At 39.6% G+C, this 63,501-nt stretch overlaps 6 protein-coding genes across 6 annotated transcripts; 3 read left to right on the top strand and 3 right to left on the bottom strand.

Annotated features, from left to right (window-relative positions):
* Positions 1–2,769: 2,769 nt before the first annotated feature.
* On the bottom strand, positions 2,770–4,250 carry LOC140943615 (alpha-(1,3)-fucosyltransferase fut-3-like). The gene has a single exon (XM_073392731.1). The coding sequence runs from the start codon at positions 4,211–4,213 to the stop codon at positions 2,891–2,893; it is 1,323 nt and encodes a 440-aa protein (XP_073248832.1). The 5' UTR covers positions 4,214–4,250; the 3' UTR covers positions 2,770–2,890.
* A 4,774-nt stretch (positions 4,251–9,024) lies between these two features.
* On the bottom strand, positions 9,025–14,386 carry LOC140943713 (mitochondrial intermediate peptidase-like). Its single transcript, XM_073392826.1, has 3 exons — positions 12,950–14,386; positions 11,770–12,252; positions 9,025–10,735 (listed from the first exon to the last, which is right to left on the bottom strand). The coding sequence occupies exons 1-3, from the start codon at positions 14,307–14,309 to the stop codon at positions 10,449–10,451; spliced, it is 2,130 nt and encodes a 709-aa protein (XP_073248927.1). The 5' UTR covers positions 14,310–14,386; the 3' UTR covers positions 9,025–10,448.
* Positions 14,387–14,744: 358 nt separating this feature from the next.
* Positions 14,745–22,589, top strand: LOC140942866 (dehydrogenase/reductase SDR family member 7-like). Its single transcript, XM_073391880.1, has 8 exons — positions 14,745–15,027; positions 16,645–16,757; positions 17,621–17,816; positions 18,349–18,395; positions 19,762–19,881; positions 21,083–21,255; positions 21,382–21,441; positions 22,305–22,589. Exons 1-8 carry the CDS (start codon positions 14,745–14,747, stop codon positions 22,315–22,317), a joined length of 1,005 nt encoding a protein of 334 aa, XP_073247981.1. The 3' UTR covers positions 22,318–22,589.
* A 4,649-nt stretch (positions 22,590–27,238) lies between these two features.
* On the top strand, positions 27,239–34,982 carry LOC140944125 (cocaine esterase-like). The gene is made up of 8 exons (XM_073393248.1): positions 27,239–27,389; positions 27,978–28,196; positions 28,553–28,775; positions 29,384–29,456; positions 30,961–31,264; positions 32,207–32,635; positions 33,204–33,558; positions 34,365–34,982. Exons 1-8 carry the CDS (start codon positions 27,242–27,244, stop codon positions 34,732–34,734), a joined length of 2,121 nt encoding a protein of 706 aa, XP_073249349.1. The 5' UTR covers positions 27,239–27,241; the 3' UTR covers positions 34,735–34,982.
* Positions 34,983–36,765: 1,783 nt separating this feature from the next.
* LOC140943155 (neurexin-1b-like) lies at positions 36,766–42,727 on the bottom strand. The gene is made up of 2 exons (XM_073392214.1): positions 41,925–42,727; positions 36,766–39,316 (listed from the first exon to the last, which is right to left on the bottom strand). Exons 1-2 carry the CDS (start codon positions 42,649–42,651, stop codon positions 38,025–38,027), a joined length of 2,019 nt encoding a protein of 672 aa, XP_073248315.1. The 5' UTR covers positions 42,652–42,727; the 3' UTR covers positions 36,766–38,024.
* Positions 42,728–49,394: 6,667 nt separating this feature from the next.
* Positions 49,395–53,989, top strand: LOC140942767 (uncharacterized). The gene is made up of 2 exons (XM_073391756.1): positions 49,395–49,701; positions 50,976–53,989. Exons 1-2 carry the CDS (start codon positions 49,455–49,457, stop codon positions 53,141–53,143), a joined length of 2,415 nt encoding a protein of 804 aa, XP_073247857.1. The 5' UTR covers positions 49,395–49,454; the 3' UTR covers positions 53,144–53,989.
* Positions 53,990–63,501: the final 9,512 nt, after the last annotated feature.

The raw sequence follows: 63,501 nt of genomic DNA, 5'->3' as shown, positions 1-63,501 counted from the left end.
GAATGGTGAGGAAAACGCAAAATAGCATGCTTCTCCTGTCTTCTTTTACAAAAACAAAATTGCACGCATACTTCTAATACAGTCAAACCTCTTATGACTAATGTATAGGTGTAAGTCGTGTAAGCGACCAGTCCCGAATTGAAACGTTAAGAAATTTGTGGTGGCTTACCAAGGTGTACTAGCCTGCGTAGCAAGCGCTTGACGACGGTGGCGAAAACGTCTGTTAAAAAGTGAATTCATGCTGTTTCAAAATTCGTCGCCCTTCTCCTATGTCGTTAGTTTTTCATATGCTGGTGAATTTTTTTGGAATTGAATTCTAAAGGACTGCATCTGAGTTTTAAAAAAGAATTAGGAAATTCTTTTGTTCTCGTTCCCCCAAAAACGTGAAATTGGAGCAGTTCATGAGTCGTGCGGTGACGGCAAGGAAATATACAAAAAGCCGTGATGCTCCCGCACAGTTGTTTTTTCTACTAATCTAAACGTATTGCTTTTTTACCGTTTTTGTTGCCGTCGCCGTCCTCGTTGCTTAAGCTTTCTACTATGACAGCAAAAACGGGGCGCGAGGAGACATGCCTATTCCCTCACGCGTCTCCCTCGCGCGCCCAGTTCTTTCTTGGGCTCAGTTCTTTCAAGCGCCTGCTACGCAGGCTAAAGGTGTACAAGGTATCTATAGCGCGAACTGTACATGTTCTAATTGTTTTATTATACAATTTATGAGTGAAAAGTTTTGGTATTAAAAGTGCGCCGTGTACTCTAACATATAAATAAAACGTCGTAAAGAAAGAGCAACAGTTATCATAATCAGCGATTAAGTCGTACCCCTTCTTAGGGCGCGAGGCGGATCAGACCATCTGTTAAGAGGTCTATCAAGGGAGGTTTGAAACCGACTAAACAACCGACTGCGTGCTTTGACAGGGAAAATTTTTAACCATAAATATTATTATTATTATTGATATTATTTTGGATAGGTGGTCGCCTACCGTAAGGGAGTTAGCCGCTTTTAAGAGGTGGTCGCACATGAAGTTAAGACTGTATTCTCATATTATACAGGGGCACCCAACGTCAATTTTCGGAAATTATCTGTTCGGAACGCAATTTCAGATCTAGAATTTTCGGAACATTTGTTGTAAAATTTCTTGCTTACCTGCCTCTCCTAGGATTTTCGAACATCTGAAAAATGGTATAATTGTCCATTTTTAACGGATTTTTACCCTAAGAAGGTCACCTAGAATTTTCGGAAGCCTTTTTCTGGCTGAAATTTTCGAAAAGGTAAGTTTTGATCCCTATAATTTTCGGATCACTAGACTTTCAGCTAGGAAATCCGAACAGATGAAAAATTTTAGGGGATAAAAATATGTCTATATCTACCGTTTAAATACTAAAATAAGTTTTTAAACAATGCTATGTTAAGTGGTTTTGAACTATATTCTCCTTGGGTGCCCTTGATTATAATATGCAGTCTGCTCTCTTTAGTTCAGGTCAATTCACCTTTGTCAAAGGTGAGGTTGTATTAAGCGCAGCAAGGGAGCAAAGTCGATAATATCAATTTTAGGGTAACAGGATCATGTATAGAATACAGTATTTCGGTTTTAGGTCAAAAATGTGCTAAAATAATCTGTTAGCTTTGGTCCTTCTTTCCTTCTACTAGGGCAGGGTATAGCGGAGAAATCTATTTTACCAAAAGTAAATCTTAAAGTTGCAATCAAATGACTAACGTTTACTTGTACTAAATGTATAACAGGTGTTCTTTACCAAGGAGAAACAAAGAAATCAAAAAAGCAAACGGGAAAAGAATTTGCGTTAAATTACTAGCCAAATAACAGTAAAAGTTAAGTAAAATAATCATACCTTTAATCTTTGTCAGATTAGTTTTCAACACCGCAGGCGAGAGGCATGCCTCTCCGGCTTCTTCACACCCTTCTTCTTAGGTGAGGTAACTAGTTTTAAATATTCAATTGATGCAATTGTTATGCCGATATATCGGAGCAAACAAAGAAGTAAACTTGTAAAACAATTTTCAATTAATGTAATATTTATTAGAATGTCGGCTTTAAAAACAAAATTGAAAACGACACCTTTTCATCAAAGAGCACTCAATTAACGTACCAAAAGGGTTGAAGACTTTACTGGCAAAATTGAATGCATGCGCACTCCAATATTTTAATTCATAAAACATGTGAGTTAGGAGCAAATAAACGTTGTAAATATAATATTAGATGTGTTATTTTACCCCCAAAAAGCAAACAAACAAAAACCGACGGTTGAGTGACTCTTTCCTATACTGAGCCAGGCCAGTCAACCCCAATGTTTTTACTTCCCTTTTCCACGACATATTATGGAAATATTAAATATTTCTTCCACAGACTAAGGATTAATTGTATTATGCTGGGGAAAGAAATGCAGAATAAGTGGGATTTATATTTATTTTTGTTACTCGAGATGTGATAGCCAAATCACGTAAAAAAAATATCATTTATCAGATTTTTTTTGTCCGATTCAACTTTTATAGCGATCGACTTGCTACTCACACGCCTCACTACTGCGCGTGCTCAGCTCCAAAGTTTTGCCTCATTAATACAGCAGATGTGTTTGAAAATGTTCTGACATTAAAACGAAAGAGAACGAGCAATTAATAGCAATGCAGCATCAACAAATACTCCAAAGGGCAAAATACTTATGATTAGTTTTAGATGCCAATCGTAAATCTGATGTTTTATCAAAATTCACGAGGCACGACGGCTGAACAAATAAAAAATATTTTTTAACTGCAAGAATGCACCGTTTTAAGAGGGAACCGAGAAATGACAGAAAAATATGAATATTGCAGTACTGTCCCAAGGACTTTTGTCCAGGATTGTAGCTACAACGTAGCCCCTCTCGCAGGCTTCAGTCAATCAAAGAAGCGGGTGCTGTATCCCCAGCGATCCTTCTTACTCTCCATGACGAGTTTTCTGAGCGAACGTTCATGTGGTTCACAGTCGGAAGTTCGATTCCAAAAAGAATCTAATTCATGGTAGACCTTGGGTTGAAGAAGCTCCTCATGGAGTGCTTTGCAAATGTGACAAGCGAACTGGGGCATGTGTTTTCTTTGGCTGCCGAATTTCCGTCGCCATTGAAAGTATTGATTGTAAGCAGTGTCGTTTTTATCAAGATACTGGAGGTAAAGGGCTAAGGCTTTTACTGAGGGAAAGTCTTGAGCACTAATAAATGATCCTGGAGGAGCTATAGGAATGTAAATATCTTTGGCAAGAACGACTGGTACAACCCTCCAGTCTAGCGTATTCCAAAACTTCTCTGTAACATAATCAGTACATGCCGCATTTTCAAACGACAAGTAAAATTTATAAGTTTTGAAAAGTTCGACGCATTCTTGAGAACCTCTAGAACATTTGTTGTTTTGCCCGTATACACTACCACATTTACCATAAACATCAACTTGGATGTGTTTAAGTAACTCCTTTACATATATTCCCCTAGTTTGCGGTCCGCAATTAGATACAGCCCATGCAACGAGTTTGTCTTTACCTTCAGCGTAATTTGTGTCGTTCGATGTGCTAGCCGCTGGCAATTGAAGTGGAAAGAAATGTCCGTATGGTAATGAGAAGTCTGATGTCCTTTTAAATGTCAGAGTCCAGTTAAAAAATCCTTTAGGTATGAAAGAAATATCCGCTATGTCTGGGTGAAGCAAACTTTCTTGTGTAAGAATTGCTATGCGTTGGTAAGAGCATCTGTATTTATGAATCTGCTGAATTTCTTCCCATCTTGGCGTATCTCCCTTATACCCAAGATGAAATATGACGGCGTCACTTTGTCCAATATCGTCAACATCGTAGGTTATTCTGCACTTCATCGATGGACAATCCGCGAGAAAGCTTTCATTGGAGTCCATTCCCCACCAGGGCTTTCCACCAAACCACGTATTATAGAACAATATCAGTTTTGTACTGTTATATTCATGTGAAACATTTGCTGTTTTTCGCGATCGTTCAACATTAGTAGTTCTAGGCTTACACTGCCATGGACTTAATAACCTCGCTGGATGTAGTATTTTTTCGTATATTACTTTCATCGATATCAAAACGGAGGCAAGAACAGTAATTAAAATCATATGTCGCCGCTTGGCAGCGAGTGGACATCTAAAAAATAAAGTTTTCATTCGAAACTTGCCTGAAAACGAATTAAATGTTCCGATGAAATTGTTGTCTCCCAGCATTGACTTTATCAAAGTTGACTTCTATATGCTAATCAGCGACTGTAACCTGCTCCAGCTGAAGTGTTTTTCATGGTTTAGCATATAATTTTTGCTCGTGAAGGTTGTCACGTAATGGTCGGTCACCAGTGGCATCAGGTCACAAAGCATCAGAGACCTTTAGGAGGGTCTCAATGGGGTTAACCGATGGGCGTGAAACGGCCAAAAATTTAGTCGATAGCCGTAAAAACTGAAAAATTTCTGGTTTTCCAGAAGAAGGTGGAGAGCAAAGCAAATGTGGAATCCTCCTCCGCTAACTTGTTGTTGTTGAAGACAACTGCAAGTTAGCGGAGGTTTTCTAGTCATTTTTTTCCGTACGAATTTTATCTGTTCGTTATTTTTTGTATGATTTATTAGGAATCATGAAGAATCTCGCACAGAAGGTTTAACTCTCAGGGGCACCCAATGGATCTGTTCCTCAAAATATCTGTTCTTCAGGCACATTTTTGCTGGCTGGGAGATGTGAAAGAAATAATAGTCCTTGGAAGGAAAGCGTTGCTGGGAAAAAGATAATTCAGGGTGTCGGAGGGGATTTGAAGTCCAGAATAGCTGCTACGGGTTACTTGTATGGGTTACTTACCACTCAAGATCTGAATTGTGCCCTATGAAACTTCCCAGTAAGTCAAGTTGCAGGTTGTAAGGTTGCTGGCTGGGAACTCTTCCATCAGTCTTGCTGGGAGTGAGGAACAGATAATTTTTTTTCCAGCAATCTCCCAAAATGCTTAAAATAGTCTCAGAAAACTTTATTCACGCTTTGTTGTTGTTTTTAGGTCTTTTTCTCAAAATTTCCCGTTGGGTGCCCCTGAACTCTTTACAGACAAGGGCAGAAGGAAGAGGCCAAGGAACTATTCAAAAAGGAGGGCCTGAGGGCCGCTTCGATGACATATATATATTACAAAAAAAATATCATATTTTTCAAGACGAATAAAAAGGAAATGAAAGAAAGTATTCTGAGCTGATCGTGTAGTGAAAGTATTCTAAGCTGGTTCGATCGTGACCGCGCGAGTATATTTATAATACTAAAGATGCCGCGGAATGGAGTCACCATTCACGCACGTAGGTAAACTTCAAGTGGCATTTTGACCCGTAAAACGGCGGGGCCCGCTGGGGCCCGCCGACCATTTCAGATTCTTGAACAACAAAACTCAGGGGCACCCAACGACAATTTTCGGAAAAATATCTGTTCGGAAGACGATTTGAGATCTAGAATTTTCGGAACATTTGTTGTAAAATTTTTTGCTTGCCTGCCTCTCCTAGGATTTTCGAACTGATCTAAAAACTACTATAGTTGCCCATTTTTAACGGATTTTTACTCTTAAAAGGTCACCTAGAATTTTCGGGAGACTTTATTCTGGCTGAAATTTTCAAAAAGGTAAGTTTGATCCCTATAATTTTCGGATCACTAGACTTTCAGCTAGGAAATCCGAACAGATGAAAAAATTTTAGTGGATAAAAATCCCGGGGGGGGGGGGGGTACTGCCAAATATGGGCTATATAGGTATGTGCCGCTGTGAAGGGTATGGTTTTCAAGCAGTTTACTCTAGGATAGGGTATATAAATCAGAGCGTTTGGGTCTAGAATAGGGTATCATTTTTCAAGAAACTGATCAGTTGGTTATGCCTATATCTACCGTTTAAATACTAAAATACGTTTAACAATGCTATGTTTAAGTGATTTTGAACTATATTCTCGTTGGGTGTCCCTGAAAACTAATAGATTATGCTTAAAATGGAGGTCAGGGGTCGTTGAACACAGAAAAGATATAGACTGAAAAGCATAAACAATAGCTCTTAACTAAACAAAGGGATTATGCGCATGAAGAATTACAACGAACAATATCAATAGAAAACAAGCATGCATCATATTGTTTTAAGAACTGCGGCTTGCTACATCTGTCTACTCAAACTTTTCCAAAAAAAATTATCGTAAATCACTTGATAAACGGCGAAAATGGAAGAAAATCGAAGACACTACCCGCACAAGGGTGAAAGAATCAGTCTGCCATCTGCAATGATGTGATTGGACAAAATTGGTCACGTGGACCGTGTCCAACACCGCCTGACCGTTAGCCGTAAATAGAGCAAAAAAGAGTTAACCGTAAAAGAAAATGTTCCCTATATTTGTTAATTTTAAGGAGGGTACTAAACTCACTTATGGTTGCGTTTTTTTATTTCCCGGCTAGTGTGACTCCTTACGCACATTCGGTAATATAAAGCGCCTTCTAGGTGATGACCAAGACCTAGGCTCCATTTCCGCCGCTTTATCGGGGAACCAATTTTTTTCCATAGCGAACGTGTGGCTTCTTGATGGGGATTAATATTTGCGATTTTCAGGAGGTCGTCCCCTCGAGACACTAGTGAAACAACACGCAGAGATGTCACTGTTTGTAAAACACGTTGCCGATAAACAATATTTCCCTGTTTTTCTCTGACGCTACGGTAGACATTGCCATAGTCCCTGTACGGCGTCTTCCCACGCAATCTCGGTCAAGGCATTTCGGTGGCGAACTCGCTCGGACCACGTGACGTGACCCGAAACGCGTTAGCCGCGCGAAATAATGAGGCCTAGAGACAAGGCAACGGCAGACAGTCGTTCCGTACAGTCCTTCGCTATCATTAAAAACACTGGAGACGGGAATTTTGTTATTGGCTGTTTTCACACTAGAGCTAGAAATGGTTTATCCTTCTGAGACTAGCCTGTGTACAGTCGCCCCCTTCCCGACAGACACCTCTTCTCCGATTTTTTCTGAGGGGAGGGGGAGGCTGTACACAGGCTATCTGAAACGGATGACCGTCTTTAAACTGTCCGTCGAAATTGACGGATAAAGTCAGGCGGATTGTTCATTCAAAATTAAAACTATTCCATTTTCAAAGTAAGACGTATTACCTATCTGACGCGAATCATCAAACGGATAACCCGTCTCACATGCACGAATAATCCGTCTCTAGTGTGAAAAAGGCCATTTCTGTTGTAATGAACCTTGAGTTAGGCGTTCGCGTGTGTGCTTTGCTTTTTCACAAAGATTATTTTTAAATTGGCTATGGACATTTCTATGTGTAAAATAATATTAGAAGTGGAATACTTTATAAAAAAGTATGATCTATCAAATGTTAAAATTTTTTCATCCCGAGATGATCCTAAGACCTTTATTTTGCTTTAAAGATACAAAAAATATAGGTTAATTAACATTTAACTTTTTGAAACAAAAGAAGTTAATTTTTAACTTTTTTATTAACCGTAACTGAAAAAAATTTACCCATAGCCGTAAAAGAGCCAAAATTTTAGCCGATAACCGTAAAAGCCACTACCCCATTAAGACCCTCCTTTAGCAATTTGCAGTTATTGACATATCACGCAACAGTGCTCAGGAATAAAATATATTACTGTACTCGAAAATGAGGGGCACCCAACGCTTCAGATCTCTAGAAATGCATAGCTAATGCATTCTAAGCGGAGCTATAAAATTTGCATCTGCTCTGTCATCCGAGGGGAGCTTGAGGATTTTCGAAATTACAAAGGCTTCACTGTTCTTTTCCCGAAAAGTTTAGATGAAATTGATCGTTTTAAGAAAGTGAGTTTTTTTCTAATTCCTCACGTGCACTCCATCATATCTTTGAATCCGAAAATTTTAGGTTTCCTTTTTGCTACGAAAATTAGCCTATAACAATGGGAATGAAATGTGAAAACTTCAGAGCTTCAGAAAATCGTATATAGGAATTTTTTTAAAAAATCGAAAATTGTACCGTAACGGAACGCTCACCTAAAATTTTTTAGCCATATTCAAGCCCCTCCATGTATAAGCCCCTCCAAATATAAGCCCTCCGAACCGGTAACCCCTGACGTTTGCAGCTAGTAGCCTGCGGATGATCTTTGTCAGTCAAAGAGGCTGCAAACGCATTTTGCTGATTTCGGCGAGAGGCTTTGCGATATCGTGAAGAAATGTAAAAGCATGTAAACATCCTTGTCTTCTTTCGTCGCTGGTCGATGTTTTCAAGCCATACCGCTTATAACTTTGTGGCTCTTTATGTTTTCCCAGGGTTGCATTTTATAGCGCGTGAGCATACATGTAATTAATCTTTTATGCCACGAAACGATTTCTTTCGGTGATAGACACACATGTTTAAGCGTTGCAAGCTCAAAGCTTCAATGCTCTGATTCCATATTTGGGCAAAACAATTTTGCGAACTTCTGATTGGACGGCTGCTTCGGCTAAAAAACCCGAGCATGGTTCTAAACAGATAAGGGGAATTTAGACGCTTCGGGGTTATATGCTTCTGATGAAACAAATTTACCTATTTAAAACTGTAGCCTGAAATTACAGAAAGAAAATAGAATTTCCGGTTTGTAAAAAGGAAAATTTCGCCGACCTTCAAGCGCACTGAGAAAGGAGCGCTTGTGCCAGTCCTACTCCGCATTAAACAGATACGGCGTAACGGACTACGGCTACGAACTACGGCTGAAAGAGCGTTGTCCTTTGTTTGTAGCACTGGGTTGAGTCGTGCAAATATAGAACGTTAAGATTGCAGTACAGACAGTAGACTACGAGAAAAGGGGCGGAGAGGGAAACAACACGCAAAGATTTTCTTGTTTTCATGTTCAGTTCACAGAAATGCAAGTATGTACATGTGATCTTATCTTTGGAATAATGAGCAAATTCTCCATACCTGGGGAAGCAATCACGTCGGGTGGAATTGGTGAACAAAGTTTTGGTTAAACAGTTTTTTAATTTTTCGCCAACGAATACTTATGTCAAATGTTAAAGAAATAAACAGAAATAATAATAGTTCATTTATTAGATTTAGAAGATGGACTTCTCCGATTACTGATTAGTTTGAAATATCGAAATGCCGAGTTTCGATTATCTCACAGATGTTTATATCATTTTCATTCAGCAAAAGCGATATAAAAACTCGCATAAACAAAGGTTACACAAGCAGAAAGACACACTAATCAATTCGAACAAACGTTGAAACTTTCAGGTGCGAAGAGAAAGTAAATTACTTGCATGATTTCTGTTCTTGGCCGTCAATCTGAATTCTGCGTATAAACGGCTAAGCTTATTTAAATATGAGGCTGCGTGCAAACGGACGCAACACTGTTGGATGTTACGTGTTGCGTCCGTTTGCACACCCTGTTGCATGTTGTTGGATGTTGTTGCGTGTTGTTGCGCAAAGGGTGAAACCAGTCAAACTTTTCAGCCAACAACTCCCAACATTTTTTTGTTCCGTGATCACCGAAGCGTAGTGCAACAATGTTGGATTCGTTTGCACAGCTCTTCCAACATTGTTGGGGCCGCGCACGCTCATTACGCATGGTTTACAAAGACTTATGGGTTGTATCCTTCCCACGATGCACTGCAGGCCCCAACATCGTTGAAAGTTGTCGCATCCGTTTGCACACCACTGCCAACATGCACGCGACAACTCCCAACATTGTTGGCGCAACAATGTTGGGAGTTGTTGCGTCCGTTTGCACGCAGCCTGAGCTTAGTTTTAGATACAAATGTAGTCACAACTTTAAGTGGTTCGAGTATTTTAAAAGCGTAGATGTGAGCAGAAATTAGACACAACTTACATATTTCGCTTTCCTCTCAATTAAAGCAGGTGAATTGAACACTTTTTTACGAAAAGACAAGATTCTAGAATTACTGTGACAGCAAAATGCGAACAGAATGTTCTCCGTAGTGGCGACTACGTGAAACAGCTCAACAACTCACCGTAGCGGCAGGACTATGTGGGAACAATGAACAGTCACGTGGTTCTGATCATGCGCAGTAGTATGTTTAACCGTAGTCGTAGTCCGTAGTCATCCTATCTTAAAGTCCCTATTACTTGAAAAGCGGAGCGCTTGTTTCATCGCCCAACTTTTATCCGCCCTGGGCGAAAGGAAGTCTCGGCCCGCATTTTGAGTGCGTTTGAGACCGGGCCGATACCCTGTCGAATTGTACTATGGGACTACTGCGTCTCGCGCTTCTTTTATCGGCCATTACGAAGTTTCATAGGAAACTGGGTTCAAATTCGTGCCACGAAAAAGTCCCACAGTGCAATTTCGACACCACACTGACACAGACTCACGCGCCAAAATGAGCAATAGTAGGAATCCTTGTCACTTCGTCAGAAGTCGGAAAGCACCGGAGCACCTTCGTCGGAAAGCATCGGAGCGCCTTCGTCGGAAAGCACCGGAGGTTCAGACTGAATGTTTATTGATAAAAAGGATTTGATGCTTTGAGATCCTCCCAAAGAGACTGCACCAGATCAGAAGTTGTCAACTTTTTCTCCAACATGTCCTCAACTAGCAGCCTAGGCTCTCGTCCACCTCCATAGGCCAGCATCGTGTGACGGTACCTATCGCCCATCTCACGTGAGAAGGGATTCTTAGCGAAGCACTGATGCCAGATGCGGGACGCTACAGCTCTGGACCATAAATAAGAGTAGTATTTAGCACCATAACCGTTGAGGTGGCTAAATCTCTGTTGCCAGGCTGTGCCTGTATTAAAATAAGAAACATGTGGCGTTATTGATCAAACTTACTTGAGAAAACAGCCGACATTTTGCGGCGCCACTACTGGTTCGTGGTTTCCCCACGAAATGACGTATAACGTATTCCAAACTGATGAAGTGTATCTACCCAGATCGGCAAAATTAAAGAACAGCTCCCCGAAAAATCTGTCGGCCGTCCGTCGGTAGACTGTCGGCAAACAGACGACCAACTGTCGGCCGACAAACGACCAACAGTCGGCTGAAAGTTTTCTCAATATAAACGGAAAAGTGTCGGCCGACTGTTGACCAACAGTACCAACAGTCGGTTAACGGTTACTTGCGAATAAGGACGACTAATTGCTAAATATTAACCAAATGAACCCGACAGTCGTGAAACAGCCCCTTTTGAGGGTCTCAATGGGGTGGTAGCTTTGACGGTTGACGGGTAATTTTTTCTAAGCTTGACGGTTGACGGTTGAAAATTATTAAGTAGAGAGTAAGTCCAAGAGTTAAAGTAAATCAGTTACTGACTTCAAAATTAGCTTTTGTATCTTGGAGGTTGTCTTGGCCTTTCGCTTTTAAATTTCGAAATGTTTTCAGACACAAGCAAGTTATAAGGTCTTGTTATGTCCAGAGAGTGTGTTTTTCAGAACATGGGAACTGAGTTTTCCAGTTTAGAGATTCTTCAGGAGCCCAAAGTCCGTGTGAAGATCAGCTGAAATAGTGAAATTTGAGATACCTTAAAACTTTTGGATGGTCAATATTAATCTACGTTTTGACGGGTTGCGGTAAAAAATAACCTTTTTGGACGGTTGACGGTTAAATTTTAGGCCGTTTGACGGCTGACGGTTAACTCCATTGAGACTCTCTTAAAGGGATAAAAACATGGGAGCAATTTTGGTTTCTAGGAAACTGCCCACCACCTACCCCGCTCCTAACCCAACATTTTGCCCCAAGTGAGAAGTAAGTGTAATTTTGACTTAAAGGGAGGGGTAGGTGGGAAGTTCCCCAGAAGTTTACCTAAATTGATCCAAAACATACCTGGTGCGTGTGGGATCACTGTATATTCTTCCTGTACTTGAGCAAGGATGTCTGTCGTTGAACCAGTTAGTGGATGTGTTCCATGATATATCTGATCAATCATCGCATAGAGAACTTGTCGTTGCATCTCCAGCGCACCAAACATGGACCTCCCCTGACAAAGACGAACAGCTACTTCATCGGGCAGGCTCTGCCCTGTTTTGTAATGCTTTGCAAACGCAGTTAGCACCCTAGGATCCCATGCAAAGAACTCCATAAGCACTGATGGGACTTCAGCAAAGTCTGTTGAACATCTGGTGCCTGTGACATGTTGGTACTGAGTTCGAGCAAGCATAGAATGCATTGCATGCCCCATCTCATGAAACAGATTTTCCACCATGTTGTGGGTGAGGAGGGAAGGGGATGAGGGACCAGGTAATGGAAAATTGCAGACCAGGACAACAACTGGCAGCTGGTAGGTTCCATCTTCAAGTAAACGACCCCCTTAAAAAAGGATTAATAGCAAATTCTAGGCTTTAAATAATTATTGTGGCTTCACCCTGTGCAATTATTTCTAATCGGGTCTAGTTACGTATTGCTTAAATTGTGATAACCACTGAAAGGATCATAATTTTATCTTCATTTAAAATTTGTCTTTCCGCAGTTAACATCCTCTTCATGTTTCATTCCTCTTATGGGTTAAGATGAACTCAACAAATTGGGCTGCTCCCAATGTATAGGTCTTCATAGCTGAAAAGATCACTGCAGTGCTAATGTAGAGGCCATGGGTTCAAATCCCATTGAAGTACCAATTTTTTTTTTTCGGCTTTATTTGCAATTGCTTAAATTGCAATTACCACTGTGACGATCATATCTTCATTTAAAAAAACTAAGAAAGGACCATAACCAGGGGGACACTCCCACAAAATTAATAAAATCTGAGCTAGATGGGTATGTGCCGCCTGGTAGGATAATTATGGTTTTTAAAGGTCTCAATCCTTAAAAAAGCCAAAAGAATGTCTACATAGGAGGCTATAATCCAAGTTCCACCAACAAGGAATCAGGAATCCAGTGCTTGGAATCCAGAATCCAAAAATGGGGCGACTTACAGAGAGTACATTTTGCAGAGAATTACAGTAACATTTCTACTGCCCTATAACAACTGCAGATTAACCTTACTGCCCTTAGCCACACTATTCACCTCTGATTGTAAAATGTGAATCCTGCTGCAGCTTCTCTTCTCTATTAAAGAAGTCACAATAGATATAACCCAGCAAACCCTCTGCTTCATGAACCACACCCAGTTTTTGGACATAAGGGGACCAAAGCTCTCCCTCAGCTGGGTCTTGGATTTCTAAGGAGATCCCAAACAGACTCTTAAACAGAAGGTTTAGACCCTCCATACAGGCACCCAGTGGAAAATATGCTGATATAGATGAGCTATTGAGTTTTGCAGACTGATATTTTGCCATACTAGAATAATAGTGAAGATCCCAGGGCATAATTGGCTCTGTATTAGAAGCTTTTGATGTGTGTTTTTTCAGTCCAGTTAAAATGTCCAATTCTTTCTTTGCTGGTTTACGAAGCATGTTAGCGGTAAGTTTTAGAAAATCCATAACATTTTCTGGTGTTTTTGCCATTGTTCCTGTAAGGGCACGATGGGTAAAACTTGGGAAGTTAACCAGTCGAGCAAGTTGATGCCGTGCACTCAGAAGCATCTCAAGAGTGTTGAGCTGGGTCTTTACAGGCTTCAAACAGGAGAGATAAACCAGCTCACGCAACTTTTCATTGTTTGAATCCAAATACGCAGATTCAATGATTACATGGCCATCACTGACTGGATAAATACCAGTCAGTTTATCTGCCATTGGAAGATCAGCCAGTGGTACTTGAACAGGCATTGATGCCATTTGAGAAAATTGTGCACCAATCACTAAGATTGCTTCCTGGAGTTCAACAAAAAGCCTACGTTTCTCCTCATCCAAGTGAATCCCACTTTGTTCAAAGTCAAACAAAAACAACTCTGCAACCCTCTTGGTTTCTTCATCCATCTGTTGCTTGTCTTCATTAGAAAGCATTTTTCCCAGGGCTTGATACAAGCCTGGGTGGGTATTGAGCTCCTCTACATAGCTACTGATTCCCCTTGAAGTATCTTCAGCAGCGTTTCGGAAGCGATGATCAGGATGTGTCAATCTTACAAACTCAGCCAAATCGGCAGCTGCACACAAAGTGTCTGACAGCTTGTCAAACAGCCCCACTAACCGAGGGGTGGGGGGAGATTGGAGGACATTATTGACAATTTTGCCTCCTTCAAATAAAGCCTTATTTTTCAGCTCAGTAAATCCCGATGTGTCAGTTAGCTCTGGCTTCCCAAAAAGACCAGTGGGTCTTAAATAGCGATCTTCTCTTGGATGTGGTGAATTGAAAGCTGTGGCCAATGGAGTCCATGTCGCAACACAACGACTGGCATCTGCTCTCGCACGAGGAACACTTCTTCCCCAAAGCGCAAGTGGAAGGCGACGGCTTTGTAGGGCAATTCGGCCGTAAAAAAGTGTCTCCATGATATTAAAGCTTTGTGGCTGGTTTTCACACAGGGAACATTTTCTGATCACGTTCTCACCACGCCATCTTGACTTTGAGAGACCTCTGTGGAAAAGAGCGCCATATAAAAATACACAAACGTTCCTGTACCAAAAACAAGTGTTTCACCGGGTCCCTGTGAGGTCGGGCAGTTTTAATTTTGTCACCACCCCCTGCAAAAAAAAAAAAATAATAATAATAATAATGATAATAAAGAAAGACAGAAATGAAAAATAATAATAATAATAAAGAATAAAAAAAGAAGGTAGAAAAATCTTATTTCAATTTTTTTCATATTATAATAAGCAAAGAAAAAAATTCTGTAGACGCAAACTTTTCCGGTACCCCTCCCACGGCAACGAATTTTTTTACCTTAGATTTTACATGACGCCTGATACAACGTATTTCCTCACTGCATGACGAAGCGTCTCGAGACCATCACCATGTTTCTCTTTGTAGCAATTATCGCGATCATTTTGTTCATTATTTTTGTTTTAGATTGTGATTTTATTCTTAAATTCAAGGAGAAGTTCGGTGCAAAGCCGGAGGAAAAACTTCGCGGCAAAGTGGTTTGGATAACTGGAGCTTCAAGTGGAATTGGAGAACACTTAGCCTATGAACTTGCAAAATGTGGCTGTAAATTAGTGCTGTCTGCAAGAAGAAAAGAAGAATTAGAAATAGTGAAAGGAGGATGTGTGGGTGAGCTACTAACTCCTTCTTCTTTCTTTTTGAGGTTGAATATCATAAATCGCAGTACGCGGACCAGCTCGATGTAACAGAAAATCCTTCAATAAGAACGACCGAGACCAGGTTTTATGAGCCCGCGAGACTGAGCATCCCACCCAAACCCTTGTTTTCACTAAAACCGCTGGGCGCCACAACCTGGTTGAGGTCGTTGTTGTCAAAGGTCTTGCGTTGTAACAAGTAATTGCATGAGGTGTGGGAGAGGGGGCAATGTCGCCCCAACCCTCTCTCATCAGGGGCGGATCTAGGGGGAGGGTGCAGGGGGTGCGCACCCCCCCCCCTGAGATGACCTGCGGTTTTCTAATACAACTGGTATTCTGCAAAAAAAAAAAAAAAACTATGTAGTTTATTGGTGTTGAAGTAGAGCAAGAGACGAGTGCACCCCTTGCTAAAAAAAATCCTGGATCCGCCCCTGCTCATGATTTTTCCACTGCCGTCATTGCCATCGAGTACCAGTTCAGTTTCATCCCACTTTATTTTCGTGTTTGCACTTTCTCAATTCAGCGGATCCGACTATCTTGGAACCTGGAACAGGCTATATTACATATATAAGGCTGTTTTTAGCTCCAATTTTTGTGTTGGCCATGAAAAATTGGGTTTAAACAGCTGTGGACTGGCATGAAATTGAATTGATTATCATTCTGCAAGCATTAGACTCATGCCTATAGGTCCGAGAGTTTGCAGGTTTGAATAGTAAAATGCACACCCAATTCAAGACCCTGATTCCAGAAAGCACAAAACCTTTTCCTAGTTCAGACCCAAATGGCTAAAATTTATACCCAGTTTCAGACCACAGGGTTTGAGCTAGGATTTGATCACTGGGGGACAATTTGTCCCCTTGGCTAAAATTTTGGGGGACATTTTCATTTTTAGGGGGACAGAAATTTGTACACCCTTCTGCTGATGCAAAAGGGTTTGTCATCTTAGCAGGGCTTCTGATAGGTCTCGGAAGAAAAAGTCAAATTTCGCGGGATTTTTAGGGACAAATTCCCGGAAAAATCGGCCGATTTCGAGGGAGCTTTCGGGGCAAACTTCACCGAAAAGCAATCAGTAAAAAACGGCCGATTTTGTGGTTATTTTCACGGCAAATTTCGCTACAAATCGATCGGTTTTGCGCTGATCAGACCAGCCTTTTCAACGTTTTTCTAACAGAGGTCATCATTTGCTCTTTCAACAACAATACGCTCCAAACCCTGGCCTGGCTCAAACCCTGAGACCATAAGGCTCAAAATCCATAACCCTTAGCACTCCACTCACTTACAGTATATTATAGCTTATAGAGAAGTACCCCCCAGTCTGATAAGCTTGTCACTGCAAGAACTGTTAATGATGGGCCTAGACTTTATATGTATGATAAGAATTTCATTGAGTGATGTTAGAATCAGACGTACCCAGCCACTTATCCTCAGCGCTTATATCTAAATGTCTTGAAAAGGAGGAATATGAAAACTAATCAAGGGGTCAGGGGTGGGAGTGCTAAAGAGATTAAGTGTAAAGATTTCAGGTTGACTTCTTGGCTCCTTTGATAATGCTGCTGTCATTATTTATTTTTGTCTCTTCCTTTTTCATTAGCCCTTGCAGGAGACCGATCACTGGTTACGGATGTGTTGGTTCTTCCCTTGGATATCACAGAGTGTAACAAACACAAGGATCATGCTCAGACTGTTATGAATCATTTTAACAGGGTTGGTATAAAAACAATATACGTATTTGTACTTTGTATGAAAGGATGAAATGTGTTGAAAGGGCTGGCAGATTCAGGGAAAAGTCTGGGAATAAAAATTTCATTTTTCTAAATAAGCTAACAGTTTAGTAAGGTCCCATTCATGCTTATGGGAAGGAATTAGAAAATGCTACATAATCACTGTCTAACATTTTCCACCCACATCACTCTGGAGAAATTTCAGTATGTATCTTATGTTTCTCGAGTTTTGCCATATTTAAAAATTAGATTAAAAATGTTTTTAAGCAGTTTAAAAAGGTTGGCTTAAAATAACAGTGATTTTGTCACATTGAACTTTGAATGGTGAAAATTGCAACCTCACAGCTGTACTAACTTTAATAATATCATTTTTGCTTAGCTTTTAAAAATTTTTCTTGTTTAACTGCCACCGTCTCTGAAGGTCTCCTGGGTGAGACATTTCTTCATTATTCCAGTACTGTGATAGCCTGCACCACAGACGAAACTAAACTTTTGGTTAAGTCCGTTTGCGAAACAGCACTGAAATCCTTGTTCTAGACCTCCCCTGTGTGCCAGTATTTGAGTACGGGCCATAATTGGCCTGTTAAAAAAAACATTGTCGATTTGCCAATCAGGTTAAATGGAAATTTGAAACTAATTCCTGGTAATGATCGTTGAATCCATTGGGGGCCCAAGACATGGATCTCGATGCTGCTTTGCAGATGTTATTGACTGAGGTTATTACATCTGTAGCGCAGGCTAGTACAGCGAGCACTATAATCAAACTCTGCAATAATTGATTAATTCATTAACTTCACTAGTTTGTACTCAACAGTACCACATTTTTTATACTGCCTTTTTGTTTAGGTTGATATTTTGGTTAATAATAGTGGTAGATCACAGCGAGGCTTAGTTCTTGACACCCCAAGTGTTGATGTTGACCAAGCCATGTTGGATATTAATGTCATTGGGCCAGTATCTTTGACCAAGGCAGTTTTACCCCACATGATCAAACAGAAATCAGGACAGATTATTGTTACAAGTAGTGTCGCTGGCAAAATTGGTGAGTAGTAATAATAGTAATAGTGATGATAATAATAATAATAGTAATAATAATGATAATAATAATTTTTTCTCTAAAAACCCTTGCTGTGAGACTTAAGTGTTTTTAGTCGGTTCAGCTACCAAAACAAATTTTTTTGTAAGTATTGAAGTACAAATGAACTGATGCAATTCTCAGAGAGATATAGTTAGCTCTGGTTAGCTGTGAAGGTGAAAAAATCAATGATGTCAGGCAAGCGTGCAAAGAAAGTAGTATCCGATAGCCCAGGGCTGGTGGACTTTGCTATTGGGCTGGTGAATTCTGTTCCAATGGGCAAGTGAATTTTTTTGACGAATCCAAAGTACAGAAGATTGTGAAATCAAGTCTGCTCATAAAAAAGTTACTGGGCTAGTTGAAATAACTTTTGGGCTAGTAAAGGCTAGCTTCAGCTGGCCAGAATGGCAAGCTGTAAAAATGACTTTCTTTGCATCCTGGATGTGTTGAATATGGCTTCATTGTATATATGTTAAGTATGTGAATTTCTTTATTGTAGGATCTCCTGGTCAAGCCACTTACAGTGCAACTAAATTTGCAATTCAGGTTGGTTGCCTCAAGACCTTCCCTCATAATTATTTGGTCATTTAGTTATGCACATTTAGGAGCATGAAAGCATTTTAGATCACTAAGTTTGATAGCTATGCTGAATTAATGCATGATAACATTCTTTTACTCACATCAACTACCAGTTGTTTGCAAATGATTATACTACTTTCAATACTGAGCCGCTTTGTAGGTTGGCGGAGTGAAGTTGGGTGCATAACATTAATTTACACTGGTCCCTAATGGGACATTGGTCCACTGATCCTTTGGGATGCAGATAACTTAGGCCCAGTTCAACCATCGATCTTTTCATGTACTGAACTTATAAAAATACTGTAAGTTCAACGGTTGATTCAGACGACGAACTTAATTAGTTGGACTCAAATTATTCATTTTCACAATTTTCGTTGGTCTAAAATGCTTACAAGTGAAAATATATCTAATTTAGTAATAAATAAAATTATTTTATGCATTACAGGTAGGCTCGGCACATGAGTAGTTTGATGTTTTAAGCGAAGTCGTCCCACAGTCAAAATTCCCATGTGGGCCACTCGATCTTAATTCATGGGTCGACCCAAATAAGATATTTTGTACTTAATTGATTCAAACATCGATCTTTTCAGACATGTACTTAATTGACTCTTAATTGAAGGGAGTAGGTTCGGTACATGAGAAGATCAACGTTTGAACAGGGCCTTAGGTATTTTCCAGGTGGAGCCGAGAGAAATATTGAAATTCATGGGAAACAATTTTAAAATTAACTCCCATGCGACCAGTCATTAAAATAATAATTTGTTATTAAAGCCCTTGAAGGAGAACTTCAAATCACAGCAAAAGGTCTGACAACATTCCCAGGTAACAGGGCTCCCCTCCCTCTGACGTCATAGATTTTTCCATGTTGCCTGCTCAGGAACATTTGGCAGGAAACTAAATTACAATTATTTATAGAGATGGCATATAACGTCAAAGTAGCCAGTGAAGGCACAGGATTTTGGGGAAAAGATTCCAGCTATATGTAACAATAGCATTTTTGCTCCATTTAATAAGTTGGTTACCATGTGCAGTATAATATTTTCTGTGATCTAAGGCTGTGTATTACTTGCCTGTAAACAAGGAATGACATCAGGCATGGATCTGTAATCTGATAAATATATAATATATTTTTTATGTTATCAGCATTCACAGAATGATAAATGATAATTATTATAATGATTATGTGAGTCATGAAGTGAGTGGTAATTTATGTTAGAATAACAAGGCTGTCGCAAAAGCACTCTTCTTCTTCTCTGATACTTAGCCTAGTTTATGTTATTTTATTAACATCATTGCATTTAATAGCTTTCTAATTCTTGTTCTGACTTCCCAGGGTTATTTTAACACACTGCGCATGGAGGTTAATGAGCATGATATTGGAGTGACTTTAGTCTGCCCAGGACCCGTACAAACAGATGTTGTGGCAAATGCATTCACAGAAGATGTAAACAAGGTACATGACACATGCCCAGTATGTTCAACTCTTAACAAGCATCTCTAGAAGACAAACTCCTTGGACATAAGAGTTTGGGTGCAAATGTACTCGTTGCAGTTTTCAACTGTATGTTAAAGGGACTATACTTCTGTTTTAAATCAATTCTGTGCTGAAGTGCAGAAGATTATTATTATTATTATTATTATTATTATTAGTAATGGTAACAGGACTGAGTGGAGTCCCATTCGGTCTGTAATCAACAAGTGATTAACAAAATCGGATGACCGCGTAGCTGGAGTCCAATTTGTTTAATCATGAGTATGATTACAAACCGAATTGGACGGCACGAAGTTCTGTTACCAATTAATCATAACTTTAACAAAATTTGTGACATAATAGGCTATTTTTTCAATCAAAACACAAGAAAATTGAAATTTTGTTTTGCTAGCAGTGAAAAAAAGCGCCATTTAAGTGCGCGTGTGATGGCGTGTACTGTCCTATTAAACTGTCCAATTAAGGCTGAAATCAGGGCAGTTGATAGCCAATCAGATTTGACAATTTTGTTATAGTTATGATTATTATTAATATTATTATCAATTATTATTATTAATGCTCCTGTACAGTTATGAAGAAGTTAATCAAACAAATTTCATCAGGAAGTGCTAACCATAATAGCTTTTGTGGGGATTTTTTCAGGTATAGCATAACTAAAACTTGAAAAAGTTGGGCAACCCTTGAAACAGATGACAGAAAACAGTTTCAATGCCTACATTAATGTAGGCGTAAATAACAATACTGGAACATTATTAATTTTTTTGGAATTCAGTTGACACGGAGACAAGTTTTAGTTTCTTAAAAAGATAGCAAATGGAGTGACATAGCCTCTTTAATGCTTTATTGTCTTTATTTATCTTCTTTATCTTTGCTATGTGTTTTCTTTCTTCTTACAATACTGTGGGCTGTCCAAATTACCAGTGCAGTCGACTGTCTCTTAACGGACACCTCTATAAGACAGACACGTCTGTAAAATGGACACTTAGAGTTGGTCCCTGCATTTCTTTACTCCTTTTATTTGACTCTCTATAAGACGGACACCTCTCTAAGACGGATACTTAGTGCCGGTCCCAAAGGTGTCCATCTTAGAGAGAGTTGACTGTGTAATAATTTATAACCATACATTTTTAAGTTTTATTTTTCCCTTTTGTTGTTTTTTTGGCAGCAATTTAAGGAGAAGGCTGTTGTTCAACACGACAGTAAGAGAATGCCTCCAGAGAGGTGTGCCCATCTCATGGCTGTAGCAATGGCTAACAGGCTTGATGAAGTGTGGATTTCTCCAAACCCAATCTTGCTGTTTGTTTACATCAGTCAATACTGTCCTGTTCTTTATGACTGGTAAGTGAAAAAATGTGTGACTTCACCCTCTTAACACTCGCATACACATCACTACCACCACCACCACCACCACAACCAAGAAACTGGTTGAGCCTGATCAATACAAATGAAATCTGTTTTTATTAGGTTTGCCAAACGTGTTGGTATGAAGCAAGTCAGAAGAATGAGAGAAGAAACAGAATCAAGGTACTTAAATACCATAAACATGACTCCTTTAGCCAATTAAAAAATCAGAACTTCCAAAAGTTGCTTCCCCCGGCTCTAAATTATGTAACCTGAGACCGAGATACTCTGCAGAAATTTAGCGCACATAAAATATTGGAAAACTTGTCTGTCATTTTTTGTGATGGATGGCACTAGGACTGATAATGTGACAAAATTGCTTTATTGGTCATGTGCAGTATTAATCTAAACCACTGTGAAGGATTTGAAAGAGTAATGGTTTAAAAGAAGAACTAAACTGAAAGTTAAGTCTATAGTTTAAGAGATGTTGGCAAAGTTTGGACATTTTGACCAATTTTTATCACTTTTTCCCAGCCTTATTTTATAGGGGAGAACCCCCCCCCCCCCCCCCCCCCACACACACACATCAGCAGTATCTTTAACACTAGGGCAAAAGCCTAACTAGGGAACATTTGGTGGTGCAATGGCAGGCATGGATCCACCCCAGTTTCCATAATAAATAATAATAAATATATTTTTGATGGTAAAAAAACATTCCCATGTTGAAATCTTATTCTCTCTTGTTTATATCCACTACAATATGGAAATCAGACCTCGATAAAATAATCCGCTGATTGATAAGGCTTCATGAATGAATGAATGAATGAAACTGGCCAATATCCTGTTTGAATGACTCAGAAACCTAGGAAAGGGGACTTTTGGGGGTTTATCTTTGTTTTTCTCCTGTCTCCTTAAAAAACAACATATTTCCAAATTCTAATTTGATCAGGAATATGAGATAGACATAGAACCAGTACTTCATGTACCACTGAATCATTATTTTATTCATTTATTTTAAAACTTGTTCTGTGGTCTATATTTTCCAGGAAAAAAGAATGATGAAGAATCGGAGGATTTTTCTCCATGAGCGAGTGCATCTCGATGTTGTAATTTTTATTAATATGACAAAGACCATAAATATTAATAATAATAAATTGCTAACAGGCACAGAATCATTCATGAGACATTTTATTTTGGGTAATTAAAAATTGTTTCTGTGAGAGGTCAGGCATTCTTTTGGACCAGAGAGAACCTGAGGGTATTTTTCTTAAATTAATAAGTTATTTATCTGAATGGTATGTAAAAAGAACTGCTAATAAATTGTAAAATGTAAACCTTTAGTGCGTTGTGTTTGCATTTTTTTTAAAATATTAAGGGAAATGGTAATAAATTTGTTAGCGTGCGATACCGTTTTGGTAGAATTAGTGAACTTACGCAATAGGACGGGAGGGGAAAGAAGACGGAAGACCTTGCGTGACAAACGTGACGTGATTTTGTCAGAACAAACTTTCCGCCAAACTTCACCTTTCTTTTTAAAAACAGGGCTGGTATGTTTGTAATAAGACCAGAAAACTTAATGTTGAGTGATGATCACGACAAAACACGCAAGTAATAGCCCTGTCATGTTTGTCACACACGAGAGTTTTGCCGTCCTCTTCTCTCTGCCGTCCTGTTGTGTAAACCCCAGGGGCCCCACTCACATATTTTAATGACGGGGGGGTCCGAAGGATTTTTTGGGGGCTGACATTTTGGCCAAAAGGGATTTTTTTGGGTCTATGAAAGACGCCGGGATTTTTTTGGGTCGCGAAAACAACACAGGGATTTTTTTGGGTATTGTATTTTTCATCAGCTCAAATCAACAATAACATAAGCGCAATTTATTGCTTGTGTGGTATTACGGGATATTTCTGAGATTGTAATCTATGTGAAAAGTAATTACCGGCACTCCATGCGCATCTAATCCAGAGAGAAATATTCAATAGGTGATGATGGTCGAAGAGTCCAACTCAGTTCCCGGACTCGAACAGGGCGACTCAGGCGAGCAGTTGTGTACACCGCACATTAATCACAATTAATAGATCCGGTTTTTACTTTCCAATGCTGTTTGTAAGGATACAGTTTGGCTTAAATTTCTAATGAACAGTGTATTAATTTTCAAGTCTTATATTTGATACAGTTGAGTTGCTCCGAGTTGCTATATTTCACCACACTCCTATGTAACACGCCTGATGAAACACGATTTGGTGTATATGGATGTGTTCTATACCTGGTGGGAATTGTCTGTCCACCTTTTGAGATATCAGTTGCACAAAAACATGGTGAAAAGTCTGATACCACAAGGTCTGTTACATAGGGATGTTTCGGTACAATAGCAAGCAAAGAATGTGCTAAGGACAAGACATGCTGTAGACGTCATAATGAATATCTTCCTGTAAAGTTGTCGTAGAAGATAGGATGAAGAGACACTATTACAGTCATGCGAACTTTTTGTATTTGTTTTTGTATAGTTTTGTTTTTGACCAAAACCAAAGTTGAAGTTGGCATGTTTTAGGTTTCCGAGAAGATAAATAATAAAATTTGCTGATGCAAAAACACTGAGGGATTTTTTGGGGTATGCTAAAAGAAATAGGGATTTTTTGGGGTAGACAAATTCTGAAGTTGGGAATTTTTTTGGGTATAATGTATGAACCTCTGTCGGACCCCCCCGTCATTAAAATATGTGAGTGGGGCTCCTGGGGTGTAAACTCACTATTATTGGCGCTCTGTTCTGAACAACTATATTATGCTATTCAAGTTCTCTTCCCTGGACTATCCTCTGCATCCCCCATCCTTTCACATGGCCATATCTCCGAGGAGCTTTAGTGCTTGCGTCGGGGGTTTTCATGAACTTATAAAAGGGATTCCAAAAGCTGAGCGCTGGAATCTGCTGTATGTGTGTGACGCGTGTCTGTCGTGTTCGCCACACGCGGACGACACGCGCAGTTTTTTTGTTCGTTCCCAGTCTCCTTCTGAATTATCCCCCACTGTTTTTCAATTGGAGATAAACCTCGTGACAGATAGATCTTCTGGTGAGGAAAACTCTTATTTTTATTTATATATTAATTTATTTTCTTGTCTTTGTGTCGTGTTATCCAGATTAACACGATTTACGGCTCTCCATCCAAATTGATTGCAGAATTTTTGGGAAAAAAAATAGAGTGTATAGTTCCCAAGCAGAGAACATGGCCGCCGCGAGTGATCGGTGATGTGTGCCGTTAATAAGTAAGCTAAAATGCCTTGATAAATGACCCCATTTAACTTTTTACTCGAGTTGGCGTTTTTAAAACATCAACAGATACTTCAAATACTAGGGCATTGCCTTGTCTTATTTTTCTTCAATGTCAATTTGCCTAGTTGTCCCTCACCTTGGAGGAGGGTGTGTGCGGGGGGGGGGGGGGGGGGGGGGAGGGTACTCGACCAATATTTGGGTATGGCAATATCCTCAATTTTATTGCCATGTTTGGGACAAACAACAAAATCCACACTGTCTTGTTTTGAAACCATTTATTGTGTGACAAAATTATTGCAGGAGAGCAAATTTATGTTACAGTCATTGATTTAGTTTTGAAAACTTGGAGTATAATAAAATTTCATCAAGCATATCAAATCAATCATATACTGTACCCCTGCTGTATGCAATACCCTGTTTATAACTGAGGACAGACCTGCACAAAATTCAATACCCTGTTTAGGACAAATTTTCACGCAATAGTATACCCTGTTTGGGACAGAGAGGACAAAAACCATACCACGTCATTCAGCAGCACATCGCTACATAGACCATATAAGGGATTACACCCCCAAGTCCCCAAACAACTGCTGCAGAAATTCTGAAAGTTTATCCCTTGAGGGGTGTAAAATGGTTCCTTGAGAAAGCTGGGTCTTGGAAAATTTTGGCCCATTCTCCAATCTTGGAAGCTCTTTTTATGGGTCTCTAAGTCTCATTTTTGGGTGATTTTGCATATTGGAGTATCAAGTGTTAATTTGTAAGTCTCAGTCTATTTGGAAACCAGGGTCTCGCAGTCTCGCAAAGTCTCAAATATACTATTCTCAGGCCCGTAGCAAGCATAAAATGACTGGGGGAGCTGAGCGAGTGGCCCACATGAACCCCCCACTTCGGTCCCTCGGCTAAAGCATACTTCTTGGTACATGTCAAATCACTACATTCATCTACAATACCTTTTGTTCTTGTCTCTAATTTTCCGTTTGTGTTGACTTTGACGAAATAGAGAACTTGTTTGGGATATCGTTCACAGAAAACTTGCCAAACAATAATTGCACCTTTCGGGTTGTTCTTTGATTCGGATTCTTTCTTCAACTACACCAGGCTCTGTGTCACTAGTGCATGGTTATATCCACGATAAAAGTGTTCCCTGCTTATTTTCTACTTGTTTGAATTTTTTTACGGCGGCTCTTGCGAAGACATTGTAAGACTTTCAATATAAACACGTAAAAACCTAAGTTTTACTCTAGTACAGTAGTATATTTTACACTGGCGGACCTCTTAGGAAACTAATAAAGTTCAAGAGGTCAAGTTCAGGGATTGTCATTGGTGTATTTTGATCCATTTTGCTTCTGACTATTTTGATGCTTAATAAACAGCTGATATTTAAAAGCTGTTGGTTGTTTTTAGCAGAGCAAAAATATTGCACAGAAGAACAACAGTACAATATAATCTTACTATGATCAACAATACTTTTGAAACTTTAGCTTCCATTGACAGCTGTCCATTTTAGTAGAAAAATTTCACTTTTGTAGCAGAATCTAATTCAAGTCTGAAAATTTCTGGGGGGGCTTGAGCCCCCCCCTGCCCCTCCCCCCTGCTACGGGCCTGATTCTATACCCCTTTCTAATGTTAATCCAGGCTGCAGAAGGCCTCGTTAAGTAGAGGTTTACAACTTTGTCACACACACAGCCTACAGATCATGGCACCAGGAAAATCAGGTGGCCAATGTTCCTATCAAGAAAATATCAACTCGCCCATTGTTTTGACTGTTTTGCAGCCATTTTGGCAAATATCAAGAAATGCTATATACATTTCTTTATACTTTTCAGCAGCAAAAGTGTTTTATGGAGAACACTGAAGCAATTTGGACCTGCATCTTCAAAATAATATCTAGAGTGAAAATGGAGATGTGCTTCTGCGATTATCTTCTTTGCATTATTCCTTCAATCTGCGCTTCACATTTTATTTTGAAGTTCTTCATCATTTCATCTTCATTTTTCTTCGCTGGTATACTCAATTCATGGTTAATAATTAAAAAGGCTATACTCCACATTTCAAGTGACAGGGATGATCAGAGGATTTTTTCTGGGTTTGAAATTAAATTTTTCGATTTTGGGATTTCTTTTTGGTAGGAAAATTTGGGCAAGTATTTTTTCGGCTAGTTTGATTTATCAAATTAGGGATTTTTTGGGGTATTCAAAACAATCTGAATCTCATGTCCCGGCCACGTAGTTCTACAAATAAAGTAAAACCAAACTTGTTTTGTGATTGTTTAAATATTTAACGCATTACAAAACAAACACAAACATTCCATTGCTAATGTTTCCATTTTTCATGTTATATCATTTAATGCTTTCTGAAAATTTTTATGGCTCAGAAATTGACAGCATGGGATTTTTTGGCGGTTAAATTTAGGGCAAGGGATTTTTGTGAGTTTTGTTTGAAGCCCTAGGGAGTTTTTTGGGTTTTGATTTTTGTCCCCATTTGATCATCCCTGTCACTTAAAAACTGGATTATCACCCCTGGGGCATGGGTATCACAAATATCAGGGTTTGAATCTTGGCAAGCCTGTGAATTTTTTTATTCTAGTTTCTTTTCCCAACTGCTTATACAGTGTAGTTGCATCTTTAACTGCATAATGATTTTCTTTGCATTTATAAGAGTATACTGTTGTTCGTGTTCTGTGTTGTTCATTTGACCAGTGTTCATTCATAGACTATGTTGTACACTGTTAACCGTACACCTTTGGTTTGGATACCAGTACGTGATGGTACCAAACTAGCTGCTAAGCTTTGGATTCCTGGAGATCTGGTTGATAAAAGTACAGTAACAGCTAATGAAGTTACAAAATACCCAGCTATTTTAGGTAAGAATCAGAATTCTTTGTCTTTCCGATAACTGATGCCTAGTAGGTGGCTTTGTGAGAAATGGATTCATAAACGTTTCTTGCTGAGCTGCCTATAGCCTCCCAGTCACAGTTGTTCGGTTTTATAAAAGGGCTTTTAACACCTTATTAGTAGTATTTTGGGGAGGAAGGTAATATGACTCCCCTAAAATTGACTGCCTCTTCAGTCTGAGGACTCAGAGCTTGTCACCTTGTTGTGGTGGTCAATCTTGCATGATCCTAAGAACTGTATGGGAGCTCTGGGATCGTAATAGAGCCATGGGTTTTCCCCCTGGTTGGTCCAGTCAAAGGTAGGAGGCTAGAATATGGACAGTACCCTGGTCCTCCAAGTTGAGGGTTCGGCATTGGACCAATCACCCCCTGCACACTGTAAAAACCCATTAGATCATGGCTCTCTTGGGGAAAAATGATGTGATAAGAATGATGATGATGATGAAAAATGACTGCATATTAGGCTAAGCTGTTGCTGGCCATGCTAGCCTCCCCTATTGTTCTCCCAGACATATGGGATTTGTTCACATTTATACACAATTTATGCATTATTTGCAGAATACCTTCCATATCGTCGCACTGACTGGACGGCTCAGAGAGATGAGAAAATCCATTCATATTTCTGTGCCCATGGTTATGTGTGTGTGCGTGTGGACATGCGTGGAACTGGTGATTCTGAGGGGTATTATTATGATGAATATGAACAACAAGAACAGGAGGACTGTTGTGATGTCATAAGCTGGATTTCTTGTCAACACTGGTGTACAGGAAATGTTGGTAATTAATTTAAAATTGTCACTTTCTTGTTTTCAGGGTGACTCCCCTTTATATTGATTTGTAAATTCTTAGTGTCTTACACCCCATTTACACTGGTCAGTACAATTTTTTTAAGGGACAAAAATTTGCAAGGATCTGCCTTTCGTTTACATGGGACCTGCGGAACTGTGTAAGTTTTTGAACAGGTTCGTGTAAACGGTTTGTCTGCAGTTATTGTTTGGGCCAAAATTTGGTTTATATATACTGCATACCCGGTCTTCTCAATGTACGAATGCATGACTCATCTATGCAGCTGTTTTGCAGGGCAGGACTATAAAATAACTTTTTTATTTGAAATGATTTTTGTTTTTTTCCAGGTATGTACGGTAAAAGTTGGGGAGGATTCAATGGCCTTCAGGTGGCTGCAACTCGACCCCCTGCCTTAAAAACAATCATTTCCACTTACTCCAGCGATGATGGTTATGCTGATGACGTACACTATCGCAGTGGGTGTGTTCTAGGGAGAGAGATGCCATCATGGGCGCACATAATGTTCCTCTGGAATGCGCGCCCTCCCCACCCAGAGAGCCTGGGTTCGAAGTACGGGTGTTTTCTTTTTTCCTAGCTTTTGTCTAGCCTGTTCCGAGCTCAGAAGTTCTGGACGCATAATATGGAACAGGTCTGGCATTGTCTGGCAATTAAATTACAACGGGAGTTATTTAAGTCAAGCTGCTTCAATCTTACAGCTCCGAAAAATGTAAACGATTATTGTGAAAAAGCTAGGGCAAAACTCATGAAAACTGGAGAAGGGCCTATGCAAGCTTCAGAACTACTTTTCCCTAAAAATTACTATTTTTCCTGCAAAGGAATGTTAAGAGTGTAAATCAAATTGCTTTCTTTGCGATGCAGAACAAAAACTGGACAATTTGTATGAGAAGGGGAAGTGAAGATTTCCTTTGTATACGGGATTGGCTAAAGTAGAAAAGTAGAAAAATTATTCTTAATTCTAATAAGCAGCGATAATCAAAATCTAAGTAGACTTAGCAGCATACGTTTGTGTGTCAAAGCACGTCTATTTCTCTAGAATAAAACTTCTTGCGCGAGAAGTGGCCTTCAAGTAGCAACAGGTGCTACGAAACGTCGTTCCATGTAAATTTTCATTTTATTTCTCCATCGGTTTAACTCTTTGTTTTTTTGAATTTCATTAGATGGAAAGAAGTATGGCTAGATCGCCTGAACAAATCCAGTGAACCTTGGATTCACAAATGGATGTCACACCAGGTCAGCGTGCGCCAAAACCTGTGTCCGATTTTCCGGGACAGGTAGAAATTTAGTTTGGACATGTAAACCTTTGACGTGACTTGTCCATGGGACAAGCTCATTTTTAATAAGAAAAAATACAGCAACAGTTGAAAATTGACTTCAAATTACAGTAGAATTAAAATTTATGTTATTAGTCATAAAAGTAAACCTCACGCTGGACGAAATAAGGTTCAATATTGCTTTTAACTTCGCCATTCTGCGGCCATTTCATTTGTTTTTGCGAGCTCCGATTGGCTCAGGAATCTGGCATACAGTCCTGTTGAAGACGTTAGTCGGGTCATTCCTGATATAAGATTGTGCATGATATCATGATATTATATTTAGGTTTATTAAAGTCAAGAACAATTTAAAGGGCTAATTATGTGATTAAACGCATTAAATGCCCGATTGTTTTTGAGTTTCGAGTTTTGAGCAAAACGTTTTGGACAAGAGCTCTTGGGTTTCGGACAACAAAATTTAAGGTGATTCCCTAGTAAAAGAACCTAACATAGATTGTAGGTGAAACTTGGTACACTGATGTAACAAGTCAAGAAGATGATAAAAAGGTAAAAAAAAGTGGGGGTCACCGTGCTCGTTTTGACGTCACAATGCTGAGAAATACGGCTATTTTGGACCCTTTGTCAAAAACCGCGCGCAGCCCAAAACTAGACAAAAACGAGAGATTTTTTCGATGATGCATGTGGTATCGCACAGAATTTGACTTTATTGTATTGTTTATCCACTTAAATACCAGAAAAATGCCTTTTAATGCTCTTGTTTTTATTTTACGCTCCAAAGTAGAATTGAATTGAACACGCGCTTTTCGACCCGTGATAGCTCAATCTGTACAATTTAGTAAAATTGCCGAAAAACTGAACATAGATTTGTGCCAATTTTTTTCTCATCGAAAGGAAGCACTGTCCTTATTAAAATCATGAAATAAAAAATGGGGGTCACCGTACTCGTTTTTGCGGTAGAGCTGCAGAAAGTGCGCGACAAATGCATTTTCTCCGAGTTTTGAGAGAGGACTGGGGCGAGTTTCAAAATAGAATGTATGTGAAAGGGGGAAGAAAGTATTAAAAAATCTGTTTTTACAGAATTTACATCGAGATACCACATTCAGGATACAATGTGATAAAGAAAGCGTTTAAATAAAAATCAAAGTGAGTAAGCACAAGTTAAACATCCACTATCGAGGTTCTCCGTGAGGAAGGCGAACTCAGCAACACGCGTACCGCCTACGTTATGCACATTCCCAACACATTGAGTCTCACCTCGGCAAGAAACAACCGCAAGCAAAAATTCCAATAGCGTTTCTCTTCAGTCAACTTCATTTTAATAATGTTACTTCACATGCTCTTTTTTACGGTGGCCATCTTGTTATGCGCAGTAAGAGATGCGCAGTGCAAAACTAGGGAATCACCTTAATATCGTGCATGTCCGAAGGCCAAGTGGATAAGAAAATTTTTCTCTTATTCTGCAGGTGCGTGACTCCTACTGGCAGCACGGCTCCATCTGTGAAGATTATTCCTCCATCGCTTGCCCGGTATTTCTGATTGGCGGTTTTACGGATCTTTACACAGATAGTGTTTTCCGTATGCTGGAACATCTAAAGTGTCCAATACGTGCGCTCATTGGCCCATGGTCCCATGAATGGCCCATGGACTCCTCGCCAGGGCCTAGGATAAACCACTTGAAAGAGTGCCTCAGATGGTGGGACTACCATTTAAAGGGCTTGTCCACTGGTATCATGGATGAGCCTGCTTTGCGGATGTTTTTGAGGGATGGTATGTGTTGCAAGAGGGTCAAGCTAACTGTAGTTAGGTTAAATTCTAATTGGCATTTAGTGATTACATTTCATAATAGACTTACTTCCACGTTTTTTTTTTAACTTTTAACCCAGACCGGTTAGCGAAAATCCTTAAACGCAGCTGGAAGAAAGCGCTTTAAATTCAGTGGAGTTGCCAAATTTTTAGAGTGATTTGTTGAAAAAATAACGAAGATATTAATGGCTCCTCGAAGTTGCGGGATTTTACAGACGTTTGTATGGTTGGAGGGAGGGGGGAGGGGGGCAATTTCGTGCCCACCACCATACAAATGTAACTAGAGACCTTTAAATTCTAAGGCGAGTACGACTACGATTACGAGACTTTCTCAATACTAAGTAGTGCACGCGCCTGAGCCAGTGTCATTTTGGCGGGAAAATGTGGTAGCCGTCGACATTCTACTACGAGTTTTCGCGCGAATGTCGTGGTGGCGAAAACAAGATATCAAATGTTAAAATTTTTGTCATTTTGCGATCGGGAGAGCGCGTAACCTCTTTCCGTAAAGATAACAATGCTAACTTTTCTAGCGAACAATGGTAAAATAAAGCTTTCTGGGAAGTCTATATTTTGAGAACACGTGAAAAAACTTCAAGTCAAATCTTGTACTCGTGGTCGTCCTCGTCCTCGAATCTAAAGGTCTCTGCTATGTAAAATATGGTGACTTTAGGAGCAATATCTTTAAATTAATTTAAATTTTGGTTGTTTGTCTTAATAGGTCTTAATATGATCTTCCTAGTCCTTAACGGGTCAGGGAAATTTTGAGAAATACCTTGAATGCCGGCTGGTTCCCTTTAATTTTCCGACGAAATACTTTTCCCGTTTCATGTGGGAGTACACACCCCGTTTCGGGATAATCACTATAAGCCATGTATTGCGTGTTTACACTACATGTTCTGTTAACAGGCATTTCAAATGCACACAAAAAAGACGTTTGGCCGGGCAAGTGGATAGCAGAAGATAACTGGCCCTCATCAAATGTACTACTACAAGAACTTACTCTTCACGAAGACAGACGTTTGGCAACCGAATCGGAGGGCAGAGAAAAAAATGTACTCAACGAATCTGAAGCTAAGGTGATTATTAAGACCTCCTTTCTAAGTGGGTCGTGGTGTGGTATCCCCTTAGCGTTCAGCCTTGAAGAGCTTCCAGTGGATCAACGCCTCGAGGACGCTTTGTCTGAGTGCTGGGAGACAGCAACGCTTAAAGAGCCTGTCTCAGTGGTTGGATTTCCTGAGGTTTATTTACAATTGAGTTGTGATAGACCCTGTGCATTGGTGGCTGCGAGATTGTGCGATGTGTTCCCGAATGGCGAGTCCTCCCTCATCTCAAGAGGTACAATCTACATCATGTCCACTTGAATTAAACACTCAACTTATCCTTAGCAATTTTTTATCATACCAAGCAATTCACTCTACCTTGGTAATGTGACTAGAGAGAGGTGTGGCTAATAACCAGCTGCGAGCAGATTCGCGCTTCGGTGTCGTCTAGATAAGTCGACTTACCTGGGAAAGTTCGAAGCGCTGCTCTGTTCGTAAGGTAGTTCTGAAGAAATAAAAAAGATACCAACAAAAAACGGTATTCTCTTGAATCTTGAATGCACGACAAACAAATTTGCGCGGAAAATCTTTTTCTTATGGGGACAAGCGACGCGAGGTGTGCGTGTGTGGGAGCGGGTGGGGTGGGAAGGTCGGAAGAAGAAATCATCTTGTGAGAGGTGCTCTTTCGTTCACCCTCGAGTTTTTTCTACGTGACGAAACCAAAGGAAAGATTACGTCATGACCAAAGGGATTCTTGCTTTGAGGAATTTGTAGTTTTTCGTTTCCCCAGTATGCGGCAGTACAGCTTCTTCAAAGACTGACCCCTGAATTTAAATATATTCCCATCTTTTCTTTTTTCCCAGGGGTGTTAAACTTGGCCCATCTACGAGGACATTCACCTGAAGAAGTTAAACCCGTACCAACTCATGAAATCTTTCAGGCACGATTGAAACTGGATTCCACCGCCTATAGAGTCGCCGCTGGACATAAAATACGGCTAGCACTCTCATCGGTCTATTGGCCGTTTGTTTGGCCTTCGCCTCACGTGACTTGTCTCTCTGTACATACGGGAAGTAAAAGTAAGCTGCTGCTTCCAGTTCGAGTATCAAACGAAGAAGTCAACAAGAGGGACTCTCAGTTAGGGGAGTTTGAATCTTCTGATGCATGTAAGCGTTTCACCTTACCTGTTGAATGGAAGAGAAAACCTCAAAAAGCAAGGTATGTCAATTACGGTGCCCTTAAAGGGACAACTTCACGGTTTAACACATGTTCGTTGATCAAAATGCTGTTTTTTCTGCCAGGACATGCTGTATCGTCTATGAAAACAAAATGATCATGTCATAATGTTGTCAAAGAACCAATCTGCACACTACCCTGGCAGTTACTTGATTAACGTAGGTGCAAATAGCTGTAAATTAATCAACCACGGAATAAAACCTTCAGGTCAACAATGAATTCAACGTTGGTAGTGTTGGCATAATACACTAATTTTTCTGCGATTTTAGTACTCCTCCATCCCACTTCAGGTTACTCTGAAGTATACTTTGAAATACACTCTGAGATCGCTGAGATACATGTGGAAAAAAGTAATTTAATTAATGAGCATGCGCTGAACCGTGAACCTGTCCCTTTAATGTTGCCAATGTTAGATCAAAGTACAGTAGTCCGGTAGTAGTTGTTTTTACTTTCTCAAACATTTGCTCGCAAATGTGCAGGGTATTTTTTACCTCCTAACGAGGGAGTTTCGGCCTGATTAATGGATTCGACCCCTGGCCACGTTAGCGAATAAACACAAGTTCAATCCGTTACTACTGAAGAGTGCACTGTATCGAATTGGAACGGCTCTTTGATTGGTTTCGAGGGCGTTTGACTTTCGATTAAGTGTCAATGTAGTCAGTGTAACGGTTACACCCATCTGCCTCCTTATTTGATGATAGTTCATGTCCCCAACAATTTCACCTGAACATCATCTTGAGAGGTTTTTTTCAATCTCCAAAATCGCTTTCCTTCTATTGTCCTCGTAGGAACCTTGATATTGGCTTTCTGTCTGACGAATATAAACTCACGATAACCTTGGATGCTGGGTGCGTTGTGCTAAAAGACACCAACACGGTATATGATGAGACACGCACTGAAATACACACAGTCAAAGAAGGCCAACCAATCACGGCTAAGGTCGCCATTCATAGCCAGGTTACTATGAAAAGAGAGGATGAGACTGCTGATCAAAGTAACAGTGGGCGTAACCCATGGAACACAAGACTCGAAGCTGCCAGTGAGATGTGGGCGGATGAGCAGTTTTTTTATTTTGAAAATCATTTAACAGCTTGGCATTGTAGTGAAGAGTGTTTTGATAGAAAGTGGACGAAGAAAATAGAGCGATTCCATGTTTAATATATATTTTTTTTAGAATACTGATACTTACATTAATTTTTGGAAGGATTTTAATAAATAATGGTTTGAATTTTTGCCGGGAAAATATAGTCTTTGAAATTAACATCTCAGAGCCATTTTCAAGTTCGAACAAAGTTAACCGAAGATCGTCATCATCTAAATTAAATTAAAGTAAGGCTAAAATTAAATTCCACCTGTTGAGTTCTTTCTATGTCAACTTTGCCCGTTGATCGCTTGTTCAACCTATTACTCTTCATCTTTCCAAGTTTTACTGTTATATTCCGGGATTCCATTTAACGAGAAAATTATTTCTCCGCCTTTCTAAGAATGTGATGCGAAATCTTTGCTAGTTTTATCAAGTTCTTTGTTGGTGGTCCAGGTCATCTTGAAAGTCAATTCCTCCTCGTTTTTTTTGTTTGTTTGTTTGTTTTGTTTTGTTTTAATCCCCTGCACATCCCTCGAAGTCAAAGATTAAATCAGCGACTCTGAATGTAATATAGTTTCTTATTTTCATGTAGATTTTATCAAAATTCTTTTGCAATTTATCGGTACTTTTTTTGAGTCTCAATGTAAGTAAGTAGCTTAAAATGAATAAATTAATAGAGGGTTAGTGAATTGGATGAGTCGTGTAGGAAGGTGTATCAAGCCAGTGAAGCAAATAAATTATTCCTGATGAGGTTTGCAAGCATCCACGGTGAAAGCGGCTATTTGGGTTGGGGGGTGGGGTTGGGAGTTGTGGTGGATGGATCTGTTTAAGAAGATGTGAACGGTGTAAGCGTGTAACGGTTCCGCCCAACCATCCGGGTGGAGTCGCAAATTTATAGGCAAAGGACAATGGAATAATTGTCAACCAATAAGAAAAGGGCTGATGCCTTTGTTTAGCCAATCATGACGAGCTTACGTATTGAATAATTTGTGTGAAAGGTCAACGTCGAATTAGCAAACAAAACCTATTATAAAGAAACAAGACAATAACAAAACGAATTCAAACCACAACATAAATGTGTACTTAGTGGTTTGTTTGAACGAGTGAAACTAAGTGTTAGTTGTCGAAGAAACAGAAAACAAGCGGCTTAATTTTATAACTATCGTGGTTAACTATCGACTAAATAACCGGTTTATTCACGGCTTATTACATGCTTTCTCGCACGCTTTCTTGCTTTTCTCTATTGTCTCTCGTAGCGGTTTTGAATGAGTAATGTTTATACTCCGCTTAATCTTTTGCCAATTCCATATAACCAACCATAAAGCTGGGTAACATACTCGTTTCGTAAATCGAATTGGCGCTGATCTAACTATAGTTAAACCTGCTTAATTACAAACTCATGGGAAAGACAAGTAAAGCGCTTATCAATACAATCATGGTTTTGAGCGCAAACCTTAAATGAAAAAGAAGCTTCCCAGCGCGCTTTTAGATAAGAACGGAAAGGACTGTACACTGTGTTCTCATGATCTGGCCTCTGAGCATCGACAGATCAAAATACACTAATAGATGAAATGTCCATAGAAAAGTAGACTCGCAACGGCCAATAACATAAGAATCAAACTGCAAATCACTGAACACGCCGCCAGCCATTCACGTTCCAGTGATCGCACAGATATGGCAAGAATTAATCTCCAAAACAGAAAGCGGGCGAGTCGCTACGTGAGAATAAAATTTTTAAAGTAAGTAAAATCCACATGGGTAATAATCAGGCAAGAGAAAAGGAGCGTTAGATTAATCAAAACACCGCAGGCTAGACACTTATAAGTAGCAAGGAAACAATAAAACCAGAATGCGTTGCGTGAAGGAGAAGATTCCCATGACAGAGTACTAGTATAGCCAAAGGCCCAAACGGCCGCGCAGGAGCTTATCCCAGTTTCCTTAGCGTTAAGTATGCCTAGGAGTATTGCTACTCTCCCCTGGACGGGATGCTAGTCCATCGCAGGGTTACCACCCAGGAGTATGTCGCCGGTACCTATTTATACACCTGGGTGAAGAGACGCAGTGGAGTAAAGTTCGTTGTCTAAGGAAACAACGTAACGGGCGACGCTAGTATAGAGAAGTATATTTAAGGGCAACAGCTTAATTCAAACTGGCCTCATGTATTCTGCCGTTGTTCCTTTAAAAAAATTAAGTCGATCACGGGTTACTTATTAGAGTATGATATTTTATTGTAAAACAACGTACATTGTAAACAGCACAGCTGCAGGAAATTCGCCCTAAAAATAGACTAGTGTTTCTCACGGAGATATCAGCTTGTTATTGCAACTGATAAGGACCCTTTTGGAGAATTCCCTCGTGTAATTGTCAAACTTCGGAACGGGCAAACGAATGTAATGGAGAGATTAAGAGTCACGTTACGGCAAACGGCAAACGTCAGATTCAAGTTGATAATTTCTCAGAATAGAAAATAAGCAGATAAACATTGTCCAGAGCAATTCTTATGGATAAAATTGGCGTGAAACTACTTACATTTGAGTAGAAAAATAAACAGTAAACGACATTAAGGGGAAAACTTTGTCAAGTGTTACAAATTCACCTTTGCCGTTTGACGTAAACGTGACTCTTAATCTCGCTAATGTAGCTTACGCTACGCAATACAGTCATCGCTGCATTACCTACAAATTTAATATAAACGTTTTTTCAATAACGCAACAAAGCTTAAACAGCTCATTTAGGTTGTGATATAACAAGTTAATCAGTCCAGTATGGTAAGCAGCAGTCTCTTACGGTTGCTAAGCAACACAAGCAACGTCAGAGGGACCAGAGCTTACGTAACTGCACGCTGAGTAATTGGTATTGTAAAATCCAAAAAATGAGATTCTTTATCCCAGTTATACTATCACCAGTGACTCGGTGTAGATTAACGTTATCAATTTTTGCAAATTTTGCATATACATTATAATAACTTTGGAAATTAATCTATGAGTATATACCCTATTTAATTGCTGGTTGTCGGGAAAATAATGAAACCATGAAAGATAAAGACAAATTATTAGATAATATCCATTCTTTGTTGTATGATTGACGCTGATGTTTTATAACAATGGTACAAATACATAAGGCGACTTTCAACCTCGTTCCCAGGTTTCTTTCCTACCTGGAGAGAGGTTGGGCGATTTTCCCGTTTCTCCGCTACCACCTGTATCGATCGTTTATGTATGCAGTTTTTTTGTTTCTGTTTTTGTTTTTGTATGTTCATTTGTTTTTTAACGTGTTCGCGATGCATAAATAATATCAACGTCTTATCGACAAAGAATCCGCAGTACAAACCAGAATCTGACTTCCCGCTGAGGTGAAAATGTTTTCAAACGTCTGTCATTTCTGCTTGCAAACATCTCTCTCTGCTGCCGTTGTGCGTTCCGTTCCGGTTTGGATCTTTCTTGTGTTTACATAGCCACCAAATGGCAAAGATACAAAATGCGACAAGAAGGGTACCAACCACAATGATGCCCGCGATCAACGCCCATTTTCTAGTGCTGTCCTTCTTCACAATCGCACGCACAACTCCCTTTGTGTGATTGCTACTAGTGGGGACTGCTGCGAGAGTAGTAGTTAGTGACGCACTTCCGGCAGAGCCCGTGTTAGCAGACCCCTGACCAGATTCACCAACGTCGTCACACATGTCCTCGTCGTCTTCAATGCAATTTATTCCGGTATTGACATCGGGTTCTCCGACGAGAACAGTCTTGGAATTTACCGAGGAAGTCTTTGTTGGCAAAATTTTAACAGGCTTTTTGACGCTGTTGTTGGTTACTAAATTTGGGCCAGTTACATTGGTCTCTTTCGTGTTATCGCCTGACGACTGACGATTTTCGCCCGAAACCTCTGCCCTGTCACCCGATCCTAAGGTATCGGAATCACAATCATCTTCGTCATCCGAGCACGGTATCTCGGAATTTCCCGCATGTGACGTGGGGATTCGTGAACCGCCGTGGGTGGAAACATACGTGGTTGCTGCTGGTTTTTGTGAAGTGGGACGGCTACTTATAGCTGTTGTAGATTCTACTGTGGTGACTTTCAGCGTTGTTGGCTCCGGGTCTCGTTCACAAGTCGATCTTGGCCGTCCATGCCGTGTGTAGACTTCTTCTCCATTAACAACTCCTTGAACAATATCTACGCCGTTAAAGTTGATCTCTTGCAAACAGCCTTCAAAGTTTATTCCCGACGAACGACTGCTCGAAAGGAAATGACTTGTGGGCATGCCGCCAATAAAGATATCCCCTTCCCCGTTTCTTAGGTCAAACGAAATAAATTTCCCAGGAAAACGTCGTGAGATCTTTAGATCTCCATCAAGAATCAAAGTAAGCTGGTTCTGGTTCCTTGTAACGCGAACAGAATGCCATTCGTTATCATCGCACGCTTTTTCACGCACGTGCACGTTTAACTCACCAAATCCAAGATTCCAGCGTAACAAAATAAAACCACGATAAAGTTCGATGAGAAAATAGTCTCGACCGTTGCCGCACTCTAAGAGCAGACCATTCCGTTTGGCTGTTTTGAATCTGAAAATGATCTTATCCAGCTGCGTTGAAATGGCTTTGTTGGAACGGTTGTATATCACATAATCTGATTGTTCAAGACCCAGAGCAGGAAGTGCTGCGAATGGAAGAAAATTAAAAGACATTAAGTGATGCAGAGGATAACGGGAATGTTGCATGCCAAACTAGCGATCTCAGGTAAAAAGTGGGATCGGAAGCCTTTGGTATAAGTTCTTTGAGGCGATCAATTAACACAGCCGGTCGGTATTTCAGGGTTTTGAAAGTACACTATGTACAGCGTAATTTCACCTGAAACTTAACAAAACCGTAGTTGATAATCAGTTCAATAATCAACCCAGATCCCCTACTCTGCATAATGAGAGCTTCTTAACCCGGATCAACTTTCCTAATTCCCACGTGTTTCGTTTTCCGCGTGCCGAATTTCGCTTTGCTTTAAAAGTATTCAGGCGAGGTTTTTGACCGAACAGTGAAGCAAAAGCCGAAGGCAATTATTTCAGCACGACAAGACAGCTACAATATATCCAAGAATGATTATAACTTCATTGAGTACGTATGGTTCTTGCAATAAGGTTGTAGCCCGATCACGGTTATATGTTGTCCCAACAGAAGAATCTCCACTCTGTCAACGATGAATATAATTACTTTGAATGTGGGGAACCATATATAACGCTGAGCAAACCTCAGACGGTTCTTCTAAGTGTTTTTGGATCTCGTATTGATTATCCTACCGGATGACAATAATTTAAAAAGTGCAAATAAGCTGTATGAATTGCAGGGTTAACATTTATACGGCAATAACGCCGACACTTTTAATCAGCCTAATATATCGACTAGTACCAAAGGAGAAATTTATTGACATTTTTTTAAGCCAAAAAAAAAAGGAATTCTTTTTAAGGGGCCAGCTTTATAGAGAAAGTTTTGCATGTTTTATTTATTTATAGGGCAAAGAATATGAGCTTTTGTAATCATTATTTATATATAATTTAATTTTTATATTGTATCGGTAAATTGAGTTTCAAAAAGACAGACAAATACGTTTGAATAGTGAAGCATAGACTGCGCTGAAAGGATAACTCAATATCGCCTAATATCGCTTCCTACTGATCGATACATACAGTGCATTTTTTCTAGAGTATTTTTATGTGACCGTGGTTTATGTGTAGACTCTTTACAACCCTGCTTCCACTGACTTTTTTCAACTGGAGTTCGCTTGGGACAAACTCCGCTGGATTTACGTTGTTGAACTAAGCCTAACAAAGCCACGACTTGTCTTGAAGCTGCCAGGGCTGTCTGTCTTAGTGTTAAAAAAAAAGAAAAACAAATAAATGAGACAAGATGACCGGGAGAGTTTTCATCAAGCAGCCTTTTAGTTTTACCGCATTTACTCGATCTTCTCTTGACTCTTGACTTGTTACTACCGTTTTCAGAAGTTTCAGCGTTTTATCTTACGGTAGTACTTTTAAAAATCAACTGCACAACGTTGAGGGTTTGACTTAGCAATGTAAAACAGATAATCAAATTTTGGGGGGCTTATGAACGACTCTGTGTTGAAGTGATGAATTTTTTAGAGGTATCAAAATAACACGTGGAAGCTATTAGGGTGGCGTGATTTTCTAATCGTCTGTTTCTATTGTAGCGTGGAAACAAATTAATTTGTATTATCATGGCTTCCGGCCAGCTCTCTATCATACTAGAATGTATCTAGTGAGGAAGTAAACTGAATTTCCCATCTCAAAAAGATATAATCTGGTTGGTAAGTTAGCGGTGAACATCCGAAAATCGAACTTTGCACTGATAATTCGCAGCTTGTGAGGTCGAATAAACATCACAAGTCACTATTCTCTCGTCACACATGTTATAATATTTGTCAGTTTTTATCTTTCAGTTTTTCTTTTATAATTTTTTTACTTTGTCCAAAATTAAAGCTGTCATTGCTAAGTAGCAATGTCAAAGCTTCATGCATCTGAATTGTATCGTCGCGTCATGCGCCACGATTAATGGCTGAAGGAGTTGTTCCGGAAATACGGTCGAGGTGAAAATTCTCCCTTTTAAAAATGTCGAGGTTATTTAGTGGTTATGCAAGAGTCTTTACATGCAGTTATAGCTTATGAAATAATACTGAAACGCGATCTGGGCGCAACCATAGTACATCATAATGTTTCTTCCGTAGATCGACTATAGATCGTTCAGTTGAGATAATTAGTACGTTTAAGTTCAATGCATACGAAAGCTTCAGTTAACGTTGAAAACCATCGACTAATGAAACTGGAAAGTGATAATTGATTCTTATTTTGTGATTTCACCATGACGAATAGTTAAAGACGGGAAGCGATGAAAGGTGGCTGTATTCTCAAGCTAAATCACAAAGCAGGACAGCCCTAAGAAACAACCGAAGGAAACGCAACACTGTTCGCAGTTGTTATCCCAGGGGTTTCTTGTTACTGCTGAAGGCGAGTGAAACCTCGATATAACGTTACGGCCAAGGGACTGGCAAAATGCGTATGTTCGCTAGCGTTATATCGAGGTTAATTTTGATATATTTTACTATTACTGGGGTAAAGAAAATCTTTCGTTATATCGTGGACTTTGTTATTTGGTTCGTCTTATCGACGAACTTGACGAGGCTGTAGTATGTTTGTAATTGGGTGCTTATTGTCTTATTGTATTGATAAATATTGTGTAGATTAGGGATTGAGACTAGATACCTTCATCGCAAGTTCTCCCTCTGAATCCTGTAGCCGTGCAATCGCAAGCAGTTGCGGTGAATTTGTTCAAACATCTGCCGTTGTTTTGGCATCTGTTATTTTCATGGCACATGTTAGTGCATCCGGCAGCTACTTTGTTCGAGTTCTCCACGACCGCCTTGGTTATTTTCTCTTGCCCAGCCGTGTCCTCAAGCATCTCCATATACATAACACATCCTACAAATCTGTTCAAAAGTTTAACCGATGGCTCAGTTACGCTGTTCAGTCCGGGCGGCAGTCCGCCAAAATATATCGGGCTTATAATCGTAAAGCTTGTCTTTTCGCGACTGCTAATAAAGCTGCTCTCACTGCGATCCAGTGTGACTGTCATCTTCCCTTTGCTTCTCTCTAACAGCACTTGATGCCACAGTAAATCGTTCAAATTTTCCCCGACGTCCACCGACATTGCTTTAAATCTCGGTCCGTGTTTAACGGTTAACAAGAGCTTTCCATAGCTCAATTCAACGCGCAAAAAATTTGTCTTTCCTTGGTCATCCATGTACAGAAGAAGCGCGTTGGACAGAAAAGTCTTAAACCGAAATCTTAGCGCTCGATTTACGGACATGTCCCACTTTTTACATTGGAGAAATGAGGCTTCCTCGTCAATGAATGTCTCTGCAGTAGATTCGTGAAGTAGAAGAGCAACCCAAACGTAAAATAGCAAGCGAATGTTCCTTAGCGTATCCATTGTCTTAGAGTTTCTTGTGTGGTGAACTTTGTAGAAGAAAGGGGATATCTTGATTATATCAATTGTCAAGTTTACTTGAGAGAGCAAACAGATAAGCCATTTATATTGACTATTTGATTATAATTATCAACCAATGGGGAATGTGCAACTCAAATAAACAAAATACCAATTAACCACTCCTTCTATTATTCTCTAGTGAAACTTGACGCGATCTATCACTAACTCAGCTTGAATTGACTTGTTTTTTTTATCATCACCTTTCTTGTCCCTAAGATAAGTAAAAAATTAACTAGACAAGTGACAGTGTAATCAACCTGCGTGGCAGACGCGCGAGAACGCGAAATGAGATAGCGTCCATTCTTTTTTGAGCTCCTTTCCCATGCGGGCAAGTAAAGTTCTAAGCATGTCTAAGTAAGAAGCAGGAATGTCGGACTAACATTGCTAAATTCGCTCCTTCCTGCTGTTATTTATTTATTTGATTTAAAAAGATAATTTTGCTCTTTCGTCTCAAGAGTCTCTCAGCCTCTGTCGGCTGGGTTTTCTGATTCAATTTTGGAAGCAAGGACTGACTGTTACAATAAAGAAGGACCGAATCCTAATAAAAGATCTAATCAGCTATAAGTGGAAATATAGAAACACAAGAAGATAGGCTGATTTAACAGTCGGGAAGACTGGAAGGAAGTTAACCTATGAATTTGAATTCAAATAAAAATGAATATATAACTAAAGAATGACGGCTGTTGCAATCCCCCTGCAAAAGTTTCGGTTTCGTGTCGCGTCTTTGACCCAATGAGTTCACAAGTGATCCTTTGTAAAGTTGGCTGCAGCGGTCGTCGTTTTCGTCACACGTTTTTCCATCAAATCGTCGGTTTTAAAGAAATCGTCGCATATCAAGAATTGTTTTGCGTGATAATGATACTGGAGAGCTTGATCAACCACGACGACGACGATAGAAACGAGAAATGACAAAACAACTGAAAACAAAAACTCTCTCGTACAGCACTCTTTTAATTTGGCAGATCGCACGACTTACGGGTCCTCTGCTTACATACGTTGTCAAACTTTAGAAAAATTGATCGGAACAGCAATGCGATTGTTACTTGTACCTCTAATAACAAATATGACTATTAAATTAAGCAATCAGGAAATTCAAAAAGTAGATAAGACAAAATTTATTGGCATAATAATCGATCAGCATTTAACATCATATCATAAGTCATCAGTATTGATTATATTGTAACAAAAATCTTTAAAATTATGGGAAAACACTGTAGAATTCGCTTCTTTGTCGATCAGCCACTTTGTTTAATAGCTTGATTTATCCATATCTCCATTATGGTAACATAGTTTGGGGAAACAACTTAACTATCCGTTCAAGACTAGAAAAATTGTTAAAAACTGCAAAACAGGCATTGACACGTATAGTACATCTATCAAATTAATGATTTTCTTGTAGATACATTCTCTTATGAACTTAGAACAAAATCTCTTCCAGTGTATTTTAATGATTTTTGTACAGAAAATACTGAACGGCATAAACGACTATACAAGAAAAAAAATCTACACAAAAAGTTTAAGAGGACAAATTTAGGTGTTTATTCGACTAGAAATAAAGCAATTGGCATATGGAATACTATCCCAGGTAAAATAAAACAGTCTGTTTCAATTAATAAATATATTTAGGAAAAAGATCAAACAGTTTTTATTATCAGAATAACTATTGTAATCAAGGCTTAGTTCTAGGTTGCTATTTTTGTATGCTTATTTCAAATAGTGTAATACAAGTAATTTTTGATAATCCCTGATACCAAATATATTAAAGAAATATATTAAGGTAATTTAAAGGGGGACTACCCTGTAAAAGCCTGCAAGGGTTTCTGTAGTCCTCCTCTATTTCTTAATAATAATTAGTTTGATAACATGTACCAGTGATTAAAATGGAAATAAACTTGAAACTTAAGATCGTCTTGTTTTCATCAAAAGCGATCACCGCGACTTCGATTTCGTCGGAAATACCTATAGAGAGGTTCACTTGACAAGATGATTCTCCGACCTTTTTTAATTTTCCAGTACAACTCAGACAGAAAGACTTATTTATTAAAAGTGAGCCACAGGGGTCCAGGAGTCCTGTCCACACTAAATTTGAAATGCAGTTCTGCTGCAGATCAAGCAGTGCTCAGGTTCTCCTTGCTTTTACCGTCATGTCTGACCGCGCATACAGTAAAAACCCGTTTTTATATATCGGGGTAGTTATTGGCAAGTTAGGCTCAGTACATATGATGTTCTTATTTATGAACTTTTGTTGACTACCAAAACTGAATGAATAAACTGTCCCTTGCACGACCCCAAACGGCATTATATTTTAAGTTTTATCGTGTTCAAATAAACTAAGGATAGGTGATAAAATTTGAAATCCCAAGTCAAACTCCTATTTTGGCTAAAATGTTTTCAGCCTGTTTAGGAATAACTGTAACCTTAAAGTATTGTGTGTTGTGTGTGTTGTTGGTGTTGTTGCATGTGTCTTACCTCCTGAACACCGGTCTGTAACGGACCCAGTGGAATCTGTCTCTTCACCGGGTTCTCGGAGTAAACGTCACCTGGTTGGTTTATTTCCCAGTGGGTTTTTTGAATTTGTATAGTCCCATAAAAGCTTAATAAAGGGGTGGCAGGCCTCACATCTTTACCGGTATGAAACCTTTCTGACCTTTGTGAAACCTTTTACGCTGTATCAGAAACACTTGTGAGGACAAAACCACATCGACAAACCAGTGAGGGTCAATTCCGATTTATTCAATACCTCCATTTCTCGTTTTTTTTTTTTCTTTTCTTTCAATTTTCTTTGACTCTTTCTGCCCTAAGGATCAGCTTAATGTTTTACTCCTGACAGCTTTAATTTTAAAATTTGGTATTTAGTGCTCTTGCGACTGAGTGAACAGAAAGATTTATACTTTTTTTAAGCGAGCTCGATCACCGTCGGCACCCTCCAATTTTTTTTGTCAATGGTAACAATGTTCTTTATTTTTTATTCTTATTAACAAATATAATATAACAAAATACACTGCATGGTTTTTATAGGAGTCACAATAGAAAGTGACCGGGGAAGCAAAGATTAGCGGAGTAGAAACAAGCTATTCGCCAGTCGGGGAGGCTAAATTATGACTGGGTTGACCAAAATGGAGGTAGCGTGGCTGAGCGGTTAAAGGGCTGGGCCCAGTTGTTCGAAGGCCGATTCGCGCTTAACCCGGGGTTAAATTTAACCCTGATTTCTTTTCCTTGTGTTCAAAAGCATTTTCTCGGGTAATTTTCTCTGTTTATTTACTGAGCTTGCCATCATCAACTTGTAGACAAAAAGAATTAAAACTGAAATGCTTTTTAAGCTTTCAAATCTGAATTCAAATCTCCGGCACTAACCCTGGGTTATCTTAACCCAGCTTTGAACAACCCGGCCCTGGACTTGTAATCCGAGGCCCCGAGTTCAAGTACCGCCCTGAAGCTTGTAAAAAGCAACTGGTTCGCCTCCTACCAGTTGCTAGACTACGAGTAGTCCCTCATTTTTCCTCAGGGATAGTAGAGTAAGAGAAACGCGAGCGCGCGTGAAAGTCACACCTTTTCTCGCGGGGGTGATTTTCACGCGCGCTCTCTACTATCCCAGGAGCATCATTGATGACGCAATTGCTAGTGATTGGCTTTTCGAAAGCAAAAATAGACCTACTTGTGAAAACGCCGTTGCATAGGCGCAGTATGGAAGTTAGACGCTCCGGGTTATAGGCTTCCTGACTATCCCTGATCGTGCATGGGGAGAAATGAGGCTACTCGTAGTTTAACCAGTTGGGATTCTTAACCATATTATGTTTCATTTAAGTTATTTGTTTCATTATCCCTGAAAAGCCCCATCAGGGGAGTGGATAATTAAGTATTTATTTATTAGTTTTATTTATTTATTTATTTTTAGACCGAATTGAACCACTGGGTAGGTTTCATTGGGTCTGATACAGCGTTTTTTTCCTATTTCTTACTCAGGCTTCTCCTAAATCCAAGGTTATCGTAAATGCATGCGCTTCTATGTTTGCTTTAAACAAAAGACCAATTGTTTCTTTTTCCGATCTTTTGAAAACCTCGGGCTCCCAAACTGTCATTAGCATAAATACACTACTTTCAAAGAAATATAAACTTAAGTCTTAGAAGATGAAGGTTTATGCTGCATGTGTTTATGTCAGAGTTGATCTTCAAACCATTGAGAGCACCCACGCTATGTACGGGTAAACAACTCACTAGGTATTTCGGGAGCCGGGAATCGGCTCCTGGTAATTTGTTCAAATACAAAAATGTTGTTGTGTGAATGATAGTCGATGCGACACCGTAAGCCGTACGGTGAAGTTTTCTTCAATACAGTGGTTTGCGCTCAGTATATTAAGGTTTGTACTAATCTTTCCTTCGAAGGAAAAAAATTGGATTACGGTTGCAACTTGATGATCCTTAAATCACACACCTTTTTAACTCCTTCAAATAACTGCGCTTAACCACGAAATAACAATTATGTTTTGGTTGTTAATGTAATCGAACTTTGTTTTGTTTCTTTTTGTTTTGTTTTATAAACTTAAGTTGAATCGATAAATGGTCAATACGTAAGCTCTCCAAAATTGGTTAATCCATGACGTCAACCTCTTTCTCATTGGTTGGTAAGTATTCCATTGTGTTTTTGCCTATAAATTTGCGGCACTATCCGGATGGTTGGGCGGAATCGTAAAACCATCGTACCATAAACATCTCTGTTACACACTTCATTCAGTTCATTCTGATTCACTTCACCCAAAGGATCTCAATCAGATTCAATTCATTCAATTCTCGCGATTCGTTCAGTTCATGTAGTTCATTCAATTCACTCAATTAATTCATTGAGCTCAGTCAGTTCAATTGAATTCATTGAAATCGCTCACTTCATTCAATTCCCTCAATTTATTCAATTCATTCTATTCATTTCAGTTCGTTCAATTCAATTCATTCCTGTTCATTTATTCAGTTCATTCAATTTGCTCTATTCATTCATTCTACTCAAACAATTCATTCTATTCATTCACTTCATTTCGTTCATTTAATTTGTCTAATTCTCTTACTTAATCCATTCAGTCTATTCTATTCATTCAATTCATTTAGTTCAGTTCATTGAATTCATTGAATTCACTGAATTCAATCTATAGATCAGTTCATTCAATTTAATCGATTCAGTTCATTCAATTCATTCAGTTAATTCAGTTCACTTAATCCATTCAACTCACTTACTTTATTCAGTTTATTCAAATTATCCATTTATGTTCGAAGTTTTATTTTGTGAATGGGAGAGGGCGTAACCCTCTCCTTCATTGAAATTAACCGTGTTAACGTTTCTAATGAAAAGGACTGACATAAAGCTTTCTGGGGTTGTCTATTTTTTGAGCCGGGGAATACGCGAAAAAAAACTTTACTCGCCCTCGTAGTCGCATTCAATCAGAAGGTCTGGATCTCTAATATTTTCGAAACAGAACGAGCGCTACAGCTGTAGCAAGAGCGGGCTCTCAAGTTACCTACAATCCTCTGCTCCCTGTGAATTCCTTTGCGGTATTAAAGTAATGAATTGTTGCTGAATTCACTAGTTTTGACTTTGATCACTTCGGCTGACAAAGCCACAGCAAGACACGAGTGCTGTGTAAAGGCTACCACCCGTCGCTAGGTTCGGAGAAGCAAAAATTACCTAGAATTTTCTATAGCTTGAGGAAGGCTAAAAATTTCAGTAAATGACCGTTCCATTCATGCATAATTTCGAAGCTTATCTAATAAATTCCCTGCGATTTTCAGAATTTCTGAAGTTTAATTTTTCCCATTTCACTACCCAGGTTAAGCTATTTTTCGTAGAGAATGGAAACCTAAAATTTTCGGAATCGAAAATGGGGTGCAGAGACGAATCAGAAAAATTATTACTTTTGTAAAGTAAATTACAGCTAAAATTTTCGGGAAAATAATACTGAAGCCCTTGTAATAGTTCGAAAAGACTCAAGTTGCCCTGATGACCGAACAGAGATAATTTTTTTAGCACCACTTAGAATACATTTCTAGAGATCTAAAAGTACTCTGGCCTGGGTAGCCTGAAAAGTGTTTGTGGGTGCTCCTGTTTCATTGAATGCAAATTCACCCCCCAGTTCAGGCTTGTCAGCTAAAATTTTGAATAAGCGGTTGCTCAGGCACTTTTTTAAAAAATCGAATTTCCTTTTCAAACTGGTAGAAAAAAAAATTATAAATAACAAATTCCTACGTCAGAGTCATGCGAAAGTGACAAGTGTTTGGCTGAAAGCTTTTTCAGTTACCCTACTGATGTGCGTGACACTTATGACAAGCGCTGCTTTTTAGATTCGTTCACTACCAGGCTAGGTATCCACAAACAAAAAGTCCGCTTTAATCTCGTGAAGTACTCACGAACAAATGCATGGTGCTATGCAAAATACTGGAGTGCTGTAGAGGTTTTTTTTTATAAAGACTGTCTATAAATGATTACCTCATATCGAAACACTCAAACATCATGACTACACTAATGTCTGCACGTGTCTTCTAACATATTGATATGCGTTAATAGTAACTTACTTCATACGTGGAAAATGAGAAGTGCCAATAAAACACCAAAAGCTCACGAATTTGCTGACGGTTCCCAGAAAAACGGAAAGAAAATTGAAACGCTGACGTAGTGCCTTATTTTTATGTGGTCACATGATGACTGGGAATTTTGTTACACAATATATAAATTGAACTTGTTTCATGCAGTTTCTTTGTTTAGGATGTTTCGCTCTGCTTTTTGGCAGCTTCTCTGCTTGGTTTGGCCTTTATTAAGTGTAGGCCTAGTTCACGAATGCAATTTCGATGGGACAGGACTGGTCAAACGAAATCTATCCTCCTCCTCGTCATCGATTCTACTTTCTCAGCAGCTTCCTGCTTCGAGAGCCAGCTCTCATTCGTGCATTGTAACAGCAGCCCGCAGTGACAGTTTTCTGCGAGTCAAGGCGAACGCCCTCGGTGAAATATCTGGTAAGTCTCTATTTTTCTCAATAAAGGCGATAGTTATGATGTTTGAAATTAACCTTTGTGTCACGAGAATCAAAGATTTTCAGAACGCGGAAAGAATCACAAGCGAACGCAACTGCTTGCGTTTCCGCGCGAGTTAAGGCGCATTTTTACACTTGAGTGAAAACGCTTGCTAATCAGGCGACACCTTTGCTTTGCTCTGTTTAGTATAGCCTTTGTATACCTTATATTGTATCGGCTTAATCACTGTTTCCTTGCATGGTTGATTGGAAAGTTAACGTTCGGATAATGTACTGATTTATTCACATCTATTTATAACCCCGGGCATGATAAACTTGTTGATACCAACGTTGCCACCACCACTCATATTCTGTTTGATTTGATTACCATTATCTATTGATTTTAAGTATGGCGTCTTTAAAGAGAGACGTCTGGATGATTTTTGTGCTGAGTAATCCGGAAAACTTTCGCTTTCACTGTCAGTGTTAAAGTACAGTGTGACACGCGACAATTCGGGGTTCGCGTGACATGAGTTTGCTTCAGTGACCTCGCAGCCGTTTTCGTCTCGTCCCGCAACACTCCTCCCTTTTAAGGGGGAAATAGACTGCGAGCAGTCTCTATTTTTCTTCAGATTTAGTGAGAGCAATGCACGCGCGCGGGAGCGGCGAAGCCGCGAGACGCGCGAAACGAGGGCGGCAGCCCGAGAAGGCTTTGCGCTTTCCCAAGGCTCAGTGGGGAACGGCGAGAAACTACACGCGAGACCTGGAGACAAGCGAGAAGCGCGAGAGGGGGATGATGGGAACGAGTGTAGAGCGCGTGCGGGGAGCGCGTGCGGGGAGCGCGTGCGGGGAGTGATTCCCTTTGTCCCCGCTTCACTTAATAATTAACTCAAATGTCCCTCAAAAAGTGATCGCGAGCAACTGGGTACGAGGCAGACGAAACCTTTCCCGAGGAACGACGTCTCTATAGAATTGCTTTTCTGTGGCCATAAATCTCAGAAATGGGGAAATATTAGGGCTTTAATGGAGGCTGACTTGTGTTTGGCTTCTTGGCTGGTGTTTCACTCGGACTCGCGTTTGGTTCGTGAAACGACAAAAAATATATGCTAATCGAATAAATTTCGGACATCTCAAAGAAATAACTACCTCGCGAGAAGTGTCTATCTGGCTATGCTGTTTTTTTTTTTGTTTTTTTTTGCCTTTTCTCGTCGTGCGGATTTATTTATTTATGATTTTTTGGTTAATTATTAATTAGTTTAATTATTTTGTTAAAAACAGGATCCCTTCGTGTATCCGTGTTTGGAGCAACAGATTCCTCTTTAGGTCATCTGTATGTACCTGTAAACGGATCTGGAAGCACATTGACTGCCTGTCCACAGAAATCCAGCCGTAAGTATCTCGTTCTTTTCACGGGAACACCAAACCTGAAATATTCAGCCGAAATATCTGACAACGTGACGACGATAAAATTGAACCAAGTGGAGACTTTCGAAGCCAAGGGAACGTCAACGGTGTTCCAGTTTCAGCCAACACCCGGAATTTCCAAACGACAACTCGATGTTACTGTAGAGTCGAACACCGATACCTCGGCTTACCTAAAAGTGTCTCACAACTGTGATAGCGTAGTAAATAACATAAGGCATCTGGATTACGACAAAACATCAATACGGCTCACATTTGCCAAAAAGGGGCGAATCACTTTATCAAAAGCATCAAGTCCTCGGCTTGAAGACTCGGGAGACATGTGGTTTATTGGAGTCGCTCTTAAGCGCAACGATACATCTAAACTGAAGAATGTAGCATTAACACTAAAAAGCTCCTTCGACTATGATTATGGTAAGCCATTTTATTTCCTGATAAGTTTATCTCTCTTCGGGGGAATCTTCGTCTCCCTGTGGGCGTTGTTGTGTTTTCGAGACCCCTATATTCTTGTACAAGATGATAGTCCTGTCGAAAGCGGCTCAAGTTATTCGTCGTCCTCCATTGCATCGTCGACCTTTAAAAATAATCTAAGAAGCCTGTTTTCTAGTTGTTGGAAAAGAAACGAAGGAGCCAATGAATTAACACCACTGATACGTGGAACTCCCTACAGACAACCACTAAAATGGACAGAACTATTCGTTGCTATGAAGGAAGTTTTGTTTGGACACTGGTTCGTCCGCGGTCCCAAGACCTTTTCCTACATCACCTGCATCGTTGGATTCGTTCTAATGGTTGGGGCTTTCCAATTTGTCTTTGAAGACTGGAAATCGATGATTGATGATGGCGACCGCGATATGTGTTTTTACAATGACTTTTGCTATAGAGTCAGTGGCTATGACATTCCATTTAATCTGATGATTAGTAATCTTGCGTACATGATCCACGGCTTAATTTTAGCGTGGTCTGTGTGGGTAATGGAAGCCGAGTTATTAGCCTGGTGTAAAAGACACGCGCGTAACGCGAAAACACGAACACGATTACCGGAAGGCCAAGTTGAACTTCCCGACCACTGTTTGAAATGTCCGTACATCGAGGTTCATCTGGCAAAAATGTCCGTCCCTCAATGTCGAACCAACCCTGATGAAGCCACCTTGCTGCACGCGAAAGCCCACAAAAGAAAATTCAATTTTTCTCTCGGTTATTCCTTTGCGTGGGCACTAATATTTGAAGGTTGCTTTTCAACGCTGTATCATTTTTGCCCTACAAAGTTGACTTTTCAGTTCGATACAGCTTTTATGTTTGTCATTGCGGGTTTAATTGTTCTGTCATTGTACAATGGCCTTAGCTTTAAGGCGTGTACAGCTGATGGGGAGATGAAAATGCCTGTCGAGGCAACTAGTTATTTTCTTTATTTTATAGTTCCTTTATATGTGTTTAATTATTTAGGGTCACTCTATTACGAAGACAGTCTAAGCTCGGCCATGGAAATTTTGTTCATAATTTTTCTGGTGATATATTTACTTCTTATCTTTTTGTGGGCGGCCAGAAAGCTGTTTTACGACGTATCGAGCTTGAGCGACTTGAGAAAGTGCGATGCTTTAACCAAGGCTGCCTTTTTCATCCTAGTCTTTATGCTGGTTGCTATCGCTCTTCCGCTAGAGTTCGAAAAAAATTTCCCTGAAATCTTTTTGTTTAGCTGTATCATAACATCCTTGCTTGCCATTTTTGGCCAAGTTGGGATTAAATTCTGGAAAAGCGATAAAACCCATTGGAGCATGCAGAAAATAGCCTATCTTGTTTTCCAAGGATTGTATGTGCTAGTCACGCTAGGGGTTTTCGGAACTGCAGTCTGGATTTTCAGTGCTAAGGCGACGAGTGATAAGACAAAGTCTCCTGGATTATCACGTGATCTGAACCACGACTGCATATTAGTGGGTTTTTTTGACTACCACGATTTGTGGCACATTCTCTCTTCATTTGGTCTTCTCATGGGAACTTATTTGGTTTTGTACATTAGTGAATAACGGCTTTATAAGAGCAGGCCCATGGCAAGCACAAGAGATAAATATTTGGCCCTCGCAATCAAGTGCATGGAACGCGAATTACTGTTCACCTCAGCTCCTGGTTGCAAGCCTGGGTTTCAACTGTGCGAAGAAACACTAGTTACCAACACAGAAAATATACTCTCTAATATCTATGAACGACATGCAATTGCTTGATGGCAAACAAGAAAAATCATAAAACATCCACCCGCCTTTTTTTTCTCTAAAAATCAGTCGAGTTCTTATCCCAGGGAACAATTTGGCAAAACAACTCGATTAAAGAAAAGGGATTGGGTGAGTCTCGTTCCTCTTTTTTTTTTCCAAAGCTTTTTGAGTAAGATAGACTTTAAGCAGTTTTTGGCAACGGAAAAGCTCGTTAAAGCAGACAAGACGTGAATTTTTCAAATGAGCGAACATACGTGCGTGATACTCAAGAATATATGATTAACGTTATGTTTTCTTTTCTTATTGATACTACTGTACAAACTTTCAGACCAGTAGTTGCCGTATTTTCGGGTGAAAACTAATCTAAAAGAATGAACTTGTTAAATAAAAAACGCTTTAGCAATGAAGATGCTCATTCTGGGTAAAAAGCTTCTGATTATTATCATTATCATTGTTATTATTATTATTATTATTATCATCATCATGGTTGTTGTTGTTTTCTTATCATTTTCATCCACTTTTTTGTAGTTCATAGACCTTTGATGACTGTGTAATTTTTTAACAAATGTAAAGGGTAATTTATAGATTAATAATGTATTTCTTATAGCAAGAAGGAACGCGAATAGTTTTGAACAGTTCTAAATAAACTCTGAAGTACCTTAACAGCGGTTTGTCTTCGATCCTAACAGGCTAAAAAATAAAAGTTTAGCGCGAATCATGTATAAGGATTTTGAGTTCACTGTTGACTCTGCGTTTGTTCTTAGATGCAAAGTCAGTGATCGAACAGCGAGCTTAAAATTGATCTTTCCCCCCTTAGGGTTGGTTAAGCATCAGAACGATAAACCCGGGTTCAATTCCCGAACTGACAACACCCAGGGTCTTAGAGTGACTAAGGGTGCGTTCGATTGGTCAGAAATTTGTATTAAATCTCTTCGACCGCAAATTTTTCGGACCACTGGAAAACTACATTTATCTTATTAATTTCCACCAGATTAATTTACAGCCCTATGAAAGCGAAAACGTGATTTTTCTATAGTTTAATTTATCCCAGGCATCATGTATTCTTAATACGGAACATAATCAATATCGAACGCACCCTAAGTAGAATGCAAACCTGCCTTTGTTTCACATATTAAAAACATATATTAAACATTGTACAATTTTACAAGACGAAAAACTTTCTGACAACATGACTTCTCTAATGTAACTCTGGTTAGGTGTAAAACTACTGAGGACTTGAAAGCCCCTGGTAGTGTCCACACGTAGTATCTATCGGTCATGGTTCGTGGGCGGTAGAGAGGGACACCTTCCATGGGTCTATGAGTCCCTTTCGCACCCAACCTCATTGGGGAGGACTGTGGCCAGTAAAGCTGATTAAACAAAATGTTTTGCTTTGAGGAATTACGGCTCTGATAAAATTTTGCGAAAGGTTTCATATGAATATGAACGTTCTTAGCCTCCCACACATACGTTTTTTTGGCTCGTCACGCAATCCTCTCTGGTGGGGCAGGAACGCATGACGATAACCAAGCACGTCTGCGTGGGAGGCTAGAACGTTCTTGCATGTAGTGGCCTGCGCAGTGAGCGTTTCTGTGCTAGTTCTTTGGAATAGCCTTCCTATTAAGCTGCGGCAAACGAACACTCCAAAGTCGATAAATGTACCCGCCGCCGCTTGATATCTACACCCTTGTACAAACGTACAGAATAGCCAACAAAAGGTCAACATCTTTTGATTAAGGATTTTATTTACCAAAAGCACTTGAAAACTACAACTACTTTTAATAAAACTCCAAGTTACTTACGTACCGTCGGCATATCAACATTTTCACTCGGTGCTTAAGGTCTGCCCAATTAAATCAATTGTAATAAGAACACAGGCACTCTCGCCTTTCGCACACCCTGTTATTACGCTGGATACATCCCGGTACTGATACGGACAGTGGCTAAAATCCCCGGGGGGGGGTACTGCCATATATGGGCTATATGGGTATGTGCCGCTGTGAAGGGTATGGTTTTTAAGCAGTTTACTCTAGGATAGGGTATATAAATCAGAGCGTTTGGGTCTAGAATAGGGTATCATTTTTCAGGAAACTGATCAGTTGGTTGAAGATTTTATCTAGACTGGGGAAACAGCTAAACTAAGATAGGGGGGATTTTGGGAGTTTACTCTAGTATAGGGCAGCAAAATTAAGCTGAACTATCTCTGGTATAGGTCAAGGGTTCCAGGGTCCCAGCGGCACATCCCCACCCAGAAATTCCTAAAGTACCCCCCCGGGCTAAAATCCTTGGCAAAAGTAGAAAAAAATCCCTGGCAAAATTGACTCTTGTAAAAAGAATACAGGCAGCTCTCGCTTTGCGCACACCTTGTTATCCCGTTACGCCGTGGATACATCCCGATGATACGGACAGAAGCTAAACGGTAAAATATATTTTTTCTATTGTCTTTTATATAGGTCTCGACAGCCCCTTTTTATTGTTTTAACATTCTAACTGCTCTCGTGATATATTATAGGCTGAGTTTCTAGTTCTAGTCCATTCTACTCATTCGCATTCTCTTTTGTCCTTTTCTATCCTACTCTGTTCTACTTTTAACAATGCACCAAAATGCTGGTTTCAAACCGCGTACTTTTACTCATTACGTTTTGTATTGATATATGATATGTTTTTATAGTTTTAAGCAACGTCAGTAGTAGAAAGACTTGGAAGTAAATAGATAAATATTCGTCGTCATCAACATCATCAGTCATCATTATCATCATCAACATCATTACCATCATCATCATCATTAGTTCCTTCTTGATATCTTTGACAACAGAGGAGACAGTACCCGGAGCGATGTGGGCTCCTGACCCCGGTTCACGACAGTACGTACCTTAATCGGTATACTACCAGTTGCTTAAGGGCCGACTTAGTGGCTCAACTGCTTATATTCAGCGAGCCCTCTCACCAAGGCGGTTTTCAATGAATCTAATGTATACATTGTGATAAATTATTGCCTATTTGGCATCATTGGGCATGAACACTGAAGAGGTGAGGTGAGGCTGACTCACGCGATCGGCAGTGACTCGTCAAATAATTAAAAACGTACGGTCTTTCACAATATTAAGTGTATCAAGCATGGTAATTTGCTAGAAAGCTATGATGGAATCAATAGGCCATTTTCGAGTTCCCCCGAGCCTCTGTACCCAAACGAGGTTAAGTGCTCAGCCTTTGATATGGAGATGATTTTCATTTACATGCAAATAAAACTCATTTTCACAAGAAAGGTTGTGCACTTGGCCTCATTTTGAAAGTGAGGGTTTTTGTAACTCGGAAGTGGCCTATTCAGAACAAATATTACAAGGCTGGGGCTTATATGTATAGCCCCTCATGGTATATTTTAGACCAAGAACATACCTCCTATGAAACTGAAGTGTAGTTGAAGTTTGTTTCCGTCAGTTGAATGTTTCGAAATATTTGTCATGCGTGTATTTTTAAATACAAACCTGAAACAGTCTATTCAAAATTCTTTGAAAAAACAATGTGGTCTTCATTGTAAACCCCATCGGGAAGTTGTTCTAGACAATACACATGGCAAGAATGCAGTGAAAGATCCGCCCGGTGAATTTGGACAGTCTGAATGGGGTTAAGAGAGATATATCGACAAATATAGACCGCTAGCGGTGCAGGCTGGTTAACCAAGATAAACCACGGAAAATATGACTGACCTTCTAAAAAAGAGGAAAAATTGCCAATTACTGACAGAAAATATCAATATCAAGTGTAAAACAAGCCGACATTGTGGGGATGCCATTAGGAATATGTATGGAATGATCCAACAACTGACAAAGGTTAATCAACCTGACTGAGAGAGTAAATGAATTTTTCAACGGATTGTTAAGAACACCCACATCCCCCCATTCAGACTCTCGCCAAAAAAGCAGTCGTGCCATCTAAATCGGCCTAATCAAATAAAACTCCAGTACCAACTGCCATGAGGCAGATAATGCGCTTTAACCGAGCAACTTCTTCAGTAGGAAAATGGGATTCGTCCAAACTTGCAACGGCATCAATCGAGTTTGTCGCCACTCCAAGAGCTTTGAACGCGTCTTTAGCTAGTTCAATGTACCGATCAAATGTTGTTTTATCCATCTTTGAACTAACGGTATGAAAAAGGAAATTTCGAAGGAGTCGCAACTGATCAATCGCAACGGCGAACGTTTCCGCGTCGTTTCCAACTGGACTTAACACAGAGGTGTGGAAACTTCCTTCAGGCATGAACCCACGGGGCTTCACGTACATCTCACTGAGTGTTTTAAGGTTACCTTTGCAGTCCGGTGAAGAGAAGATTTTTGCGTAGATTGTGGCTTGAAACAGTGCGGTGCAATCCCACTTATTATACGACTTATTTGTGGGAACTCTGGTGTTGCTTCCCTCCATTGCCAGAAACAAGTTTCGAACAACTTCAGAGTCATCCCAGATCGGTCCCGGTCCGACATTGTCCCACATGTGTTTGAATGTCTGGCGTAGAGCTTTCGAGAATTCATCGACGACAAGGGTTGAAAACTTGTTGTAGTTCAACTGCTCGTCTGTATAAATCGACTCACCAATCATGTTTTATGCTAATAGTAGTTACACCCTTCCCCTAATTTGGGGGAAGGGTCCCTGTTGACCCGCTGCTGGAAACTTGTAGGATCTACCGGTACAACAAAACAGGTCAGACATTAGTTGCATAGTAGTAAAATTAATTTTTAAAGTTAAATATAATTTACTTATTATAAGGGGTACCCAACGACTTTTTTCTAGATCTGGCCCCGGTTGTTCAAACGTTGGATAGCGCTATCCACCGGATAAATCAAAATCAATTACGCTATCCCTGGATATAGTGATTTATCCGGTGGATAGCGCTATCCATTGTTTCATTGTTTGAACAACCGGGGCCTGTAAAATAACAGTTAGAAGGAGCAAATATTATTAAGAGATTCAGTTTTAAACCTAGAGATCTAGGGAAGGGCTATAAAATTCTGGATAACTGTTTCATTTGTCTAATGGCACAGTTTCGGAGGAGACGAAAACGGGTGATGACCGTGATAACCGTCACGAATATAGAAAAAGCCACCTAAAACTAATTAGAGGCAACAAAGTTCCCAAGACATCTGAACAGATAAATAGTTCTTAGGGCAGCTCCAAATTAACCAAACAGGCAAGCATCATCTCACGTTGGAAACATAAGTTGGGTGTCCCTGTTACTATACAACCATATTTCTGTGAGATTCTCATTACGTTGTAACCGTGGCGGATTCAAAAGAGTTATGGGAGATCCGGATAATTAAAAATTCATATCCAGCAGTCTTTGAAATGACAGAGGAAACTGGGCTTCATCTCTTAACCACATGAGCAAAATCCCTTTATAATTTCATACCGTCAGTCCTGGTCTCTTGTAAACGATTCATCAGACTCCTGTGCAAGCTAACCTACTGGCAATGATTTCAGCAGGGGTATATCTTGAATGATCGCTGACTTTAATTTGAGGTCGGAATATAAAAACGTTTGATCGACTATTTCTGAAGAAAAATGACTCATTCAGAAAAGAAAGAACCGAGAACAATTCAAGACAACACTAATTTTTAAAACTCTTGCCAGGCCTAGGGTAAAAGACTGCATGGGACCTCGATCTTCAGACTCAAAACGTGAAACAAAGAGTAGATTAAACCTGTGAAAGAACAACTGCATGAACACCGTTCAATATATAATAGTAAAAAATTAAAATAAAATGTATAAAACTCAGCATCTTGAACTTACAAAGAAATTAAGAGGTTCAGAAGCACCTTCAATCAGCTTCAATCCTTGTTCAATGTGCTTACCAACGCGGCATGAAGAGTAAAATAATTTCATAAAAAACAGGTCAGTCTTTTGTGTACCGCGGTATGTGCATGGCAGCGAAACTGGGAAAAAACCCCAGTTAACTAAGAAGAATAGTGGCCGTCACGGGAAAAACCCCTGATTACTATGCATCCTAGACGAGAATTATTATAGTCGTTTAAAAAAGGGCAAAATTTCTGGAATTTTCTAGAACACCGTTAATTAACTTCGAACTACACAGACAGGAGAGAAAAGCTGATAGTGTTAACAACAGGAATCAAGAGGATTGTTTGATCACAGTTTGAAGAAAAGTCACAAGTATTAAAAAATCCGTATTGAGTTGGATAGATTGGGAGGGGTAACCCCCGCGGAAGTTTAGAGCCGGTTGTGATTGGTTACTGGAAAACTAGAAAGCCCTGAATTAACATTTATGAAGCACCGCGCCAGAAGCACTGTAGGACTTAATAGAGCTGCGGATCGAGGAAATTCTAAATTGGACTGATATAAATTTACAGGGGCGTAGCCGGCTTTTCGACTAGTTATAGTTGTAGGCCTGGCTGACTTTCATTTCCACATATCCTGAAAATTTCACGCATTACTTGTACGCACTGACCTCGCCAACACTTTAAGCTTTTAAGCAATTTTATATTAGCTCACCCTAGCTAACAACGCATAATTTATTACAAGAGGTAGAGTGATCAAACCAAAAATTTGTAGGCTCGGGCCTACAGGTCTGATGGGCTGGCTACGCCCGTATAAAACACTGTCGGTTGAGCATAAAACTATAAGTTAGCACTAACTAAAGTACATAAACTTAACTGAATAAATTAAAAGCAGCCCGATCGTGTTTTTCGTTGTATGCAGTTCATGCGACATGAAGGAAACAAAAACTATTAATAGTTCTATCTTTTTTGCTGTGAAAACATACCAAGAATTTGAAAGTGAAACTCCGTTTACGTCAAATGGCTGAATGCTTAAAGTTTAAGTGCAAAAATGTTGAAAGTGCTCTCTCAGAAAAGAATATTGTCGCCTGTTTTAGCTTTAAACTGGTTAACTGATCGCAAAACCTCATTATTTCCATAAATATCATTTTTGTCTTAATTATAAACCCGGGGTATACGTATGTGCCGCACCAACGGGTAGGGTTTTTACACCTTTTAGGTCTGAAAACGGGTATAGGTTTTGCCCATTTTGGTCTGGAATGGGGTATGGTTTTCCAGGGAACTACGGGAGTGTATAAAATGAACGTATTTATCGTTTCAATTCCAGGCTAGTAACTAAAAAAAGAAAGAGAAATATGCTAATTTGAAATGGATTTGAAGAATTTTTTCGTTTGCACTCTAGATCTAATCTAAGTAATGATCTCTAATCTAAGCGATGATTACATAATTTCTGCCTAAAGGCCCGGTCTTTTTACTTCTGGCTAGTCGAGTCAGACTGAGTCACTTGAACAATGAATTTTCCCTAGTGGGATTAACATGTCAGTGTGAGTCTGGTGAGAGAGAAAGTGTTCAGAAACAGTTGTGGGTTTAGATTTAACGGTTAGTTTAATTTTGTCTACTAGTCGTCTGTGTTCGTTAAATTAATCTGTCCTTGATCTGAGGCGCTTGACTCAGTCCGTAAGGCGAGGAAGTCACCGAACTGAACCACAAGCACTAAGTCAGTGGCCTAATGACCTAAACCGCCGCGATGAATTGTAATCCATGTCCTTATTAGTTTTTCTTTTATTTTTTATGTTGTGCGTCATTTCCGCCTCTCCCTTTTTTTGAAAAAACAGCTTCTATCACAGGCGGCCCAAGCTCGGTTCATAAATTACCGCCAGTTTCGATACTGTTTGCATATTACGAACAATTTAAATGTTCTTTGATGCGGGAGAGATTTGTGAGATGAGACTGCACACAGTCACCTGCCTTGCTGCGCGTTATGTAGGAAAACAACACCGAACAAACAACGAGCCGCAAAACAGTATAAAATGGCCATGAATTGAGCCCAGATTACACAGAAAAAGCAACAACAGGCTCAAGTTTGCGTAATTAGAATTTATTTCTATATCCATGCCCATATTTCTACGTTTTAACAACTATATTGAATTTCTCATACACAGTCTTTAAGCCGTTCGTAATATGCAAAACAATATCGATTCTCGCGGTAATTTATGCACCAAGCTTGGGTCGCCTTCTATTGCGACATTCTTTATGTATGGCAAATTGTAATTCCTATCATATTATTCAGTAACATCTGTAAACCTGAAGAAGGTTGGTATGACCAGCCAAAATATTTTTATGAAAAAGCAATACCGGTTGTTATGATAATCTTTGCAGTAGTCTTTGGACTTCTCATTTATTTGGAAGTGGGCGTTTATGAGGCATTCAAGGTACTCGCCTATCCCACCCCTGCCTAAGAGGATATAAGGTTATTCGTGGATTCTAGATACCGCGCTGTGGATTCCGAAATTCCATATACTGGATTCCGGATTCAAATAATTAGCGGGATTTCGAAGGTCTGTTTTTAAAGGGCTATCCATGTTTTTATCGACGCAGTTGTTGGCGGCAGTAAATCAGAGAGATTCGAGCCTTGTTACTTGACTAAAGGCCTTCTTGAATTTCTACAAAGAAGTGTTGAATGGCAAGATTTAGAAGGATATGGAAAATAATCGAGTGTTTTTTTCATGCTGTTCAACGTATTTGGTACCTAACGTCCGCATCCTTTAAAAGACATTTTAAAAGTGCCAAAGGTCAACACAACATGCTTTGGACTTCAGAATAAACTCACAACGCAGCGTTTACAACTTTACAACCATGCTTTATTCTTACTCCCTCTTTTTTATGAACCCACAAATAAATACGGTGGTATCCTCAACACCGTACCTAAGACCTACCTACATAATGATTAGGGCCGTTGACTTAAATGGCACAAGTACTTATCATAACTACCGCTGAAACCTGCTCAAGGTTTATTGTATCAATCGAAAACTCTACGCACTGAAAGGATTCAGAGCTTAAATTTTGGCAAGATTAAGTTCAGAATTTTCAGAATTTTTCAACAATACACTTGATAAACAAGATTAAGTTCAGAATTTTCAGAATTTTTCAACAATACACTTGATAAACATAGAATCCTCTTGATGTGACCTCGTGTGTTCAGGTTTTCTACGCGTCTTTTAATGCCCTAAAATCTTCATTAACAACATTTTAAACCTTGACGCCACAGATCTTGGCACTGAGACGTACGAAACGTTGCCATGATTTTGTCAATTCGGACATCCAAAATTAAGGAGCAATTTGTCACCTATGATATTATCCTTATTTTTTTCTCTCTTGTCAGTACATTCAGTCAATGAATGTACTCAAGAGAGAATGAACTGAACTGGGTTGAACTGGGTTGATGTACAAACATTGTGGACATTTGTATCTTAAACAATCCATTATTATATAAAAACAAAATTTGATTACCCTGGAAACAAACCTAAAAATGAGCAAAATGACTTTTCAAATCATAATTGTGACCCAAACGTGTCAAAGACGGAAAGAAGGAAGATATTTTCAAATGTCATTTTTTTGAATTTTTAATTCATACATTCACAAAACGTCTGAACAGTTTTGATAATCCATGAACCAATTGAGATTATGCAAGACCCTAATAAATCCTTCACCCCTAACAATCTTCATCAGTTCATGGTTGTGCACCTTATATGAAATGTCTTGGACCAAGTGATGGGTGGAGTTGGAGGCCAAGCATACACGTTAAAGCATACACATCAATGATTTGCTTGTGCAGAGAATTTATGTTAAAAAAAATATTGACACCGAGTATCCAGAATGGTTGGGCGTTAGTACATTTTCATCCGAGGAAGAAGAGGGCCTAGTCAGGAGCAGATTACTGGCCCAGTAGAATGTTTATATTCAAAATGGGCGCAAAAGAAGCTTCACCTTGGGTGAGCTAATTTGGACTAACTCTCAAAACATTCCATCCAGCCAATTATCTGGACTTATTTTAATACTGATTTGCAAATGAATACGCTCTGTAGCTTGACCTTGTAGTAACGGTTGATTTTAAAAGATGAAAAAAAAAAATGACTGAGAAAAGACGAGACTGAAGAGAATCTGATAACTTAGCATTGTCAAAGGTACAACACGTTCAGTAGCAAAGTACCCAAGGAACATTTCACATTTCTCGGATGACGCAAGCTTAGCTCGCCCTTCCCTCCTCACCTTTACTCGGATGGGTGCATAAAGAGACATTTCGCTTGTTTGGGCTGTTAATATTGAGTTAGCTACCCTAATGCCTTGTAAAAGTCACTTTGCTCTAAGCAATCGTGCCATAAAAGTCGGCCT

The sequence above is a fragment of the Porites lutea genome, chromosome 7, assembly GCF_958299795.1.
Source record: "Porites lutea chromosome 7, jaPorLute2.1, whole genome shotgun sequence".
NCBI classification, from domain to species: domain Eukaryota; kingdom Metazoa; phylum Cnidaria; class Anthozoa; order Scleractinia; family Poritidae; genus Porites; species Porites lutea.
This window is presented reverse-complemented; position numbering and strand designations above follow the sequence as displayed.

What these genes read in the sequence shown, in the direction of transcription:
- LOC140943155 (XM_073392214.1), bottom strand. Translation starts at nt 42,651, where the DNA reads ATGGATACGCTAAGGAACATTCGCTTGCTATTTTACGTTTGGGTTGCT. An exon ending in AGGGAGAACTTGCGATGAAG is followed by an intron (nt 39,317 to 41,924) that starts GTATCTAGTCTC and finishes TTCCATTCGCAG; the next exon opens with CACTTCCTGCTCTGGGTCTT.
- LOC140942866 (XM_073391880.1), top strand. Translation starts at nt 14,745, where the DNA reads ATGACGAAGCGTCTCGAGACCATCACCATGTTTCTCTTTGTAGCAATT. An exon ending in TCACAGAAGATGTAAACAAG is followed by an intron (nt 19,882 to 21,082) that starts GTACATGACACA and finishes TTTTTTTGGCAG; the next exon opens with CAATTTAAGGAGAAGGCTGT. An exon ending in TGTCCTGTTCTTTATGACTG is followed by an intron (nt 21,256 to 21,381) that starts GTAAGTGAAAAA and finishes TGTTTTTATTAG; the next exon opens with GTTTGCCAAACGTGTTGGTA.
- LOC140943615 (XM_073392731.1), bottom strand. Translation starts at nt 4,213, where the DNA reads ATGCTGGGAGACAACAATTTCATCGGAACATTTAATTCGTTTTCAGGC.
- LOC140943713 (XM_073392826.1), bottom strand. Translation starts at nt 14,309, where the DNA reads ATGGAGACACTTTTTTACGGCCGAATTGCCCTACAAAGCCGTCGCCTT. An exon ending in TTCACATTTTACAATCAGAG is followed by an intron (nt 12,253 to 12,949) that starts GTGAATAGTGTG and finishes TCCTTTTTTAAG; the next exon opens with GGGGTCGTTTACTTGAAGAT. An exon ending in AGTGATCCCACACGCACCAG is followed by an intron (nt 10,736 to 11,769) that starts GTATGTTTTGGA and finishes ATTTTAATACAG; the next exon opens with GCACAGCCTGGCAACAGAGA.
- LOC140942767 (XM_073391756.1), top strand. Translation starts at nt 49,455, where the DNA reads ATGTTTCGCTCTGCTTTTTGGCAGCTTCTCTGCTTGGTTTGGCCTTTA. An exon ending in CGCCCTCGGTGAAATATCTG is followed by an intron (nt 49,702 to 50,975) that starts GTAAGTCTCTAT and finishes TGTTAAAAACAG; the next exon opens with GATCCCTTCGTGTATCCGTG.
- LOC140944125 (XM_073393248.1), top strand. Translation starts at nt 27,242, where the DNA reads ATGTTGTACACTGTTAACCGTACACCTTTGGTTTGGATACCAGTACGT. An exon ending in GCGGATGTTTTTGAGGGATG is followed by an intron (nt 31,265 to 32,206) that starts GTATGTGTTGCA and finishes TTCTGTTAACAG; the next exon opens with GCATTTCAAATGCACACAAA. An exon ending in GTCCTCCCTCATCTCAAGAG is followed by an intron (nt 32,636 to 33,203) that starts GTACAATCTACA and finishes CTTTTTTCCCAG; the next exon opens with GGGTGTTAAACTTGGCCCAT.